The following is a 72,089-nucleotide window of genomic DNA, read 5'->3' on the forward strand; positions in this document are numbered from 1 at the left end:
AGGAAGTAGTTTGGAAAGAACAACGCCCAAATTCCCAAATATTGTCTATAAATGTTTGTTTTCATTTAAGTGGGCTTGGTTATAAATGGTTAATGATCACAACCAATATTCTTTTTAAAGGTAAAATGGGGATTATGATATAGATATGAATACTTTGTTTTGGAATGGATTTTCATTTATTGATACAATTTAAGGTCAATTTTGTGATGTGTATATTCTCCTTTTGTTTAGGTATTGTATTTATATAGCTCATTTAGAAATGTAATGTATAATTTAGTACGGATTATAGATAGTTACCTATAATAATCAAAACTCTAGATATATAGAGATGTATTTGAGATGAATAGGCATTCTTCAAACCTTTCAAAGACCTACAGAATATGGCATTTAAAATGGTTTAGGGTTTTTCTTGACAGTGAGACATAACTGCTCCTGGTAACGCCACCTGCGTCAGAAAGGAAGATGGACCTTGAAGAAACGCGTTATGGAGTTTGCTTTCAATATGGCAAGACTAGCTATGTGGACAAGATACTGCTCTTGTCTGGACTGTTTGACTTTGTGCTATATAAACTAGACATGCAGGACCCACAGAAAAGTGATTGCTGATTCAAGATGGACATTGCTATAGAGTTTCTGCTTCATGGAAGAGTCTGCCAGACAGTCTGCAGGACACAGAGGAAAGTGACTGAGAAACTGCCAATAAAAGAAGACAGTTTAAAGTTTCCTGCTTTGCTGAAGAGTCTGCCAGACACACTATGGCCTATGGGCTGAAGATGGAAGATTACAGAAGAACTTCCGGTGACTAACAAAGGCAAGATGTCTCTGTCATTTCTAGAGTTTATATATTATCCTTTTGTGGTCTTTGATGGAGTTGAAGACAAATAGTTATGGTTATAGTTTTCCTTAGTTAGGTTTAAAGATAAGTTACTTATAGGACTTTAGATTCACAAAGATAGGATAGGTGATAGAATAGTTTCTTTTAGTCTTGCTAAATGTTCATGGACTAAATATTGTTAACTGTGATTCTTACTTGATAACTGTTGTGTTATATATTTTGCTGTGTTAAGATTAAAACCCTTCTTTTTATTTAGACAGAAAAGAGGAGATGATGGGAGATGTCATTATGTATATATGTTTCTCATACTGGTTAATGAATAAAGCACTGTTGGCCAATAGGAAAGGAAGATAGGAGGGACTAGGAGACAAGGAGGAAAAAGGAAGTAGTAAGGAGGGTCAAGATGGAGAGTCTGGAGAAGATAGAACCGCCAGCCGCCTCTCGCTGGTAAGAAGACCACGTGGAAATACATAGAAATGGGTTAATACTTAAGACAGAGCTAGCCGATAAGAAACAAGTAATGGGCCAACAGAATTATATCAAATACAGAGCCTCAGTGTGTTAATTGGGGCTTGCGTGGAGACGGGGCAAGACCGGGGGTGGGCAGAAAAACCGTACTCCTTACAAGACAAGGCAGCAGTGGGAAATTTCCAAGGTTTTCTCTACTCCTGCCCAGCATCCTAGTTTCGATGCATGTGGTCTGGTTGTTTTCCCAGGCTGGTCTAGAATTCAGGGCATACACAGATCTACCTCCCAACCAAGTCTCCCTCGTAGTTGAGTCTACAATAGGATGCAACCATGCCCAACTTCAAATTTTTCTTTTCAACTGGGGCTGAAATGTAGACCTTTTGTTCATTTTGTTAAGATAGAGCCTCACTGTGTAACCCTCGTTGGCCTGAAACTGGCTTTGTAGATCAGATTGAACACAGAGATTGTTCCTGAAATATATTTTTTGGTTTTTGTTATGTTTTTATGTTTTTGTTGAGATAGTTTCATATGGCACAGACCAGCCACAAACTCGCTATTCATTGGAGAATGACCCTGAACTTCATACGTACTGGCTGTACATTCTAAATCATAAGTGGTATATTTTTATTGTGTTGTTGTTAGGTACTTATGTTTTGTGGTGGGCATCAAACACAAGGGTGAGGATATGATGTTAGATTATTCAAGATTGCTGTAGACAGATGGAAGACAGAAAGAAAATGGGCTTGGTCTGAGCTTAGGCAAGACCACCCTTGTTCACACTGAGGGGGCAATTTTGTCACCTACATGTATAGGTGGCCACAATGCCTACAGAAGATGGGATATGGCCGCTTAAAGTGGAGGAACATAGCAGCTCTGTTGTGGTTTGCTGCAGCTGTGGCAGTGGAGAAAGAAACACCAAAGTCAACAAAGCCCAGGTAGAGTTTATAAGGGACTAGAACAAGGGGTAAGGGAGTTGGCGTTAGTCAAACAGGAGAGGAAGTGAAGTGGGGAACAGGCTGGGTGCTTACTTAAAGGGAAAGCTTATGCATGCATACGAAATCCTTAGGCAGCCACACAACACTGATATAGTCACAACTCTCAGGGCCCTTTGAGCTAAGTATCAGCCTGAGGGTCTATGTTTGTACCCTGCCAGTTGATATGGGGCAGGGTCAACATAATGCCATAATATCAACACGCTCCCTTCTGGAACTGCTTGGCTGAAAGAAAAGCTGAGAAGTATTATCTTTTATCAGGAAACTTATTGCGGTTAAATAAGGATCAGGATAAACAAGTAGGCCGAACAGATGTCTATTTAGGGAGAAATAACTTACAGCCTAGACAGATGAACACCAGCAATTTCCACCAGATGCTCTCCTGTCTGAGTCCCGCCAGCAAGAGAGAGCTTTTCCCGGCTCTTTCTCTGACCTCCTTCCACAGGTCACTTCCGTCCATGGCTCCACCCCCCCAATGGGCGTGGTCAGTGCCACAGAAGGACTATCTCACTACAGAAACTCATATGTTTTATATGTTTATTATAAACTATGATAAGCAAGCACTGAGCCCCCACATCCTTTTCATTTTTGGTAAGAGCATTTATGTAGCCCTGGCTTGGTCTGGGACTCATTTATAGTAGACTAGGCTGTCCTCAAACTCACAGAGAGTTGCCTGCCTCAGTTTCCTAAGTGCTAAGATTAAAAGTGTGCGCTACCAAATTGTAGCCCCCATGCTACAATCTGCTCCACGAATCAGGCAAAAGCCTAGACAATGAAATAAGAGACAAAACAGCTTGCTACACCCATACTACCAGAGCTGGCAGAAGGTTTTGGGATTGAAAACTTAACAGACCACCACAAGAAGTGAAGAAGAAGCTGCTGTCATTTATTACAGGGAGTAATGGGCTTATATACCCAAGACCAGAGATAAGCTAAGCATAGGAGGAAGTCATACACCACGCACACCTGGGGTCAAGGCACAGGCACTGCACACTGGAAAGTTCTGAAAACAACTTTGTTTGCTCAACCTTGTTTGCACAGAAGTTCTACAGCTGGGTTGGGAGAAGAGAGCTGTAAAAGACAAGTACTTAAATTTCCCAACAATTCTTCCCTTTTTATTTTTTAAATGAAGTGATACCTGGCTTAGGTCATCTAGAGAACAAATACCTTACCCATCATGGGGAAATGCTGTCATCATTCCATCTTAGGCGGCATTGATCCCACTAGGAGTTACCCATCATTGGTTATCGCTTCACCAGCATCTGGAGTCATACTTGGGCTGATTCAGGATACACTGCCAAGGCCATGAGTGCCAGTCAGGTGACACTTGCCTGTCTATTGTACTGGTTGCAGAATCCAGATGCAGGCACCAACACCCAGAACCCCTTGTAGGGATAACGCAATAGACCATGACCAATGCTGTACCCATTCCCCCACATGGGACATGAAACTTTACCAATTTGTTTTTAAAACCACCTTTTCAGTCACTTTTCTTTGTAAACAATATTTGGGAAATTGGGTGTTGTTCTTTCCAAACTGTCCTGCTGGTAGGGGGTGCTGTCATGGGGATCCTATGAAGTTGTAGAAATCCTGGCTGTAGTCTGCAAGGCTGCCTTGTTCAAGCTGTTTTGAATGTTGGATCAACTGGAACACTGCTTCGGGTGGTCTTGCTTGATCAAAACATGTTAGTCTGGAAGGAATACACAGCTTTTTATTTTCTGTGGAAACAAAAATAGAAATCCTTTTCCCCAGTAACCTGTCCTTAGACTCAAATTTTGAAGTCAAGGCATTCTTAAAATATATAAATTGGATTAGTCCAGCAGCATTTCTTTTAACAGTTGTTGCTATTTTCTCATCTCCCTTCTCTGAAGGGAGTATATCACAAGTATATCCCCTAAGAGGTTTTGGGTTTTGTTTTTTTTTTTTTTTTTTTTTTTTTTTTTTTTTTGTTTATGACAATGTAGCAGTTTATGGCAGAGTTCTTCAATTTCCTTTATTAAAGTTTCCTCCTCTAACCCTGACTCAGAAGATGTTAACCTTTTTGTATCATTCTGTTTGGGGTGGGGGGATCTGACTAATTGTTACTTTTCTTCTAGTTTCCTCCTCTTGAACTTTTCTAAAAGCCTCCTTGGTTGTCTCTAGTTGTTTTCTCACTTCAACTTTGTCTGTTAGTAAGACATCTTTGACTAACCTCCACAAAGAGAAGGTGGATATCTGAACGCTGTCAGGACTCTCTTTATGTAGCTTCTTCTGTAGGTCTGATTTCACTTATTCCCAATCAGGAACATTAAGTCATCCCAGGTCAGAAACAAAGGACTAACTTTCTCTATGGTATCTGCAGCTTTACTCTTAATTTCAGTTCCTTATTGTTTTAAAAAGCTTTCTTATTTATTCCTTCATTTCATTCTTAATTGAAGTAATTCCCACATTGTTGTATGTACCTTGTTTACCCCAATGCACTCCTGCCAGCTACAGAGCTACCTCGCCCAAATCTCAGTGGAACCTCCACTTGCTGTGCCCATGCAGCCAGAGTTCCGAGCTTGGTGGAGGGTGTCAGGATTGAAACACTTAACAGACCACCAAAAGAAGTGAAGAAGTTGCTGCCGTTTATTACAGAGAGTAATGGTCTTATATACCCAAGCCAGGGGATGGGCTAAGCATAGAAGGAAGTCATGCACCACCCACACCTGGGGTCAAGGTATGGGCACTGCACACTGGAAAGTTCTGAAAACAACCTTGTTTTCATGGGAGTTCTACAGCTGGGTGGGGAGGAAGAGAGCTGTAAGGGACAAGTACTTCAATTTCCCAACAACAGCTAATGGGTCATTTGTTCAACAGCCATGTCAGAAAGCCAAATGCCAAATACCATTTATTGAGGGGAGGGACTGGGCTTACATACTGACTCATAGCACAGTGGAAAACAACAGGTTTTCAGGCTTAGCTCCTCCACCCAGGTGTGTGTTAGCAAAACAGGAAGAGTACCAGTGACAACTCTGGGGCAAGATGTTCCAGCCACAGCTTCAGGCTTGCTCAAGGTGCCTTAAGGCTCCATGCAGGGACCTACAGGTACCCCTTTCTTTTAATATAAACTAACACCTGTCTTAGGTGGCAGAGAACATCAGCATAATTCCTTACCCATCCTTCCTGTCTTAGGTCAGATATTTGCCCCCTTCTGCCTTACCCATGTCTGGTGATTAGTTTATCTGTAAGTTCAGCCATACTGGGGCAGAGGCGGTTTTTTGTTTGTTTGTTTGTTTGTTTTTGTTTTGTTTTGTTTTGTTTTGTTTTGTTTTGTTTTTAGGCAAAGACAGTAGAATCTGTCTTGTCTGAAAGTTGGCCTATGCCTGTGGTGGTGTAGGCAGATCTGGCACATAGCACCAAGGGCTAGAGCTATAAGCCCCTGTGAGAGAGAGCTTGCCCATTCTCTAATCAATCTGCCCCCAAGTAAAAGTCCTTGTAAAAGGTCTTCCCACTTGTAGGTGGTACTGGGGTTTCATTGATGTTAATGATCTGCATGGCTAAAACATGTGTATAATTTAAAAACTGATCACTCCAGAACCCCTGAAGAAAAGTAACTACAACTGACGCATTCTTAACTTTAGCTGGTGTAACACAGTTATGTGTGAAAGAGAGAAAACAAGAAGCTATATGGGCTTCTCACAATAAATCCAATTGTTCCTATAGGAGGATAGTTTGTAGATTTAGTTTTTAAAATTCTAGTTTGTATTAGATAGTCAAGTGTGTTTTGGGTGGCTAAGGCTTCATCTAATTCACCTGATAGTTTATCCACTGTGCTTGTAGTATTTGCAGATTGGGAGAGGGGTATCCTTGAATCTGTTGCTGCACTGGTGAAAGCAGCAATGGCAGCTGTGATCCTGAAAAGTCCTTTCCTCTGTGCCACACAAGTTGGTCTTCTGTAGAGTAGGTCTCTGGCATAGTTACCACCCCAGGTACTTGGTCCACGACAGCTATTACTTCATACTTGCAGAAGCTAATCAGTTGGCAGAACCTGCTGAGAACAATTGAGACTTTCTCCAAAATTAGTAGCATTAGTTACAACAATTTATGCATAGACTGATGGGTCAAAAAGAATTTGAGCTGCAAGTGCAGCATATTGCCCAGCACCCATGAGCATATCTAAATTTCTAGCAGGAAATCTGGCAGCAGCATTGTGTTGGGTGTTTTCTTTGTAATATTCTTGAAATTTGCCTTTCCAGAGCAAATTATCACCCCCACTCAGCATGCTCTACAGAGCCGCATCCAACCATTAGGGGTGCAGTTTAACACTGCAAAAGACTCGAAAATTGCCTGAGTGAAAGGAGCATGAGGCCCTGCCCTGGCCAGTGGGGTCAGTCAACTGGGATCCTGAGGGAGGGAGAATTAAGAGACAAGAGACTCGAGTGGAGATAAGTCAGTATTCAAGTCTCTTTTAATGAATATAATAACAGGGTTTAAGTAGTGCAGAAATGAAGGAATGGGTGAAAGGGAGGATGTGAGGGGGGTCAGAATGTAGGTATTCTGCTATAAGACAAGTTGCTATATGATAATACTGCATGCAGCTGGGACTCTTTCAGTGTGAGCCTGAAACATGTTTAACAAGAGAACAGTCATAGGGGGATGGACACTTACCAGTATGTTAGTATCTAAGAGAGTAGTAGGAAGGATGGCTTTTACGATGCTAACTTTGCTCTGGGCTTCCCCACAGAGCCCATAAGCAGTGATTGTAAGGATTCAGGCATTTTGTTGGCCTGCCTCTGTCACCTGGCAGAATGCACTATGGCATTTAAAATAATTAATTTAAAAGCATTTTGTAGCCAGCTCCTGGGACCATTCCATTTCCTCCAAAGGAGACTGATGTGTACTGAAGAAACTCTAACTGCAACTTGTTTCATAAGTAGCAGGACTAGCCACTGAGAAAGCCTGCCTTTCACCTCAACAAAAGAACTCTTCAGAGCTTGGACAACAGGACACTGAGCTATTGACTGCCTCAAGTTGCCTAGCCCAGCAGTATGCTGCTCTTCCTACAAACTCCTAATCCACAGATCTTCTGAAGGCAGACAGACCCTGCACTAACAGCAAAAGTCACATGTGGCCCTAAAGCTTCTGTCCTCTTCAACTATGGTGGACTCTGGGAGTGGCTGTCCAGGTAGCCAGCAATTAAGTCTCTGACAATTTTAATCATTAATTCAGGTAAAAATTATCCTTCTCAAGAACTCTTATGCTTTTCAAATACTAGTAGCTTTGCCAGCTTAAAGCAGCAACTAAACTGTCTCCTCAGTTTTCTGTGTAAGAATTCAAGTCACAAGCTTCATGTAGGACCCCAAGGAGCCTTGAGCTAGCCAGAAGCTGTTGGCGGGAACTCCTTGCCCCAAGGCTGTTGTTGGTACTGAAAGACCAAAAAGTGAAGTTAAATGAAGGATAGTCTTACCTGGAAAGCTAACCAATATCTGTTCCTTGGAATTTGCTAGCTTCCTCTCATCAGGCCCTGAGATGACAAGAATTCACACTGCCCCTCCTTTCTACCCCACCTTTCCTGTGAGTCAACAGGTGGTAAATAGGGTTCTTAGGAAACAAAGAGATAGCTGTAACTCTGGTTTGCCCAGACAAGATTAATTAGCACACCCTGAGGCCCTAAGGTCTGTTGACCCTAATAGCAGACCATCCAGCCTCCAAGGGTCACATACTCACTCAATGGACAGAGGGTCCCACCCCCTCCCTAAGCTTGTGGGTTTGCCTTTAAAAACACCTGGGCCCAGGGAAGGGGGCTTCTCTCTAGCCTGCATGCTGGAGGAGCCCGTTTTTGCAAACATTTCCTGTTCATTAAAGCCTCTAGCGTTTGGCAGCAACTGGACTGGATATTGAGTTCTTAGGGTATCGACTGAACCTGGAAGACTCCTCATTCTGAGGGTCTTACAGTACTCTTCCCATTTTGATAACACACCTCGTGATAACACACCTTGTGATAACACACACCTTGTGACAACACATACCTCATGACAATACATACCTCGTGACAATACACACCTTGTAGGGAGGAGCTAAGCCTAAAATTCCTGTAATTTTTCCACTGTGCTATAAGTCGGTATCTAAGCCCATTCTTGCCCCTCAATAAACGGCATTTGGCATTTGGTGTTCCAACTTTGCCATTGAACGAATGACCCGCTGTCTTGTCTTTATTTCAATCTCTAGGCCTTCGTCTGATTTGTGGAACAGATTGTAGCATGGGTGCTACAAGTGGAGGTCCCGCCGAGATCAGGAAAGAAAGGATCACCTAAGAGATCGCCCTCAAAGGCCAGCCGGCAAAAGTAAGTGAATGAGGGTGTATTGAAGGATGGGTGCCAAAAATTCTACGGAAATGTTCAGTGGGCAATTAGGTGCCCTATTAAAAAGGCAGGGCACCAGGATTAAAACAAGACAGCTAAAGAATTCATTGCAATAAAGTAAAAGAAATGGCATAGATGAATAGGACTTTTGAGGAAGTACAAGATTTAGAACAATGTAGAAGCATTAGAAAAGGAAAGACAGGTGTTTCCAGTGATTGAGACAGTGGATCCTCAGATAACAGGGTTAGGGAACACAGCCCATAACTTTTAAGGATATAAAACAGCTTAAAGAGGCTGTCACTGCTTATGGGCCCATGGTCCTTTTACTCAGACAATTTTTGAGTCTTTTGCAGCGTTAAATTGCACCCCTAGTGATTGTATGCAGCTCTGTAGAGCCATGTTGAATGGGGGTGACTATTTGCTCTGGAGAGGCGAATTTCAAGAATTTTGCAAGGAAACGCACAAAGCAATGCTGTTGCCGGATTTCCTGCTAGGAATTTAGATATGCTCACGAGTGCTACAAGTAGAAGTCAATATTGCTACCCTTGCAGCTCAAATTCTTTTTGACCTAGAGGTCTATGCGCAAAATGCTACTGCTGCTACTAGAGCTTGGAAAGCCTAATAAGGCCGCAGGAGATCAACTATCTAAGGTGTTGCAGGGACTGTCTGAGCCCTACTCAGAATTTGCAGACCACCTCCTACAGCTGGCAGGACGCATTTTTGGTGATGTTGAAAATGCCATGCCCATAGATAAACAATTGGCATTTGAAAATGCAAACAAGTATTGTAAAGAGGCTTTACGTCCCCATAAGGCCAAAAGTCTTAATGACTATATACGCATATGTCTGGACATAGATGGTCATCACATTATGGGCCAGATTATAGCTTCAGTCATGAAAAGAGGTGGGAACAATGGAGGAGCCAGGACAAAGACTTGCTTTTGGTGTGGACAACCAGGACATTTCAAAAGGAACTGCTGTGGCTCTAGAATGTAGTCCTCAGTTTCTTAAATGGTCAGATGATGAAGGACATACAGGAATTTTTCAGCCTTTTGTGTTAAGTCATATACCTGTTAATCTTTGGGGGGAGAGATGTGCTTTAGACCATGGGAGCAGTCCTTACTACTAAGCTTGTTAAAAATATGCTGGATGACCAAGGTTATGTACAAGGAAAAGGACTGGGTAAATTCCTACAAGGTGACCCTCAGTCTGTTGCATCCAAAAATTTAATTATCAAAAGAGCCGGAGATCGCTCTGGGCTGGGAAACTTTCCCTAGGGGCTATTGCTATGCAGCCTGTTCTCATTCCTATTATCTGGAAAACTGATAATCCAGTATGGGTGGAGCAATGGTCCTTATCTATTGAGAAGTTACAGGCTTCACATCAACTTGTAAAGGAACAATTGGAGGCAGGACATATTGTTCCTTCCACTTCCCCATGGAATACCCCAATCTTTGTTATAAAGAAAAAAAATCTGGAAAATGGAGACTCCTACAAGATCTCTGAGCTGTTAATGATTGTATGCAAATTATGGGAGCAACACAACCTGGCTTGCCTGCCCCCGTGGGCATTCCTTAAGGCTATGATTTATTAGTTATAGACCTAAAAGATTGCTTTTTTAGCATTCCTTTGCATCCTCAGTCAGGATAGTGAGCGATTTGCATTTAGCATTCCCTCTATTAACTTTAAAGAGCCCTATAAGAGATCTCAATGGGTGGTGTTGCCTCAAGGAATGGCCAATAGTCCCACTATTTGTCAAATTTATGTATCATTGGCCATTGCCCCCATTAGAGAGAAATTTCAATCCCTATATATTATACATTATATGGATGATATTCTTTTAGCCGGCCCAGATCCTAAGGAAGTAAATGAGGGTTTTGGGGAATTGCAACATAATCTTCAACTAGCGGGTTTAAGATTAGCCCCAGAAAAGGTGCAACAAGAATATCCCTATCAATACCTGGGTCATCAATTGTTATTTTCTGGTATCTGTCCTCAAAAGATTACTTTAAGGCTGGATAACCTGACCACATTTAATGATTTTCAAAAATTATTGGGAGACATAAATTGGGTTCGATCTAGTTTGGCCCTAACCACTGGGCAGCTTAGACCATTATTTGATCTTTTACATGGAGATTCTGATCCCACTTCTCTGTGCATCTTAATGCCTGCTGCGTGAGAATGTATACAGCTTGTGCAAAAATGCCTCCAATCTGCACATTTAAATTATATTGACTATTCTCAGAACTTGATGTTATTAGTCTTTGCTTCAGCGTATTCCCCTACTGCAGTATTTTGTCAAACTGGTCCTATATTATGGGTGCATGAACATGCATCCCCAAGAAAGATAGTTAGATCTTATCCTCAGGCAATGCTTTCTATTATTCAAAAGGCATACAAAATGAGTATTCAAGTTTTTGGTAAGATGCCAGATGTAATTGTTTGTTACTCCCTATACTCAACAACAGATACAATGGCTTCAACAGTTTGATGAGGAGTGGGCACATTTCTTGTGTTCCACACCCTGCCACTTTGATAGTCATTTTCCTTCCAGTAAGTTAGCTCATTTTTAAAAAAAATCACCTTGTGTGTTTCCCCAAGGTTATTTCCCAAAATCCTCTGAAGGGGGCTGGTAATGTATTTACAGATGGCTCTTCAAATGGTTGTGCAGTAGTTGTTTCTTTTCCCATTATCAAACACTCTATACTTAAAGTGAAATCTGCACAATTTGCAGAACTAGCTGCAGTACAATTAGCCCTTTAACATTTTTCTGATGAGCCATTTAACTTATACACGGACAGTAAATATGTATATCATATATTGGCTCCCTTGGAAACTGCTGCTTATATAGCTCTAGTGTCTCGTGTACAAGAACATTTACTAGCCATACAAAACCTACTATGGAGGTGCTCTCATCCAATTTTTGTAGGACATCTCCGAGCGCATTCTGATTTGCCCAGCCCTTTAAATGAAGAAAATGCCATTGCTGATTTTAATACTAAAACAGATTTGTGCCATCATGATGATGAGAGAGTCTGGTTATGAAGCAGCCTGCAAAGCTCATACAACCTTCCACCTTAATGCAGGGTCACTTAAATTCCATTTTAAAATTACTAGAGACCAAGCTATTGATATAGTTAAGAATTGTCCCCTATGTGCAGAGTTCTTACCTGTTCCACACCTTGGAGTTAACCCCCTTTGTGTCATGCCTAATGATATCTGGCAGATGGATGTTACCCATGTTCCTTCCTTTGGTCGACTACAATTTGTTCATGTATCTGTGGATACCCATTCTCATCTCGTACTTGCCTCTGCTCATACTGGAGAAAGGCTTAAGGATGTTAAGAGCCATTGTTTACAAGCCTTTTCTTATATGGGAATTCCCAGACAATTAAAAACTGATAATCGCCCTGCTTATACTAGTCAGGGTTTTAATTCTTTTTGCAAAAATTTTTTTATCTCACATAAGACGGGTATCCCTTATAATCCTCAGGCCATGGTGGAATGTGCACATCGCACAATCAAAACCTATCTTCATAAAACAAAAAAGGGGGAGTTTACAGGATCTCCTCATAATCACCTTTCTCTTGTCCTATACATTTTAAATTTTTTAACTATTGATGGTGCTGCTCGATCTGCGGCCGACAGGTATTGGTGCCCTTGGTCATCTGACTATGGCTCAGTTATGTGGAAGAATGTCTCTACTGGAAAATGGTGCGGCCCTGACCCAGTTCTAGTATGGTCCCGAGGGTCAGTTTGTGTCTTTCCACAAGATGCAGATAACCCTGTTTGGGTGCCTGAGCGGCTGATTCGCCATATGTGGAGGGACAGTGATTGTAACAGCCAGAAAGAAGGTCTGATTTGTCTTGAAGAATCTTCCCATCCTGATGCCTGTGCGTCTGAGTAGCCATATGTGGCCTTTTTTCCTGACCAGTAATTATAGTTTGGATCAAGTGGCTATATAAGTTTACACTTTGATCCAAAGGACAAGAATTTCACCTTCATCTCAGGCACTGTATTCTGGTTCCATTCTTTTTGTTGTAACCAATGCTACTAATTTTGGAGAAATTTTCAATTGTTCTCAGCAGGTCTGCCGACTGTAACAGCTGTGGTGGGCCACGTACCCCGGGTGTGCAGCAGAGAGGAAAGGAGATTCCAGGATCATGGCTGCCAGTGCCACCTTTACCACTGAAGCAACAGTTTCTACCATAGCCCTCTCCCAATCTGTAAATACTGCAAGCACAGTGGATCAACTAGCCGGTGATTTGGCTTAAGCCTTAGCCACCCAAAACACACTTAATTATCTAGTACAAATTGGCATTTTTAAACTAAATTTACAATGTAACCTCCTATAGGAACACTTGAATTTTTGTGAGAAGCTCATATGACTTCCTGTTCTCTGTCTTTTACACATATCTGTGTTAATGCATCATTTTTCTCCAGAAATCCTGGAGTGATGAGTTTTTAATTTATACACATGTTTTAGCCATGCAGATCATTAACATCTATGAGACCTGAGTGCCACTTGCCAATGCAGAAGGCCTTTTACAAAGACTTCAACTTGTGGGCAGATCACTGGGGTTTGAAGCCCTTGCACTTGGTGCAACTTTGCCACAGCATTAGACAGGCCCAGGCCAACTTTCAAACAAGACAGATACTGTCTTTGGCTCAAGAGAAAATGCCTCTGCCCACATGTACTGACAAACTATTCACCAGTGACAGGTAAGGCAGAGGGTGCTAATATCTAACCTAAAGCAGGAAGGTTACTGGCCTGTGTGACCTCTCCAATGATGGGTAAGGAATTTATGCTGACATCCTCTGTCACCTAAGACAGGTATTAGTTTATATTAAAGGGGGACCTGTAGGACCCCAAGGCACCTTGAGCTAGTCTGAAGCTGGTGGCGGGAACTCCTTGCCCGAAGGCTGTTGTTGGTACTCTTCCTGTTTTGATAACACACCTCGTGATAACACACACCTCGTAGGGAGGAGCTAAGCCTAAAATTCCTGTAATTTTTCCACTGTGCTATAAGTCGGTATTTAAGCCCATTCTTGCCCCTCAATAAATGGCATTCGGCATTTGGTGTTCCAACTTTGCCACTGAACGAATGACCTGCTGTCTTGTCTTTATTTCAATCTCTAGGCCTTCGCCCGATTCGTGGAACAGATTGTAGCACGGGCGCTACAGCTTCACACTGCTATAGCTAATTAATAGACTCATTAACAGACTCCAAAAGAGAGAGAAACTCACAAAACAGATTTTAGTACACCTTTTTAACATTCTTTGTTTAAAGTAAATTACTTTACAATGACTGCCTTTGTCTGTGCTTCTAGAACATTAAGGTGATGCCATAATGCTGGGGAAAGAACAGGTGCTTTAAGGTTCATTTATGTGAGAACATGAAAGCTTAAGATGTGTGGATCTTAGAATGTTTTAGGGTCTAAGAAGATGTTTTAAGGTGTAAAGTTTATATGAGGACCAGAAAGCATAAGATGTGAGGCAAAAGGCAAAAAACGAACCAGTGAAAGAAATACACTTTAGACCTGAAATCAGAGCCAAACCTGATCCTAAACCCGTGCAGAAAACCAACTGATCCCTGAGCACAAGATCTAAGTCAGTCTGAGCTCAGGAACTGAAATCTGACCAATCTCCACCCTAGAAATCTCCCTGGGAAAACTCCACCACCTGAGAATACCTATATAAACCCTGTGTCCATTCAGCCTGTGGCCGTTAGGCCTGCCTGACTGTCCTCTGCCACCCTAGAAGAGAGAAGTCACTCTCCTGGATTCTTTCCTCCCAATAAATCTCTTGAATGAGGTTTGGGTGAGACCTTTCTTTGCCAGAATGGAGCAGAGGACAGCAGAGCTGAGCCAGCCTAGCCAGCCTAGCAGGGCTGTAACACTTTGGCTGGGGAAACCTTCCCTTAGCAAGCAGAGTTGTTACTACGCCCAGGGAACCTAACTGTAATAACTTCTCTAGGGAAACCCTCTCCTGCTGGGGCAGAGATAACACAGTGGAGAAGCCTTTCCCTAAGGCAGGGCTGTAAGCTGCTGTGCCTACTGTGACCTGTGGTATTCCTTGGCTCCTGAGTGCCAAAATACCTTTCCATCTGAGCTGTAAAATTCAGTATTCCGGTTCCCGAGTGCCAGAGTCCCTGTCCATCCCATCTGCGCTTCAAAATGCCTGCAGTTATGCCACCAAAGCTTCTTCAAGACACCCTTACTTTTCAAAACCGCACTAGGACCCTCATATTCACTTTGTAGTTCTGGATCATATGTTACCTTCAGCTCAGACTGGCTTCAAGCTTATGACAGTTCTCCTGCCTCAGCCTTGTGAGTAGTAGGATTATGGATATGGTCTACCATGCCTGGCTTTAGTTATGCCTTCCAGATCTTCTCCAGTTTATAGTAATCTCTTACTTTTAATGTCTGTGGCTCTGATCCTTTTGAGGCTAGACACAGTGGGGACTGAGACAGGAACTGACCTCTGCAAGACCCAACAGTCTGGACAAACTCATGATGTCATTTGTAGTTGTCTCATGAATCAAAGCTCTCTGTTTCATAGCCTTAATCAATCATGCTGTGGGCTGAGAAAAAATAAGTCACCCTTTACCACCATTAAAAAAAAAATCATAGCTCTTGTCTTAAAGGGAATAAGAGTTTATTCTGAAGCAATTTTGAGTTACTATGGCCCAAGAGCAGACTAAGGTTACCTCAAATTCCATATCCCAATGTGGACACAGTTTTATAAAATTTTATAGTACACAGAACAAAGTCATAAATCAAGACAAGTTTAAAATACATTGAGGGATATACCAGAGAGGCAGGTACTGTGGTAGGGAAGATTTTCTATAGGCCTAAGATGCTATGATATCATTCATAGCTTTTGGATTTGTGGAAGCTAGTAGTCTACTAAATTAATAGATTCCAAAAAGTTCCTATTTATAAGTCACAAAATGTTAGGTCTGACATACAGCAAGAAATAGCTTCTCTGGAGGTAGAAGTATTACTCTAGAAGTAGGCAGAGATAGAGTAGCCAGCCATTGAACATGCAACATTCCTATCTCTCCACACTGCTGGAATTCTAATCAGCCAATCAGTATCTGCAGACACAGCTTCTTTTCAAGCCTTTCCATTCACAATCCAATTAAAACATGCAAGGCCCACATTGGAGGATCGCCTGTATTGGAAGTCCTCCTGTTTCTTTTTATTTGTTTACTTATTTATTTTTATTTTATATGCACAGGTGTGTTTTACCTGCATGTATGTCAGTATGAAGGCATCTGATCCCCTGGAACTGGAGTTACAGACAGTAGTAAGCTACCATTTGGCTTCTGGGACTTGAACTCTGGTTCTCTTAAAGAGCTGTCTGGGCTCTTAACAAATGAGCCATCTCAACTGCCTCCTCCAGCTTCTTGACCAAAAGGAAAATCTATCTTTTGCTTTTTAGTAGACATGCTGAGATTTGTTAACAGTTTCCTCTGAGTTTGAAATAGTATATTGTTAAGGAGTAGGTTTTCTGCCCGCTGCTGATCTTGTCCCACCGCCGCATCAGCCCAAATAATACACAAAGAGATGCTGTATTAGATATAATTCTGTTGGCCAGTTACTTGTTTCTTATCAGCTAGCTCTGTCTTAATTATTAACCCATTTCTGGTAATATAAGTATTTCCATGTGGTTTCATCTTACCAGAGAGCCGGCTGGCATCCTGCTCTCTCTAGACTCTCCATCTTGACTCCTCCTTACTACTTCCTCTTTCCTCCTTGTCTCCTAGTCCCGCCTGTGTTGCTTTCTTGTAAGGAGTAGGGTTTTTCCACCCACCGCCTGGTCTTGTCCCGCTGCCACGCCAGCCCCAATTAATACACCGAGACTCTGTATTTGATATAATGCTATTGGCCCGGTACTAGTTTCTTATCGGCTACCTCTGTCTTAAGTATTAATCCATTTCTGCTGATCTATGTATTTTCACGTGATCTTCTCTTACCAGGGAGCCGGCCAGCATTCTGCTTTCTCCAGACTCTCCATGCTGACTCCTCCTTACTAGTTCCTCTTTCCTCCTTGTCTCCTAGTCCCTCCTATTTTCCTTTCCTATTGGCCAACAGTGCTTTATTCATTAACCAGCATGAGAAACATTTACAGAATGACATCTCCCATCACTTTCCTATTGACCAACAGTGCTTTATTCATTAACCAGTATGAGAAACATATTTACAGAATGACATCTCCCATCATTATATCTTTCAGGAAAATTCCATATTTAGGAAGATAAACAACTCAAAAAAAGGCTTCAGGAAGTCCTTGTAACTGATCAAATTCACTAGGCCCCACCCAGCCAGAGTAAACCCTAAAAGCTGAGAGTTCTTCTCAGACCAACGAAGCCACGATACACACTATGAGACCAGCCTGAAAGAAGCAGAAACCTGATTAACTTCCTGGAAGAGGTTTAGATGAAATGTACGTGGAGAGAACACTCTTCACTCTCTTGAGCTTCCTGCAGGCTGTGCAGTGTGCTCAAGATTTCCCAGCTTTCGCCAGCTGTCACCAATGCTGGGGTGGACCCTGGTGATGCAACTGTCTTTGAGTCAATTCTGCTCCCCTATATGTAACAGTTACCCATCCTGCAAACAACCCCAAAAAACTAATTGGTTCACTGAGTTGGACTTTTGTGGTATCTATATTTAGTCTTGTTAGGGTCTGAGAATCCAGGAATCCCCCACAAAAGACCAGGTTTGAGCAAGCCAAATTTTTATTTAGAACAACTAGTGTCAGCAAGGTAGCTGGGGGCATCAGCTAGTTTTAAAGGGAAAACCCACAAAAGACAGTTCCTGCATTCCATCCAATCATGATGTAATATGGGGAGAAATGGTTGGGCCTTTCATAGTGGCTCACTTTTAGCCTATCAAATAGTCCTGTGGTTTGCTGGCCCAGACTTGGGCTGATCACTCTGAAAAGGATTGAAAGTGTATGCTTTGGCTGACTTCTAAGAGGAGCATTGACACCTGTGTAAGGGGGTTAAGAGGTGTAGCATAGCCTCTGGAAATTGTAACAACTCAGAATAGAACAAACTAGAACAAGTTGGAGTTCTTGCTGTTAACTAAAACCTAACAGTCTGTCATAGGTTCCCTAGCTAGTGTGAGTAGATGTGTATTGCATCTCCCCAGGAAATATTTTGTCACACAACAAGCATTCTCTCTCCTGTTCACAGGCTTCATTCTTTGCTACCCAATGGATGTAATCCAGTGAATCATGACCAGAACTATTATATTTCCTTTAAGAGTTTGTTACTTTAAATATTTGTCTATTCACTGAAATGCAGAGAAAGTGCCTCCTGCAGCCAGGCTTGGCACTGAACTCACTATGTGTGTAGCGAATAGACCCAAACCCCTAATCCTGATCCAGGCCCAACAGAAATGATATTCTTAAACGACATGTGTATCTTAATCTGACTTTAAGACTATCAAAACTGTTACCATCTACTAATCTCTGCCAGTTAAAGAAGGCAGGAATATTAGGGCACTCTGGCAAACAGTGTGGAGACCATGCACACTGCAGACAGGAGCAGAGTCAGCAGTTGAAGAAAGGCGTCTATGGGGACAAAGAAACTGCATGCCACTGACACACAGAAAAAGGCTCTTAGCATAGAAAGGGAACTCTGAAGCTGAAAATTCCAGTCTCTTCTGGAGAACGGAGGCCTGGGTTCTGAAGGGTTCTACTCCCTAATTGAGGGGTAGTCATTTTGAAAAACAGACAGGATGGCTGATTGGCCCACAGCTGTTGTGTAACTTGTCCCTGGTGCAGCCTGCATCATGTCTAACAAAAGAACAGTCATAGGAGAATGGAAAATTACCAGTATGTTAGTATCTAAGAGAGTAGTAGGAAAGATGGCTGTTAAGATGCTAACTTTGCTCTGGGATTCCCCACAGGTCCCCCTTTTAAATACTATAAAACAGGTCATGAGGTGGGATATCCCTGAGGGGGCTGTGCCTATCTTAGGTCAGAGGAATTCTTGGATCAGGAATGTGGCATAGCCTTACCTGTCATTGGAGATGACATGTTGTGATGATCAATCCTGCCTTAGGGGGCTATTGGAGCAGGACACTCTCTGGCCTTCCTCTGTTGCCTGTCATTGGCTAACCAGCCCTGCTCACCAAGGAGAGGATGACTGATGAATTTATTGATACACAGGTTTAGCTGTGTATTGGCTAGAGTTCATCATAGCTGTCTCCCATATCGGCCATATAAAGGTGATGTATAGTTTGCATTTTTATAGCATCAATTTGAGTTTTAATGAAGGCCATCAATTTGTTAAACAGAAAATGTCCTAGCGATAAAATAATTAATAGGTCAAGGAGGGGACCTAGCAGGAGAAGGAGGTAAGACAGGAGTCTGTTCCAGGTGCTCCAAAAGGGTTGATCAAACAGCTCTCTGTGACGCTTCTCGAGCTCTTCTTGATTTTTCTTGATTCTGTCTCGAACTATTCTGGATTTGTTAGCATAAAACCAGCATTTTTCCTGTAAAGTCAAATAAATGCCTCCCTTGTCGGCATTGAGTAAGTCTAGCCCTCTTCTATTTTGTAGACCCACCTCTACTAGAGAGTCAACTTGGTCCTGAAGGTCCTGGATTGACCTGTAGATGGTCTATACATCATCAGCAATCTGTTGAGACAGCTTGAAGTATGATTTTATTGCTATTCCCATGCCTGTGGAACCAGTGGCTAGGGATCCTGAAACACCAAGTCCAACCAATATTGGAATGAACTGGACTGCTCTCTTATTGCGGTTAAATAAGGATCAGGATAAACAAATAGGCCGAATAGATGTTTATTCAGGGAGAAATAACTTACAACCTAGACAGATGAACACCAGGAAATTCAACCCGATGCTCTCCTGTCTGAATCACGCAAGCAAGAGAGCTTTTTCCGGCTCTCTCTCCGACCTCCTTCCACAGCTCACTTCCGCCCATGGCTCCACCCCCAAATGGGCGTGGTCAGTGCCACAGAAGGACTATCTCACTACACTCTCGTGCCACAGAGTGAAATAGTCTATGCTGGGTATTGGGATGGACTCATCCCCAGGTTATATTCCTATCTGGAAGGAGGGTAGCCAGGACATACAACCCTGACCAATTAGCAGGCTGCAAGGAATAAGCCAAGCCATTGCCACAAACTAGGACTTGTCCAGGCCCAGCACATAGAGCTATGGATACATTAATCACTGAAAAGCAAGAGGTAAAGGAGGCTTGTCCTACATCTATATCAAAACAGTCATTCTTAAAATGTTTATAAAAGCATGAGGAATTATTAAATCCTGTGGGCTGAACCTTAAAAGGGACACTAATTGTGCAGTTATCCTCCAGCATGGAATCATAATTAAGCCACAGGGATTGCTAGGGGCCAGGAGGTTCCCAAGGTCAAACAAAACCAGCAGTCTTTTGCTAGGTGGGGTTGGTAATGTTTAAAGGATAATGGGTAGTAGACAGAATATCTGAGGTTTGGGAGTCGATATCTGCACCTCTGGGTCTGGGAAGTAGTAATGGATGATAATCTATATGAGGAATCAGAGAATCAATGATGGTTTGGATTTTTTCTTGGACTATTGTTTCTCTGACCTGGCCTGTCAGCCCACCATCAGAAACATGAATGGGGGCTATCATATCCTAGCATTTTGGTTTTCTAGGTGGAGCAAAGCATGAAACCTGAGCATATTTATTGGAGCCGAGAACCTGAGGGATAGTTCTCCAGTCTCCTCCAAAACATCATCTGGGACAAAGTCCAGGGGTAGAGGCCTTTTGAGGCATGCCTTTGTAGTGATATATTCACTTTGTCTGCATCTGTGGCACTGACCATGCCCATTGGGGTGGAGACAGAGGCAGAAGTGACCTGGGGAGGAGCCCAGGAGTGCTCTTTTGCTGGTGGGACACAGACAGGAGAGGATCTGGAGGCATCCTTGGGACCAGGAACCTGCTGGTGTTCATCTGTCGACGTTGTAAGTTATTTCTCCCTGAATAAACCTCTATTTGGCCTATTTGTTTCTGCTGATGCTTATTAAACCATGATATCTCGTGTCAGAAGTGGGATCAGGATTTTCAGGGGACCTGGTTTTCACCCAGGTGGCAGACACTGTTCCCATCCCCCACCATCCCTGAACAGGCAGGTCCCTTGCCTAACCAGGTGGACACACCACAACTTGTGAGACATTTGTTTCTGCCCTACAACACCTTTATCTCCACTATGGCCCTGAGACCACTGCTAATCCACTGCCCATTCCCTCATATTGCATTCACACAGAGACCTGTGGCACCTGCCCAGCATGTGTGTTCCTGCTGCCCAGGGGCGCTAGTTGGAGGCAACACCTGTTAGCCCTGCATTCCCAGCAATTTGCACAAGGCTCGTTTCACTCCTTCATTTAACAAAATTTCTCTTGCCTTAGTTTGTTAAGGCAAGGGACCAGGATCAGAAGAATCGTCTGCTGCCAGACACTATTTGGTGGTATACCTCCAGGTGTAACTACCACAAGTTGAGATCTACAACCTAAAGCATCAAAGTTCCAGGACAGCAGAATTACACCTAACATAATTGCAACATCCTTTGAAATTTAAGCTGATATAATATCCGAGATCAATTGTTCCATACCTATGGCAGAAAATCTAACAATGCAGAAATTTAGAAATTCTTTTACTTCTTATATAGAAGGAATTTTAGCAGAAGAAAATCATGACTTAACATATATATATATATACATATATATATATATCAAATGGGTTTTATCATTAATATGATATTCTTAAAGAACTGTTTGAGATTAGAGCAAACAATAAGGAACTTGTAGAAACCATAGGAGACTTAGTAACAAGGATTCAAAATATTGAAAATGACAATAGAGAGCAAAATCATAATGCAAAACATAGAATGCTTAGAAAAAAGGTTCAGAATGTTGAAGATGGCAATAGAGAGCTGACAGGTAGAATACAAAACATAGAACATAAAAATGAGCAAGTAGAAAACAGAATTAGTTCCATGTCCGATGTCTCAATAACCAAAACAGAAACAATGCAATGCATTAACACACTAGCAGAAACAGCTCGTTCCTTGTCAGACAAAGCTACTAATGAGGTTAAAAAACTAGAACATCAGATGAAAAGACTAGCAGATAGAATCTGTCCATATCTAAGGATAATGGCAAGATAGAACATTTATTCTGGAAGGCAGTTTACATGTCATTCAGATAATATCTAAGGATGAGAATCCTTAGATTCTACTGGATCCTCATCCCTGACCCCATCCCTGGGTCCCTGTCTGCGGAGAGACCTCCTATAGAGATTGGACCACCCAGAGCTACAGATATTGAACCTCTGACCCACATAAGCCCACAGGGGAAGTACCATAGAGAGAGGGGGAGACCCCACCAACACCTACTGGAAGAAGCTATGGGAAGACAGCAATACAAGAAAACGCCTAACAACAGAAAGACAAGAATGACACCACCAGAATCTAGGGAATCTACACCAACTAGAATGGAACACAACAACAAAGCAGAGGAAGCAGAAGAGAAGAACTTAAAAATTACCATCATAAAAATGATAGAGGCCCTCAAAGATGTGAGAAAATCCCTTAAAGAAATGGAGGAAAAAACAAACAAAAAAGTGGAAGAAATGAACAAATTCCTTAAGGAAAATAAAGAAAGTACAGAAAGCCAAGAAAAAACAATTAAGCAGGTGAAGGAACAGTTCAAGACTTGAAAACTGAAATAGAGAAAATAAAGGCAACACAAACCGAAGGAATGCTGGAAATAGAAAAACTGTGCAAAAAATCGGGAACTACAGATGCAAGCATAACCAACAGAATTCAAGAGATGGAAGAGAGAATCTCAGGCACAGAAGATAAACTAGAAGAAATAGATTCATCCACCAAAGAAAATCATAAATACAAAAATCCTTAACACAAAACATCCAGGAAATGTGGGACACCGTGAAAAGGCCAAACTTAAGAATAATAGGCATAGACAAAGGTGAGGAAGCCCAGCTCAAAAGTGCCGAAAACATATTCAACAAAATCATCAAAGAAAACTTTCCAAATCTGAAGAAGGACATGCCCATGAAAGTACAAGAAGCATATCGAACCCCAAATAGACCAAAGAAAAAAGACTCCTCGACATATAATAATCAAAATACCTAGCATACAGAATAAAGAAAGAATATTAAGAAGGAAAAAGGACAGGTAACATATAAAGGCAGACCTATCAAAATTACACCTGACTTCTCCATGGAAACCCTCAAGGCCAGAAGGTCGTGGGTAGATGTTCTACAAGTATTAAGACACCACGGGTGCCAGCCCAGGCTACTATACCCAGCAAAACTCTCAATCACTATAGATAGAGAAAACAAGATATTTAATGACGAAACCAGATTTCCCCAATATGTATCTACAAATCCAGCCCTACAGAAAGTATTGGAAGGAAAACTCCAACCCAAGGAAGGTAACTACGCCCACAAAAATGTAGGCAACAGATAAAATAACTACTAAAAACCTTAGGACAGAGAGAAGCGAACTCACCCCGTAGGAGTAGACGCCAGGAAATAATCAACTTGAGGACTGAAATCAACAAAATAGAAACCAGGAAAACAATACAAAAAAAATCAATGCAACGAAGAATTGGTTTTTTGAGAAAATCAACAAGATAGACAACCCTTTCTTTATCCAAATTAACGAAAAAGCAGAAAGAGAACATGCAAATTAACTAAATCAGAAACAAAAAGGGGAGCATAACAATGGACACAGAGGAAATCCAGACAATTTTCAGGTCATACTTTGAAAATCTGTATTCCACAAAAATTGAAAATTCAAAGGAAATGGACAGATTTCTGGATAACTATCACTTATCAAAATTAAATCAAAATCAGACAAACAACATAAATAGACCTATAACCCGCAAAGAAATAGAAGCAGTCATCGAAAGCCTTCCAAACAAAATAAGTCCAGGGCCAGATGGATTCAGTGCAGAATTCTACCAGACATTCAAGGAAGAACTAATACCACTACTCCTCAAACTGTTCCACAAAATAGAAACAAAAGGTTCATTGCCAAACTCTTTTTATGAGGCCCAAGCCTCACAAAGACACAACTAAGAAAGAAAACTACAGACCAATATCCCTGATGAACATCGATGCAAAAATTCTCAATAAAATCCTGGAAAACTGAATTCAAGAATAGATCAGAAATATCATCCACCATGACCAAGTAGGCTTCATCCCTGGATTGCAAGGATGGTTTAACATATGAAAATCTATCAACGTGATCCACTATATAAACAAACTGAAAAAGAAAAACCATATGAATATCTACCTAGATGCTGAAAAAGCCTTTGACAAAATTCAACACCCTTTCATGATAAAGGTCTTGGAGAGGTCAGGGATAACAGGAACATACCTAAACATAATAAGAGCAATATACAGCAAACCAACTGCCAACACCAAACTGAATGGAGAGAAACTTAAGCCAATTCCTCTAAAATCAGGAACAAGACAAGGCTGCCCTCTCTCTCCATATCTCTTCAATATTGTACTGGAAGTTCTAGCTAAAGCTATAAGACAACAAAAGGAGATCAAGGGGATCCAAATTGGAAAGGAAGAAGTCAAACTGTCTCTATTTGCAGATGATATGATAGTTTCCATAAGTGACCCAATAAACTCTACCAGGGAATTCTTACAGCTGATAAACACCTTCAGCAAACTAGCAGGATACAAGATAAACTCAAAAAAATCAGTAGTCCTACTTTTTTCAGACGACAAAGAGACAGAGAAAGAAATCAGAGAAACATCACCCTTTACAATAGCCACAAGCATCATAAAGTATCTTGGTGTAATGCTTACCAAACAAGTAAAAGACCTATATAATAAGAACTTTGTGGCTCTAAAGAAAGAAATTAAAGAAGATTCCAGAAAATGGAAAGACCTCCCATGCTCTTGGATAAGTAGGATAAACATAGTAAAAATGGCAATCTTGCCAAAAGCAATCTACAGATTCAATGCAATCCCCATTAAAATCCCAGCACAATTCTTCACTGACCTTGAAAAGATAATAATCAACTTTATATGGAAAAACAAAAGACCCAGGATAGCCAAAACAACCCTATACAATGAAAGAACTTCAGGAGGCATCACCATTCCTGACTTTAAGCTCTACTGCAGAGCTATAGTTCTGAAAACAGCCTGGTATTGGCACAAAAATGGACAGGTAGACCAATGGAATCGAATTGAAAATCCTGATATTAACCCACACACCTATGAACACCTGATTTTCGACAAAACAGCTAAAATTATACAATGGGGCAAGGACAGCATCTTCAACAAATGGTGCTGGCACAATTGGATGAGGGTGTGTAGAAGACTGCAGATAGACCCATGTCTGTTGCCATGCACAAATCTCAAATCCAAATGGATCAAAGACCTCAACATCAATCCAGCCACATTGAACCTCTTAGAAGAGAAAGTAGGAGGTACCCTTGAACAAATTGGTATAGGAGACAGCTTCCTGAACATAACTCCAGAGGCACAGACACTGAGAGCAACTATTAATAAATGGGACCTCTTCAAACTTAGAAGCTTCTGTAAGGCAAAGGACACAGTGGACAAGACCAAACAGCAGCCCACAGACTGGGAAAAGATTTCACCAATCCTATATCCAACAAAGGGCTGATCTCCAAAATATACAAAGAACTCAAGAAACTAGTCAACAAAACACCAAATAACCCTATTAAAAATGGGGTACAGAACTGAAGAAAGAATTCTCAATAGAGTAAATCAAAAAGGCTGAAAGACACTTAAGAAAATGCTCCACATCCATTTTGGAGCATTTTGGAGCCATTTTGGAGATCAGTAGGGCAGTTCCTCAGGAAAATGGGAATTAGTTTACCACAGGACCCAGCAATCCCCCTCTTAGGCATATACCCAAATGATCCACATCCATGCAACAAAGACATCTGTTCAAGTATGTTCATAGCAGCACTATTTGTAATAGCAAGAACCTGGAAGCAACCTAGATGCCCCTCAATTGAAGAATGGTTAATGAAGATGTGGCACATCTATACAATGGAATACTACTCTGCAGAAAAAAAAATGGTATCTTGAAATTCGCAGGCAAGTGGATGGCACTTGAAGAAACCATCCTGAAAGAGGTAACCCATTTCCAAAAAGAAGAACATAGTATGTACTCACTCATATATAGATTTTAGACCTAGATCAAAGGATCACCAGCCTATATATAATTCACACCACCAGAGGAACTAGGATACAAGGTGTATTCTAAGAGATTCATATAAAGTCCCTCACAGAACTGGGAAGGGGCAAGTCCCCCAGAGCACAGGGGAAGTGGGGGGGGCAGCAAATGGAGAGAGAAGTAGGAGAAAACTAGGGGAAGGATAGGAAAACATGTGCGACTAGGAAGATTGAGCCCGGTTAGGAATAGAAGACGAGAGAAAGAGAGAGAGAGAGAGAGAGAGAGAGAGAGAACATAAAAGAGGGAACCAATATTGGTTTGAAGATAAAATTGAACACAAAGAAAGGTCTAGAGAACTACAAGACTGCAGCCAACTAACAATTTGAGCATCCGTGGAAAGGCTACCATAAATGCCCTTCCCGGAGAGTGAGATCAACAACTAACTTATCCAGGGAGCCCTCATCTAATAACTGTTGGAAAGAGGAACAAACACCCATACATAAACACTGAGTTGAACTAGAACCCAGATACAGATGGAGAGGACAAGACCAGGCTGCAGAAACACACAGAGACAGCTTACCTGAACAAGGATGAGCTAACAGCCACTAGACTGATAGCTGGGAAGCCAGCATGGGACTGACTCAGGCCCCCCTGAATATGGGTCTCAGCCAGAAGGACTGAGCAGTCTAAGGGACCTCAGACAGTGGACCCAGGATGTATCCCTGGTGCACAAAAGGACTTTACAAACACATCCCCCATGGAGGGATAACTGCCTTAACCTAGAGACAGGAGAGAAGCCCTAGTCCCTACTTCAAATGACCTGTCAGATCTACATGACCCCAACTGGATGGCATTCGCCTACATATGGAATTGGGGTGGGGGATGGGAGGGGAGGGTGGTTAGGGTGCATGTAAGAGGGCAGAAAGGGTAAAAGGGAGGGAGAGAGGGAGGGAGGGAGAGGGAACTGGGATCGACATGTAAAATAATAAATTAAATAAAAAAATAATAATGCTTTGACTCCAAAATTTAAGTTCAAGGACAAGTTACCAGGGAAAAGGATTTCTATTTTTGTTTCCACAGAAAATTTAAAGCTGTGGATTCCTTCCAGACTAATGTGGTTTGATCAAGCCAGACAGCCTGAAACAGAGTACATTCAAAACAGCTAGACAAAGCAGCCTTGCAGACTACAGCCAGGATTTCTGCATCTTAGAATCCCCCATGACAGCGCCCCTTAGCAGCAGAAAGTAGTTTGGAAAGAATGACACCCAAATTCCCAAATATTGCCTATAAATGTTTGTTTTCATTTAAATGGACTTGGTTATAAAATAAATAAATAAATAAAATAAAATAATAATAAAAAAAAACCACAGTGTCAAAAAGTAAAAAATAAGTAAATAAATAAAAAGAAAGAAAAAAAGAAAACCTGGCTCAAGAACAGCTAAATGCTGGACATATTGAGGATTCTACCAGCCTTTGGAACTCTCCTGTATTTGTTATCAAAAAGAATGCTTACAGACCCGAGATCCATCAATGAAGTTATCCGGCCAATGGGCTCTCTACAGCCTGGATTGCTCTTGCCTTCTTTGATACCTAAAGAATGGCATATTATAGATATTGATTTAAATGATTGCTTCTTCACTATACCTTTACAAGAACATGATGAAGAGAAATTTGCCTTTACAGTACCTAATTACAATAATTCTCAACCAGTGAAGAATATCACTGGAAGGTTTTGCCACAGGGAATGCTAACTAGCCCTACCATGTGCCAATATTTTGTGCACAAACCATTGGAAATAATTCGTAAACAGTTTCCACAATCCATAATCTACCATTACATGGATGAAATATTGTTAGCTGATTCCAAAGTAGATATACTAGAAAAAATGTTTGAGAAAGTAAATGAAGTTTTGCCTTGCTGGGGATTACAAATTGCACCCCCCCAAAAAAAAATACAAAAAGGAGATTCTAATTAGATCACAAAAAAGTACAGATCAGGAGATATAGTTACCAGACTCTTAATGACCTTCAAAAATTACTAGGAGAGATTTCTCAACTGCAAACCATTATTGGAGTAGAAGGGCATGATTTGAAAAACTTGAAAATGGCCCTGAAAGAGGACAAGGACTTGAGTAATCCACAAATACTATCAGCTGAAGCTGAAAAGGAATTAGAATGGGTAGAAAAGAGGATACTAGAAGCACACATAGACGATGTGGACCCAAAACTAGACTGTATTCTGATTATACTACCACCTACATAATATCCTTCAGGTATTTTGATGTAGAGGGAAGATATCATATTAGAATGGATATTTCTACCACATAAATAGAATAAAAAACTGAAAACATATATAGAAAAGATCTCTGACTTGATTATAAAAGGTAAATTAAGACTTCGTCAGCTAACAGGAAGGGACCCAGAAGAAATTATAGTACCTTTAACTAATGAGGAAATTTCCTCCTTATGGAAAGATAATGAATATTGGCAGAGAGCATGCAGTAATTTTTTGGGAATGATTAGCAACAATATCCCCAAAGTGAAAAGATCAAATTCATAAAAAAAAAAAAATTTGGATCCTTATTCATAAAGAAAACCATTTGGATCCTTCCATGCCTTGTAAGAAAAACACCAATCTCTGGAGTTCATACATTTTACACTGATGCAAACAAATCTGGTAAGGCAGGATATAAATCAGGAAAAATAAGTAAAGTAGTTCAAAGATCTTACAATTCTGTACAAAAGGAAGAATTGTATGCCATTCTCATAGTACTTATGGATTTTACAGAACCCTTCAATATAGTTACTGACTCTCAATACACAGAGAGTTGTCTTACACATTAGATGCAGAATTTATTCCCAACGATACAGAATTAACTTCATTGTTTATACAATTACAAGATACTATCAGAAAAAGGACTCATCCTATATATATATAACACATATCAGATCCCATACAGGCCTGCCAGGTCCTCTAGTACAAGGCAGTGATGAAATTGATCGGTTATTAATAGGAAGTGTGCTAGAAGCCTTGGAGTTTCATAAGAAACACCACAAGAACAGCAAAGGTTTAAAAAAGGATTTTTTTTATCACTTGGCAACAAGCCAAGGAAATAGTAAGAAAATGTCCTACTTGCTCATTCTATAACCAAACTCCTTTACCACCAGGCATTAATCCTAAAAGTATAAATATGAATGAAATATGGCAAATGGATGTGTTTCATTTTGCAGAATTTGGAAAATTAAAATACGTGGATCACACTATAGATATATTTTCAGGGTTTCAATGGGCCACTGCTCTGAGCTCTGAAAAGGCTGATTCTGTTATCAAACACCTATTAGAGGTAATGGCCATTATGGGCCTACCTGCACAAATAAAAATTGGCAATGCTCTGGCATATGTCTCCAGCAAATTGAAACAGTTTTTTGAGTATTATAACATAAAGCACATAACTGGTATCCACACAATCCTACATGACAAGCAGTAGTTGAAAAATCCAATCATGCTTTAAAAGAAATGCTCCATAAACAGGCAGGAGGAACCAAGAAACCCAAACACAGATTACATGCTTTATTAACATTAAGCTTTCTTAATGCTAATGAAAAAGGAAAAACAGCTGCAGAAAGACACTGGACAATAAAAAAGCCTTCTGAACTAAATCAGCTGGTGTACTTCAAGGATGTATTGGCCTCAGTATGAAAACCAGGATATGTGTTACGTTGGGGTAGGGGTTTCACATTTGTATCTACAAGAGAAGAAAAGCTATGTATGCCATCTAAGTTGATCAAGAACCGAGTTGAACAAGAGAAATATCTTAATGAAGAGAAATGACAAGTCATTCAACAAATTGGTTCCCATGAGATGTGTGGAGACCTCTCAAAAGTAGGGGAAGTGTTCTGTTCTTGTCCTTACAGGAAAACAGAGAACACCCATCTTCAAATAGCCAAAATACACTGAACATGTAGGTACCTACAGAAGAGAAGATAGCTCTCCAGAAAGAATCACTTAGTGAAGAGGAATCTGATTTATGGTATAAATATTTAATTCTAGTAAACTATTTCTGTACAGAAATCTATTTTTCTTTACTATCTAGTACTCCTCTAGTCCCAATTCATGTAAACCAATGCTGGCTTTGGAGTTGGATTTGGCTTTCCTTCCCTAAATGCAAACATGTTGTTAAGATTGAATTCACAGTTTCTGCCTTATATCAAGAAGCCAATTTGTGTATGGCAGAAGAAAACAAAATCTGGGGACTCATTTGCTTATACTCAATTTTCTCTCTTAAATCCTCATTTTCTCATATACATTTTAATGTTTATTGTTGCCTTTCCCTATATGCATATCTTAAAACTTGAAAATATTACTTTGATATTGATGTTTAAGTTTTCCACAAGGAATAATAACAATTCCTAACAGCAATCTTTGAACTCTCTGGAAAGAAGATGGGGACCCACTTCATCATTTCCACTTGACTCACCTGATGCTTCTGAACTACAAACATCACCCTAAAACTGGTTTGAGGCTCTTTTGCTCGAGACAACTCCTGACTAGCTAGCTGTAATGATGCACCTTCTTATTACACCCTGGCCAGAATTTCAGATAGAATTCTAGTCAAGCATTTCCTGCCACACAGAGAGTAGCTACGTATGTCACAGCCAATACTGTCAATAAATTTGGTTGCTAAAAATTTTCTTCCTACAGGATCCCATGGAGCAATCACCATCCCATTTCAGCAGGAAGTAATCTTAAGATAATGATGCCTCCTTTCCCTACTCTTGGAATTTAGGGATAATATTCATCTTCTTAGGGTTGGTTTTAGTTACTTAGGGTTGGGTATGGGAGGTGATGCTTAGACTCGGGTATCTCTTTTAGATAGGGATAGGGTATTGTTGGGAAAGGTATGGTTTAGATGGGATATAGGTAGATTAGCCTATCTTCTTGTATATTATTGTAGTAATGTGAGGTATTACTATTATACAGCTTACATTGTTATAGATTCTTATATGTGGTAACCTATGTAAATTAAGCTTATATTCTCTTCCCTGAAGAATTGGATATTATATTTTGTCATATTGTGTAAAAATCTTTCCATTTATGATGTTTTATGCACATTATCCTTACTATATTCTATGTATGTGTACATTATGTTCAAGACATTTTGTATATTGATACAATTTAGGATATTTTTATCATGCTGCACTTTATAGTTCTACCTCTGCTCTTGACATTTCTTCTCTACCTCTGTTTTAGGGATTTACATGTATATATAAATACATAGTTCAATTGCTTAGGTATTTGTTCCTTCTTTACTCAGAGAAGTTTCAATCAGTTTTTTTTTTTTTTTTTTTTTTTTTTTTTTAGCTAAGTTCCTGAGTATTACAGATCATCTTTACCCATGTTTCCTATACCTATGAGATTAGTCAGACATAGATGCTTAATCTTCAAACACTTCATAGACCTGCATAACATGGCATTTAAATGTTTTAATGTTAGCAATCTGTTGACATGAGATACTATTGCTCCTGACAGTGCCATGTACTTTCCCAAAAATATGTTGGACACTGTTGTCGCTCCTCCTGGAGTTCATTCTTGCTTCAGCTAATGGCCTCTTGGGCAAAGAACTGTTCCTACCTTGACCACTGATTTGGAAGTGTGGTCCTATGTGCTTGCAGGAGACAAACATAAAAGACTGCTGAACCCTGCCAAGTTACGGTAAGACAGCCTTTCTACCCCCCTGCTGTTGTTGTGGCCTGTCAAATACTCTTGGCCTTAGCCAAATTTGTCTGTACCAACATTGCTGTTGAGACCTTGGGTGACTGTCCAGGTAGCTTGCTGTTTCAGTCCTTGCTGCACCTTTTGTAAGTTGCCCATCCACACTTCATGCCTACCTTAGTATTGTTATTTTCCTTCTCAGGTCTCTGATGATGTTGAAGATTAAACTTTCACAACTATTATTCTCTCTTCCTAGTTAGATTTATTATGTAATAGACTTAAGCTTTCCAGCTTAGAACAACTCTATTGTAAACTCTGTTTACATACCTAGGACTAGGTATGTAGGTCTTAAGTTTGTATGTTCTTGATTTTCCTTTTCTTAGAGCACACTTGTTATTCACTGTTTTGTATATAGTTTTGTATCAAGCCTAAAACTTTTATTTAGACTAAAAGGGGAATTGTAATGAGATATTCACTTTGTCCACATCTGTGGCACTGACCATGACCATTGGGGGTAGAGCGAGGAGTGGAAGTAACCTGGGGAACTAAGTCTGAGGAGGATCCCAGGAGCACTCTCTTGCTGGTGGGACACAGACTGGAGAGGATCCGGAGGCATCCTTGGAACCAGAAACCTGTTGGTGTTCATCTGTCTCTGTTGTAAGTTATTTCTCCCTGAATAAACATCTATTTGGCCTATTTGTTTCTCCTGATCCTTATTAAACCACGATATGCCTTTTTGTTTTTGTGGGCAATTTTTTGCAAAGTGGCCTGAGTCTCCACAATTGAAACACTCATTTCTGCCCTGATTTGATAGGAATTGTTTAACAGTGGTACATTGCATAGCAGCTGCCATGGCAAGCCCCCATTGGTAGGCTGCTCCTATCTTAGTGCAGAGGCGAATGTAGCCAGAAAGAGTTGTTTTTTGTTATTGTTGTTTTTGGCTTGGTTTTTTGTTTTATTTTGGTTTGGTTTTGATGTGGCATAATAGCAGCCTGACAGGCAGCATTTGCATTCTCGAACACTAATTGTTTAACAAATTCAGTTCCTGAATCTGCACTTCTGAAAATCCTTCCTGTTGTTGTTGTTAGTAAATGGTGAGCAAAGTCTGAAAAGGGTTCATCAGGCCCTTGCAAATTATTGGTAAGGAAAGAGCTCATATTCCCTTTAGCAGGTAACCTCTTCCATGCTCTGATGGCAACTGTTTGAATTTGGGCATATAGCCCAGGTTCATATTGCATTTGAACATCTTCTGCCTCAGAATTTTCCTCTCCCATCAGCATATCAGCATTCCAGCCATTGCCAACTTGTACATTCCTTTTTGCAATTTTCTTACAAGCTTCTGCAAATTCTGATTTCCATAAGAGGTAGTATCCTCCTGCCAGAGTTGCTCTGGTTAAGATATACCAGTCTAAAGGAGTAAGTCAAGTATTAGCCACAGATTCTATGATGGCAGTGGTATAAGGAGCTGTGGCCCCATATTGGGAAACTGGAATTTTAACCTCTTTGTTACATTAAAGTCAAAATCTGTATGATGTCACCTTGCACCCCCTTGTGCATCTGTTGTTTCAGAGACCAGAAAGGCAGTTACATTCTCCTGCTCTGCCTGTTGCTGATGGCTAAGAGACATTCTGGGGGCAGCCCCTTTAAGGGGTGGCCTGGTGGTGGTTTTTTGAGAAGTCTCAGAGGATTTTCCAGTCTTTAAACTTTCTAATTGAGCAATTGGTGTTCTTTTGCTAAGTGAATTTGTTCCTTAAGAAATTGAATTTTGTTCTGCTATTCTTTCTGGGGTGTAAGACTGTGCAAACTAGAGGAGGAACTGTGGGAGGAGGCTGTTGTTTTAATGAAGGCCAGTCTGACTCATGATGTACTGCTGCTTCCTTCTTTGAGTCCTCCCAAATCCCATCACTAAGGTCTTCATCCATGGATGATTTGTTCCTAGTGAAATTTTTTAGAGTTTAGCTCCTAAATCTCTAGTCTTGGGTTTAGCTCCCAAATCCTTTTTAGAGTGGGTCTTTTTTATTTACACTTTTATCTTGTGTCTGTGGGTTATTCTTTTTAATATCTTTGCTATCACTTTCAAAGGACATGAGGTCCTTTTCCTCATTTGGCTGCTCCTCTGAGCCTTTTTTCTGAGGTTCAGAATTTTTTCAAGGTCAAAGCCACATGGTTTAAGACATTTTTCTCGCTCTTCTATAATATTGGCAACAAGAGGGTCAATTTGATTGTGAGAAATTATTTCTTCAATTAAGTTCCAATATGAAAATGCTGTTATGAGAACTTTTTCAGGTCCAAAAGTCCTATAATAATCTTTTATCATGTCTCCTACTCTTTTCCATATTTTCTCATCTATTGTTCCCTCAGTGGGAAACCATGGACAAACTTCTTTAACAAAAATAAAAAATTTGAGGAGGTCTTGCATTTTAAGCCTAACCTTGTGCCTTGAGTGCCTTCTTGAGACCTTCAACAAATAATTCATGTTGACTTATTTCTTGTCCTATTTGTGCCACTCACTTACTGAGGCCTTGTCGAGGCGACAGGCTCCCATTTATGACTTCCTCTTTCTCTTTGTCTTCTTTTGATTCAGCTGGCTCTTCCCTGCAGCTCTTTTCACTAAAGCCTTCGTACTCAAGCTGGACATCATGCACCAAAATGCCCTGGCCCAAGGGGTCAGTCAACGAGGACCCTTTGGGAGGGAGTAAGAATGAGGGGACAAGAGACTTGAGAGATGGAGACAAGACAGTATTCTGATCAAGTCTCATTTATTGAATATAACCACAGGGTTAAGTAGTGGAGAAATGAGGGAATGGGCCAAAGAGAGGATGTGAGGGAGGCAGAATGTCCTTCCATGATGGGAGATGCCATTCATTCTGTAAATTTTTTCTCATATTGGTTAATGAATAAAGCACTGTTGGCCAATAGGAAAGCAAGATAGGCAGGACTAGGAGACAAGGAGGTTTTGGGAAGAGGTAGGAGGAGATTCAAAATGTAGGACCAAGAGAGCAGAACTCCAGACCCTCTCTCCGTTAAGATAAGACCAGGTGGAAATACTTACATTGATAGAAATGGGTTAATATTTAAGACAGAGCTAGCCAATAAGAAATGCCAGTAATAGGCCAACAGTTTTATATCTAATATAGCATCTCTGTGTGTTGTTTGGGGCTGACACGGCTCTGGGACTAGGCTGGCAGGAAAACCTACTCATAACACTTCCAAGCAGAATGCAGGTGTCATGCTATAAGGTAAGTTGCTATACAATAAGGCTACAGCTGGGACTATTTTGGGGTCATGCTGCATCATATGCTTAACAAGAACAGTCATAGGAGATTGAAAAATTACCAGTATGTTAGTATCTAGGAGAGTAGTAGGAAAGATGGCTGTTAAGATGCTAACTTTGCTCTGGGGTTCTCCACACTGAAGGGGGAGAATTTGTTCTCCAGCCACAATGAGGAGAGCCAGCAGTTTGGAACTTGGTGAAGAGCTCATGCATGGACCAGGCCTTTCAGCCAGAGCTAGAGGTGAGAGCTAGTGACTGGCTGCTTTGCTTTTCTGATATTCAGCTTTAAGTTTGAACTCCAATATCAGTCTCTGGGTCATTTTATTTTCTTGTGTTACATTGAATAGCTCTGAATCCCATGTCTCGACCCACTGGGATGTGTAATCAGATAAGTCACATCTAAATTATACACTTAAAAGGAAATATTTGACCCCATTTTTAGGAAAACACCACACATATACACAGACTCTAAGAGCTAATAATCTAGCTTCTGTATCTTCCTGACACTCCTAAATCCATTCCCTCACCCCCACTTTGCTTTCCAGCTCTTGGCAACTAACTCCTCCTGACTAAAACTGCCTTAGTAAAGAGTCTCTGTAGTGGCATCTTATTCTGCCAATATGTTTGAGGCAATGTGTTGGGAAATTTAAGTGCTTGTCCCTTATAGCTCTCTTCTCCCCACCCAGCTGTAGAACTTCTGTGCATATAAGGTTGAGCAAACAAAGTTGTTTTCAAAAGTTTCTGGTGTGCAGTGCAGGTGTGCCTTGACCCCAGGTATGGGTGGTGCATGACTTCCTCCTATGATTAGCCCATCCCCTGGCTTGGGTATATAAGCCCATTACTCTCTGTAATAAAGAGTGGTGGTGGCCGCAGCTTCTTAACTTCTCCCGGTGGTCTGTTAAGTGTTTCAATCCTGACACCCTCCACCAATCTCGGTCCCAGGCCATGCAGGCGTGGCAATTGGAGGTTCCACCGAGACTTGGAAAGTGAGGAATCGTGGACGGGGTCGCTCTGTAGCCAGCAGGAACTCATTGGGGTAAACAAGGTACATACAACAATATGGGAATTGCTTCAAGTAAGAATGAAAGGAAGGAACAAATCAGAAAGATTTTAAAACAACAAGGAACAGAAATTAAGAGTAAAGCTGCACACACCATAGAGAAAGTTAGTCCTTGGATTCTGACAGGGGGAGGACTTAATGTTCCTGAATGGGAACAAGTGAAATCAGACCTACAGAAGAAGCTACATAAAGAGGGTACTGACAGTGTTCAGATAGCCACCTTCTCTTTGTGGAGGTTAGTCAAAGATATCTTACTAACAGACAAAGTTGAAGTGAAAAAACAACTAGAGACCACTAAGGAGGCTTTTAGAAGGTCCAAGAGGAGGAATTTAGTCAGACCCCCAGTAAAGAGGATGATATAAAAAGGTTAACATCTTCTCAGTCCCAGGAGTCAGAGGAAGAAACTTTAATAAAAGAAATTGAAGAACTCTTCCATAAGCTACTGCATTGTCAAAAAAAAAAAAAACTCATAGGGGACATAGTCATGATGGTCTTTCTTCAGATAAGGGAGATGAGGAAATAGCAACAACTGTTAAAAGAAATGCTGCAGGACTAATCCAATTTATATATTTTAAGAATGCCTTGACTTCAAAATTTAAGTCTAGGGACAGGTTTCTGGGGAAAAGGATTTCTATTTTTGTTTCCACAGAAAATAAAAAGCTGTGGATTCCTTCCAGACTAATGTGGTTTGATCAAGCAAGACCTGCTGAAGCAATGTTCCAGGTGATACAATATTCAAAACACCTGAGACAAGGCAACCTTGCAGACCACTACAGCCAGGATTTCTGCTCTTCTTAGGATCCCCATGACAGCGCCCCCTACCAGCAGGAAGCAGTTTGGAAAGAATAAGGCCCAAATTCCCAAATTTTGTTTACAGAGAAAAGTGACTGAAGAAGGGGTTAAAGAAAAAAAAAAAAACTGGTAAAATTTCATGTCCCATGTGGGGGAATGGGTATAGCACTGGTCAGGGTCTATTGTGTTATCCCTACTGGGGTCCTGGGTATTGGTGCCTGCATCTAGATTCTGTAACAAGTACAATAGACAGGCAAGTATCACCTGACAGACACTCATGACCTTGGCAGTATAACCTGAATCAGTCTAAGTATGGCTGCAGATGCTGGAGAAGCAATAACCAATGTTGGGCAACTCCTAGAGAGATCAGTGCCTCCTAAGACAGGGAATGATGAGAGCATTTCCCCATGATGGGTGATGTATTTGTTCCCTAGGTGACCTAAGCCAGGTATCACTTCATTTAAAAAATAAAAAGGGGAGAACTGTTGGGAAATTTAAATATGTGTCCCTTACATCTCTCTTCTCCCCACCCAGCTGTAGAACTTCTGTGCAAACAAGGTTGAGCAAACAAAGCTCTTTTCAAAACTTTCAGGTGTGGGTGGTGCATGACTTCCTCCTATGCTTAGCCCATCCCCTGACATGGGTATATAAGCCCATTTCTCTAACCCTAATTGTAGTGGGATAGTCCTACTGTGGCACTGACCACGCCCATTGGGGGGGTGGAACCATGGACGGGGTGACCTGTGGAAGGAGGTCGGAGGGAGAGCGAGGAAAAGCCCTCTTGCTGGCGTGACTCAGACAAGAGAGGATGGGATTAAATTTCCTAGTGTTCATCTGTCTAGGTTGTAAGTTCTTTCTCCCTGAATAAACATCTATTCGGCCTATTTGTTTATGCTGATCCTTATTTAACCGCGTTATTTCTCTCTCTAATAAATGGTGGCAGCAGCTTTTTAACTTCTCCTGGTGGTCTGTTAAGTGTTTCAATCCCGACACCCTCCGCCAATCTCGGTCCCAGGCCATGCAGGCACAGCAGCAATGTCCTTAAACCACTGCAGTCATTTACCATCATTGTGGGTGCTCCCTGAATAGTTGACAGATATTATTTATTTATTTATTTATTTATTTATTTATTCATTTATTTATTTGGGGGGGAGCAGTCATACAATGATGGTAAATGACCGCCATCTTCTGCTCCTGGAGGCGGCGTTCTTGTGCTCTGACCACAACCCAAGAGACCTCAAGTGAGCCCATCCTCTTCCTTATAAGGGGTCATGCCCACACACTGAAGCCACACCCTAAGGCTATTACCTGAAGTCTATTGGCAGAACCAGATGCCACTACAACTCTTCCTGTTAGAAGTTTGGGCAGTTTATGATATAGTAGCTTTGAGCAAGTGAATAGCTTTAAAATACTTAGGAGAAAAATACAAAGCTTTTTTGGGTAAGGCCCACAGTGGTCTTGCATTCACAAGCCTCTGTCATCAGCTTCCCAGAACCTAGGGTTACAGACTTGTATCATCAAACCAGCCTCTTTCACGTGTGTGTGTGTGTGTGTGTGTGTGTGTGTGTGTGTGTGTGTGTGTGTGAGAGAGAGAGAGAGAGAGAGAGAGAGAGAGAGAGAGAAGGAGGGAGAGAGATGGGGAGAGAGAGAGAATGGGAAGGAGACGAGAGAGAGATGTCAGGTGTCTCCCTTTATTCTTCTCTACCTTATTTATTGAGGCAGGTCTCTCACTGAAGCTGGAGCTCACCCTGATTCAGCTAGACTGGCCAGTGATTCCCAGGGATCCTCCTGCTTCTGACTGCCTGAACTGCAATTACAGGCATGTGCTGATACTTTTTCAGAGATCTGAGCTCAGGTCCTCATGCTTATGCCAAGGGTACTTTATCCACTGAGCCCTGTCCCTATACCCAGATCTGGAAGGAACTCTTAGTTGTTACCCATTGTAAGACCCTAACTCTGGGGTCCTGATGGGCCAGTGGGAGAGCCTGATGACATAGATACAAAACCAGGAGATGCAACAAGCAAGAGGCATTTATTAAACAAGTGTGCACTCGGGTGTCAGCAATCTCGGGGAAAGCCCTTCCTTTTTATAGAGAAAGAGTGCAAATCAGCATACATGCATGGGGCACAAGGTGACTGATTACAAAGTATAATCTCATGTTTGAGAGATCACCCAGGTGTGACCTATTCTTCGTTAAAGGAAAAACCACAGAATGACTTGGAAGGACCCCAGACTGTCTGTTGGCCAGGTGTGACCCAGACAGGGCTGTTCGTCTGGAACTATTTGTTCCAGGGTTGGGGCCTATTTCCTTGATGTGGGCCATGACCTGAGAGAAACATCAGTTATTTCACAAAGGTTTGATGATTCAGTTACTGGCCCTATTTAACAGGATCAGCCTAGCATATAACCACTAGCCCCATCGCCATAGTAACCTTTCTTGTTCTCATAATTCCTGATCTTTCCACCCATGTCAACGTCCATTCTTTGTGATTTTCCATATTATGCTTGCAAGAATTATTCTCTTGCCCCCTTCCCACATCCTTGCTCTACAAATTAAAGTTTTTCATTTCTTTCACTGTCTGAGCTTCTGTTTCTCAGTCACACCTTCTAGGAGGTAAAATTTCCTGGAACAAGAAGCTAATTGTATAGTGCCTGGTTCCTGTGTTATTTAACATGAAGATACTGAAGCATTCCTGGTCTCAGCATCATTTAATTCAGGAACATAAAATTACACCCATTTACATTCTCATAGACAGTCCATGAGCTCACTTCTTAAAAGCATGAGATGACCTGTGTTGTAAAGAGTGGGAGCATGGGTTTGCATCCAGGGGAGACAGTCAGGGCAGTGCTGAAAAACCCCATTCTAAATAGGCCTGGTTTCAGAGTATTAGTTATGGCTTATTAAAACCAGCCTGGGGATTCAGAAAGCAAAGTCAGCTTCAAGCTATAGAGACCAGGCAGGGCTGGTACACACCTTTAATCCCAGGACTCAGGATTAAGAGGTAGACAGAGCTCATGCCTTTGATCCCAGCACCTGGGATCACATGCCTTTAATCCCAGCATTGGGGGGATATATAAGACAGGAGCAAGGTCTCAGAGCTGACACTCCAATCCCAGGATTCTCCAGTCACATTGAATAACAGTCTGGGATTGCAGTCTGAGGTTTCATGGAGCCAGGATCACCTTTCAGCCTAAGGTAGCAGTAAGAGCTAGTGGCTGCTGCTTTGCTTTTCTGATCTTCATCTTGAAGCTTGAACTCCAGTATCCGTCTCTTGGCCTTTTATTTATTATGTTAAAATTGGTGCCCAGTGTGGGGCTGGTACCCAAGACCTTGAGATTAAGAGTCTCATACTCTACCAACTGAGCTTTTCTGCCACCAGGACTGTAGCACCAGCACTACGATCTGTTTCATGAATCGGGTGAAGGCCTAGAGATCAAAACAAGAGACAAGACAGTGGGCTTCAACAGCAATGTTGGAATGCTGAATGCCAAATGCTGTTTATTGAGATGAAGGACTGGGCTTATATACTGACTCACAGCACAGTAGAAAACAACAGGGTTTTCAGGCTTAGCTCCTCCCCAGCAGATGCGTGTTAGCAAAACAGGAAGAGTACCAGTAACAACTCTGGGGCAAGATGTTCCAGCCAACAGCTTCAGGTTTGCTCAAGGTGGCTCCAGGGTCCTTGCAGGGCCCTAAAAAGGACATAGATTCCCATGTACTTTTTCAAACCACCACTTTCTCTTCAAAAAGCCAGTTTCTTTCAACTAAAGTACTTTTTTTTTTTTTATGGAAATGCTGTGAAAAGCTCTGATGATGACATATTCTAAAGAAAAACAGACAAGCTATAAAACTTAGAATACTATCCACCAAGTATATAGCTAGGCACTTTATATAAAAGAGGACATAGGATTCAGAAGTGCTGTAATTAGAAACCAGCTTTAGGCTCCACTCACAAGAACAAGTGGCTGTCCTTGGACACTGAATTCTTAAGATAATGGCTCCTGTCATTTTGAAAAATGGCTACATTGTACCAAGTCAATAAAGGTGAATAGATGCCAGGTGTAGTGGCACATGCCTGTAATCCTAGCATTCAGGATGTGGAGGCAGGAGAACAGAATTTCAAGGTCATCCTTGCCTATTCAATAAATTCTAGGCTGCCATGGGATATGAGACTGTTTTTAAAAAGGATATATTGCACATGTGCATACACACACACACACACACACAGAGAGAGAGAGAGAGACAGAGAGAGAGAGAGAGAGAGAGCATGAGGTTCTTGTGTTTACAGATAAGCACTAGGAAAACCAGGAATTTAAACATCCAGGGTTGTCTTTTTCAACCCAAGTGACACATACCTGTTTTCTGCCCAGAAGGCTGGGAGTTGATGTAGCTGATAGTCTGGTAAGCTGTGCTATCTGTAGGGCTAGGTTATATTTGAACCACCCTAACTATTACATTTATCCCAGAGTCTTCCTCCCTCGACCTTTATCTTGAGCATTGTTTCTCAGTCAATGAACCCCATCTGTGCTGATATTTAGTTTATGATTTAACAAATAAAATTTGCTTAAAGATCAAAGTGCAAAGCTAGTCACACTAGTCAGCCATAGAAGCAAGGCGGTGGTGGTGCATGCCTTTAATACCAGTACTAGAGGGTTAGTCGGCAGTCACACTGAGGACAGAATTGTCCCTTTTTGTCTTAGCCTTAGCAGGGTTAATAACTCTGTAGTGGTTCCGCTGCTTTGTTTTTCTGATCTTCAGCTTGAGCCCTGCTATCTCTCTCTGGGTTTTTAGTATTTGTGCTACACCTATCCATATGGAAGATGTCACATATATTTTACAATAACCTCAGTGACTTCCATGCTATCTGTAGGAACAGGCCACCCCTAATTCCCATAGACATTTATGTTTATCGCAGTCATTCTCTCTAGACCCTTATCTTGAGCATTGTTTCTCAATCAATAGAACCCATCTTTATGGAAGAATTCATGTGTAGTTTGTGAAGAGTTTCACTATAAACATGTCTTAAGCTTTGTTGTACACATAGGATTGAGTTCATTATCATGGTGGGACATGGCAGCATGCAGGCAGACATGATGCTAGAGAGGTAGCTGAGAGTTCTGCATCCACACTGACAAGCAGCAGGAAGAGAGCAAGACATTGGGCCTGGTTTGAGCTTCTAAAACCTCAAAGCCCACCCCAGTGACACAGTTCCTTTAACAAGGCCACACCAAGTTCAACAAGACCACACTTCCTAATCCCTGTCAAGTAGCACCATTCCTTAATGATAAGCATTCAAATCAGTAAGTCTATGGAAGCCATTCCTATTGACACCAACACAACAATGGTCAGGAACACTTTTGCTTTTCCTTCAAAATTGTGCTGGGCTTAAACATGCCTAAAATAACTGTCTGGTGTCAGACTCTAGAAGTTTGAAACAACATTGGCTACTGAGTTAAGTTGAACCAGATTTCCTTCTTGCCTCATTTGGATCATTATTCTGCTGGTGGTGTGTTTACAGAGACTCCCACAGAGAGAGTATTCTCACCAGCACATGCATCTGTGGCAGCCAGAGGTCAATATCTGGTTGAGACTGAGGTCAGGCATTTTTCTCCAGTGTTCTTTAGTTTTTGAGAAAGGCTCTCTCACTGAACCTGGAGCTTGCCTATTCTTCGAGGCTGTCTGGTCAGTGAGTGCCAGGATCTTCCTGTGTCTATCTCCATGGCCCAAGGATGTGTGGCCCAGTGCCCATCTTTTATGTGGGTCCTGGGGGTTCAAACTCGGATCTTCATGCTTGTGCAGAAAGTACTGAACCCACTGAGCTATCCCCCTAATAAGACAAAGTATATCTACATCACACACCTAATCAGAAAAACCCACCATTGCTGTCACGCTGCATGATTCTTACCTTGTAACCTCTCAACAGCTGTAGCTTATTTGGGCAGGTCTCCCCTGAACCAGTGCCTCTTCATAGGAAAAGTGTATCTCTCTTTGCATAGGTCTGCCCTATGCCTCCTCCTCCTCCAGGGCCATGCATGACTGAGTTCTGCTTCTCCTTTGATGGAAAGAATTCTCTTGTACCACCACGAAAGACCTTTTGTGTGAGCCTGGACTCCATAGGTCTTCAAGCCCATTCACTTTGCAAACATCAGTTCATTTATATTCATTGTATGGCTGGATGAGTTTGCAATTATCTTATGTATCTGTGCATTCACTAATTTATTGCCCTTCACTCCTAATAGTCCCAGAATTTAGACATGTAGATTGTTAGTAAAGTTAAGATGCTTTTGTTCATGGCTTGAGGTAGAAAATCTTGGGGAACGTCTTAAAGTTTAGAAAGGCATGCCTTTAATAGTTAAGAGAAGGACTGGTTGAGGCCAGGGAACAGAAACAATGGCAGTTTGGTTGTTGGTCGTTGATATGCCTTTCTTGTTAGGATGGGTTGGTAATCAAAGGCAATGTACCTTGTATCCATCTCTGCCCTCAGCTTCCTGATATGATTTAATAAAAAACTGTAAGTAGGTATGTACCCTGAGGACTTAAACTAGAAATGACTGGTTGTTTTTAACATAAAAAAGTTTAGATTTGTGATTCTTTTGAGATATTTTAAAGATTACCTTTTGTGATAAATAATAAAACGGCTGATCCTTTCTTTGTAACCACAAAATACAGCCTGCCAGTAAAAGGACTGACTGAAAAAAATACCCTGCTTGGGTATACTTTGTTAATCTATAACAAGTTACTTGGACATGAATGTGTGGGGTCCTTAAAGATAATTTGTTTTTACCTGTAATATGTAAAATGTTTAATCATGTAAGGGATATGGAAAGCATGCTGTTTTTTTACTTGTGTTCATTGTAATCATTCACTTGAAAAAAAATAGAATGTAACCACTTGTAATTTTTGTATTGCTTGAAAGATTTTGCTGGGGTATATAAGCAATAATAATAATAATAATAATAATAATAATAATAGAGACAAGAAGGGAAACATCAGGGTTGAAGAACAGGACAAAAAAAGAATGCAGTAGAACAAAGTAACAGAAAAAATAATAAAATGAGCTTGGCCCTCAGAAAAGTCCTCATACCCCTGTCTGTTCTATTGGAATCCCTAGCTCACCCCTGCATGACTAGGGAAGCCCCATTCCTGTCTCTCCAAACCTTGCCCACTCAGAGAATCTCCAAACAAAGGGAAGGCACCAAAAAGCCCAGTTCCACATTCGTGCAAATTCCTCTTCTGAAGTTGCTGGCTCCCCAAGTCCCCATATAAATTGCTCAGCTTTTGACCATACTTGGGCACAAACCCAGCTTGTGGTAGACACATCATCACCCCTTACCTACAGCCTATAAAGTCTCCCTGCTTTCATTTGTAGGAGCAGCTTCTCCTGCCTCAATCTCTGGGACTGGAGAACCTACCCAGGGGTTGCTTTGCTCAAATAAACCTGCTGTTATATTTGTTCTATTTGGCTTGATCTGGTTCACTGCATAGGTGGATAAATCCATTATGTGTGTGGAGGGTGGCAAGGGGAAGGCAGAAACCTTAGTCTGTCCAGTAGTTCACCTATTCTGCATCTACTCTTCAGTTTCTTGGCCTATTGAGAGTTGGCCATTCATCAACATCCTAGGTGTGGCCCTGACATATTGGAGGTGTGTGTGTGTGTGTGTGTGTGTGTGTGTGTGTGTGTGTGTGTGTGTGTTCCCGTTTTCGATTGCCCCAGAGAATTAAGTTTTTACTCCCTCAGATGGAAAACTCAATTGAATGATTGGTCTGCCAACTCCAGATCTCCCCTTCAATTCCTGACCTGCTGAGGGCTATTCCTTACAGCAGCAGTGCACAAACTTTAATTCCTGCATTCAGGAGGCAGAAGCAGGTGGGTTACCATGAATTTGAAGCCAACCTGGTCCACATAGCAAGTTCCAGGCTAGCCAGGGTTACATAGTGACAGTGGTATAAAAGAAAGAAAGGAAGGAAGGCCAGGTGTTTGTGGCACACACCTTTAATCCCAGCACTTAGGAGGCAGAGGCAGGTGGATCTCTGTGAGTTCAAGGCCAGCCTAGTCTTCAGAGTGAGTTCCAGGACAGTTAGGGCTGTTACACAGAGAAACCTTTCTCAAAAAACAATAATAAAACAAAACAAAAAAAAAAAAAAAAAAAAAGAAAAGAAAGAAAGAAAGAAAGAAAGGAAGGAAGGAAGGAAGGAAGGAACGAAGGAAGGTAGCCAGCCTGGTTCCATGGCTCAGCAGGTGAAATCTCTCTGCCAAGATTAGTGACCTGAATTCAATCCCCCATTCCCCACCTGGTGGCTGGATTCCATCAAGTTGTCTTCTGATGTTCATGCACTCATAGACACACATGCAAGATAAACACATAAAAATTTACTTTAAAAATCATTAAGTTGGGGCTGGGTGTGGATGGCTCCCAGATTAAGAGGACTTGCTGCTCTGCCATGGGACCCAGGTTCAGTTCCCAGCACTCATGTGGCAGCTTACCACTGTGTATAACTCCAGTTCCAGGGGATCTAATGCTGCTCTCTGAGGGTACTGCATACCTGTGGTACATATATGTGCACACAGACAAAATATTGATACACATAAGATAAAAATAAATAAATCATTTTTATTATTGAATGTTAAGTCCTTGTGCTTGTTAGTTTGCTGAGAACTTGACACAAGTTACCAGAGTCATCTGGGAAGAGGGAACCTTAATTGAGGAATTGTCTCCATCAATGGTTGTAAGCAATTCTGTGGGGCATTGTCATGATTAATGATGGTGGAAACCAGCCCACTGTAGGCAGTGTTGTCCCTGGGCAGATCATCCTGGATCATATAAAAAACCAGACTGAGCAAGCAATCCTGAACAAGCCAGTAAGCAAGGTTCCTCTGTGACTTCTGTTTCAGTTCCGCACCTAAAATCCTTCTTGAATCCCACCCTGAAGTCCTTCCATGATGGCTTGTTATGCTCCAAGAATTATAAGATTAAATACATCATATATTTCTGTTATGTTTTTGGTTGTGAGTCTAGCCTTTAACAGCTGAGCCATCTCTCCAGCCCAATAATTTGTTTCTCAGGTTGATTTTGATCAGTATTTCATCACAGCAACAGAAAACAAACTAGGATATTCCTCTTTTTAAAAAAATCTCTCAATCCATCACAGCAACACTAGCAATTCAGTAGGAAAGGCTCCTGCAGGCATGCTACACCAATACCCCTCCACCAGGCCCACTCTGTCCCCAAACCCACCCATCTCACATGACTTCAACAGCTCCCTGAGATAAAGACATCAAGTGCACAGAGCTGACCAAGAGTGGCCCCCTGAGACACACCCAGTGATCACACCTATTAGTCCAATAGAAGATCCTGAGACACAAACACTGCAAGGACTGGATCAAGAAGTAAAAACATTGCCTATACCAATTGGAGGAAGAGATGGGAAGACACCAATGCAAGAATGCATTCAACAACCTAAAGAACAATATGGCAACACCAGAATAATCAAAAAAGTCTAAGACTTGAAAATTTAAATAGAGGCAATAAAGAAAACACAAACCAAGGGAATTCTAGAGATGGAAAATCTGGGTAAATGAACAGGAACTACAGATGCAACCTAACCAACAGAATACAAGAGATGGAAGAGAAGCTCAGGTGCAGAAGATACAATAGAGGAAATAGATTCATCGATCAAAGAAAACATTAAAGCCAACAAAGTCATAACACAAAACATCCAGGAAATCTGGTACATCATGAAAAGACCAAACCTAAGAATAATAGGGATAGAAGAAGGAAAAGAATACCAGCTCAAAGGTAAAGAAAATATTCAACAAAATCATAGAAGAAAACTTTCCCAGCCTAAAAAAGGAAATGCCTATGAAAATACAAGATGCTTACAGACACCAGATAGACTGGACCAAAACAAAGCAAAACAAACAAAAACTCCTCTTGCCATATAATAATCAAAATACAAAATATACAGAATAAAGAAAGAATATTAAGAGCTGCAAAGGAAAAATGACAAGATCCATCAGACTTCTCAATGAAGACTCTCAAAGCCAAAAGGTACTAGACAGACATTCTTCAGACACTAAGAGACCATGGATGCCAGCCCAGACTACTATACCCAGCAAAACTTTCAATCATCATAGATAGAGAAAACAAGATATTCCATGACAAACCAGATTTAAATCATACTGATCCACAAATCCAGCCCTACAGAAAGCACTAGAAGGAAAACTCCAAGGAGTTTAGAGGTGCCCAGGAAACCATAGACAATAGATCATTCCACGCCAGCAAAGCCTATAAAAAAGGGAAACACACATACCACCACCAAAACCTAACAGGACTCAACAATCACTGGTCATTGATATCACTTAATATCAATGTACTCAACTTACCTATAAAAAGACCCAGACTAACAGATAAGAAAACAGATTCATCTTTCTACATACAAGAAATCCACCTCAACTTCAAAGACAGACATTACCTCAGAGTTAAGGGTTGGGAAAAGACTTTCCAATCAAATGGACCTAAGCAGCAAGCTGGTATAGCTATCCTAATATTTAACAAAATAGACTTCAAACAAAAGGTAATCAAAAGAGATGACAAAGGACATTTCATATTCATCACAGGAAATAATCATCATGAAGAAGTCTCAATCCTGAATGTCTATGTCCCAAATACAAAGGCATCCACATTCATAAAATAAATAGTACTAAATCTTAAATCACACATCAAACCCTACAAACTAATAGTGGGAGACTTCAACACCCTAGTCTGACCAATGGACAAGTCAGCCAGAGAGAAAATTAATAGAGAAACAAGGGATCTAACAGATGTTATGATTCAAATGGGCTTAACAGACATCTATAGAACATTCCACCCAAACACAGAAGAATATACCTCCTTCTCTAAAATTGACCACATACTCAGTCACAAAGCAACACTCAACAGATAAAAAAAAAAAAAAAAAAAAAAAAAAAAAAGGGGGGGGGGAATAAATCCATTCTTATCACAATCACCATGGTTTAAAGTTAGAATTCAACAACAAATTCCAGAAAGCCTACAAACTCATGGAAACTGAATAATGCCCAAGGAAGAAATTAAGAAATTAAAGATTTTCTAGAATTTAATGAAAATAAAATAAATGTACAGCATACCAAACTTATGGGACACTATGAAAGTAGTGGTAAGAGGAAAGTACATAGCACTAAATGCCTACATAAAGAAGTTAGAGAAGTACCATACTGATGAACTAACAGAACACCTGAAAGCTCTATAATAAAAAGAATCAACCTCACCCAAGAGGGATAGATGTCAGGAAGTAGTCAAACTGAGGGCTGAAATCAATGAAATAGAAACAAAGAGAACAGTATAAAGAATCAATGAAACAAAGAGTTGGTTCTTTGAGAAAATCAACAAGATTGAAAAACCCTTATCCAAACTAACCAAAAGGCAGAGAAATAATATCCAAATTAACAAAATCAGAAATTAAAAGGGAGACATAACAATAGACACTGAGGAAATCCAGAGAATTATCAGATCATACTACAAAAACATGTACTCCACAAAATTGGAAAATTTAAAAGAAATGGACAGTTCTTTGTATAGGTTCCACACACCACAAATAAATCAAGACCAGATAAACAATTTAAATAGACCTATAACCCTTCAGAACACAGACACAGTCATTAAAAGTCTCCCAACCAAAAACAAATTCTACCAAAATTTCAAAGAATAGCTAACTCCAATACTCCTCAAATTGTTCCACAAAATAGAAACAAAAGGAACATTGCCAAACTCCTTTTATAAGACTACAGTAACCCTCATACCCAAACCACACAAGGATGCAACAAAGAAAGAGAACTTCAGACCAATCTCCCTCATGAACATAGATGCAAAAATACTCAATAAAAAAAAAAAAAATCTTCCACCATGACCAAGTAGTCTTCAACCCAGATATGCAGGGTTGGTTCAGCATACAGAAATCTTTCAATGTAATCCACTATACAAACAAACTGAGAGGGGGAAAAAAGCATAATCATCTCACTAGATTATTGAAACATCCTTGAACAAAATCCAACACCCCTTCATGATAAAGGTCTTGGAGAGATCAGGAATACAAGAAACATATCTAAACTTATTTTAAAAAAGCAATATACCAGCCAACATCAAATTAAATGGAGAGAAACTCAAAGCAATTCCACTAAAATCAGGAACAAGACAAGACTGTCCATTCATTTCATATCTATTCAATATAGTACTCGAAGTTCTAGCTAGAGCAGAGCAATAAGACAGCAAAAGGAGATCAAGGGGATACAAATTGGAAAGGAAGAAGTTAAACTATCACTATTTGTAGATGATATGATAGTATATATAAGTGACCCCAAAAACTCTACCAGCTGCTAAACACTTTCAGTAATATGGCAAGATACAAGGTTAACTCAAAAAAAAAAAAAAAAAAAAAAAAAAAACAGTAGCTCTCCTATATACAGATGACAAATGAGCTGAGGAAGAAATCAGAGAAACATCACCCTCTACAATAGCTACAAATATAAAATATCTTGGGGTGACTCTAGCAAAACAAGTGAAAAGACTATATGACAAGAACTTTAAGTCCCTAAAGAAAGAAAATGAAGAAGATACCAGAAAATGGAAATATCTCCCATGTTCTTGGACAGGTAGGATCAACATAATAAAAATGGCAACCCTACCAAAAGCAATCTACATATTCACTGCAGTCCCCATGAAAATCCCAATAAAATTCTTCACAAACATTGAAAGAACAATACTCAGCTTCATATGGGAAACAAAATCCCAGAATAGTTAAAACAATCCTGTACAAATATGGAACTTCTGCAGGTATCACCATCCCTGACTTTAAACTCTACTATAGAGCTAGCTATAGTAATAAAAACAGCTTGGTATTGGGATAAAAGCAGACAGGTGGATCAATGGGATCGAATCAAAGACCCTGACATTCACCCACACACCCACACACCTATGAACACTTGAGTTTGACAAAGAAGCCAAAATGGTACAATGGAAAAAGGAAAAATCTTTAACAAACGGTGCTGGCATAACTGGATGTCAACATGTAGAAGACTGCAAATAAATCCATATCCATTTCATGCACAAAGCACATCCAAGTGGATCAAGAACCTCAACATAAATCCAGCTGCACTGAACCTGATAGAAGAGAAAGTGGGCCTTGAACATATTGGCACACAAGACCACTTCCTAAATATAACACCAGTAGCACAGACACTGAGAGCAACAATCAATAAATGGGATCTCCTGAAACTGAAAAGCTTCTGTAAGGCAAAGGACTTTGTCAATAATACAAAACACCAACCTACATCAGGAAAAGATCAACTCCACATTGGACAGAAGGCTGACCTCCAAAATATATAAAGAACTCAAGAAACCAGACATCAAAATACAAAATAACCCAAATGAAAAATGGGGTACAGCGCTAAACAGAGAATTCTCACCAGAAGAATCTCAAATGGCCAAAAGACATTTAAGGACGTACTCAACATCCTTAATCATCGGGGAAATGCAAATCAAAATAAATCTGGGATACCATCACCGGCCAGAATGGCTAAGATCAAAAATACTGAGGACAGCTTGTGCTGGAGAGGATGTGTAGTGAAATATTTATTCACTTTGTCCGCATCTGTGGCACTGACCACATCCATTTGGGGTGGGGACAGGGGAATGAAGTGACTTGGGGAAACTAGGTCTGAGGAAGATACCAGGAGAGCTCTCTTGTTTGCAGCACTTGGACAAGAGAGCATCCGGAGGAACCTGCTGGTGTTCATCTGTCTATGTTGTAAGTTATTTCTCCCTGAATAAATTTCTATTCAGCCTATCTGTTTCTCCTGATCCTTACTGAACCATGATAAGGATGTGGAGAAAGGGGCACACTCCTCCACTGCTGGTGGGAGTGCAATCTTGTACAGCCACTTCAAAAATCAGTGGAGACTCAGGGGATGGAACTAGGCCCTCCCTATGTGGGAGACAGTTGTGAAGCTTGGACTATCTGAAGGACTCCTGGCAGTAGGACCACAACACAAACCTGGTTTGTGAGCTAGCTTGTTGGAACCCATTCCTTATGATGGGATACCATGGGACAGAAGCAAGGCCCTGCCCAAACCTATTGTTCCAGACTTTGTTGACTCCTCATAGGAACCATTACCCATGAGGCACTGGGAATGGGCTTTGGGGGAGGTGAGAGGGAGTAGGAGGAAGACGGGAACTATGGTTGGAATATAAAATGAAATGTAAAAGAATAAATTTTAAAAAGGAAAAAATACCAGGTTGGTATTTTTTAGACTGGAGATGTAAATCAATGATAAAGCACACACAAGCAGGAGGAGAACATAATGGGAGTTTGTTGTGCCCACCGAGAACCTCCAAAGTTCAAGGAGCCAGTGACGATGGCCAAATGCAAACACAAGAAGGTATTTACTTTGAAAACCAGCTAGCTGGGGCCTCACTCTGTTGGGAGAGTTGAAGCCCCAAACTACAAATACAAGGCATTTTTAAAGAGCAAAAATGGGAAGGGGATTATGAGACCCCTGATCTCATGTCACAAGGTTTTCATGGTTACAGAGATTCCTTAATGCACAAAGTTACAAAATGTCCATACAACGGGCATTGAACAAAAAAGCTGTAACTGTCGTTTGTTCAGGTGGGGTTGATTAACACATCCTGTGGTCTGGGGGATTTACGACCCTTCGGGTAAGTCATGGGCCATCTAGTTCCCAGTTTTCTTAAAGACAATTGTGTGGGAACCAATATTGACACAGTTGGTGATGGGCTTAGGTTTTCCTCTTGTGGGAACTGCTCATGGCTTCCTGTCATGTAGCTTAGGGTCAGGGGTCCCCTGCTTAGTTAGGGTCTTTTATTTTTCTCATTACAGAGTTAGCTTCTTAGCAATGACTGGAGCTGTAATCCCTAGAGTCACATGAACTGAACAAGGAACGGCATACCTGTAATTCTGAATTTAGGACTTTCTATGACTACAAAGAATCCAATGCCAATATAGGACACAAAAAAACCCTGTAAATAAGAAAAACACACACAACAAAACCCCTGAAAACTCTACAGAAAACCTAAGGTATTTCACCTGGAGGCATGGTATTCTGCATGGGGAAGATAAACACATCTCTAAGCAAAACAAATGGAGTTGCCTTGGGGAGAAGGAAGAGGAGAAGATAAGCAACCTTGCAGAAGGGCAGGAAGATTCCCACTTTTTTTTTTTATCTTCGGCAAAGTTTATAAAACTGAGGCAGTAAATAACTTCTAGAGCCTGGGCTGAGAGGGAAAGCAGCCTAGACATCAACACTGGGACAAGGTGATAGAGGAGGGGAGAGGCTGGCACACTCTGTGGAATAACTCCAAGTTTTGAATCTTTTCATCTATCTACCTAATGAAACACTTTTATGGAAGGAGGGCAGGATAACAAAGCAAGCCCCTGAGCTACCATTTCATGGTAAATAGAGCTGTGTAGGTGTAGAGAGCCACCAGTACAATTCCCGAAGATGGCGCCGGTTTCCTGTCCATGAGCCAGCAAGGCGCGGTTGTTTTGACAATGCACATGCACCATCCACGTCATGGGGTGACCGTTACGAGTGTTGCGGGCTGCACCTGTCAGTTTAGGACAGGACTCCCTAAAGCATATATAAGCAGTGCCTTTTTCCTCCTTCGGTGTCTTCCCTCAACTTGCTGTAATGAGCTGCGCAATAAACATAGCTGCAGAAGAATCCTGTTGTTGAGCATTGTTCTTCCAGGCAAGGCGATAGCGCTCGACAAGTAGTGCCAAAACCTAACATCAACGGCACACAGGGACCCTTCAGGAGACTGGAGAGGATTCAGAACTGTGGCACAAAGGTAACAAATAAGGTGAGTTCTGATAGTCATGCTACTGTTTGGGCTTGATCCTGCCATTGAAGGGTTGATTATTGTGCATTTGGTTGCCTGCTTGTTTTTACTGTATTTGTTTTGTTTTGAGAAAGCACATGATGGGCAGCTAAAAGCAGGCACTAGACCATTATCAGATTTTCAAGAAAGCATGGCAGAAGCAGAACATGAAGAAAAGATGGGTGCACGTAAAAAGAAAAAACATAATAAAGAGAAAGTGAAAGGGCCCCGCGAGACAGATCCATCTCTCAGAGGAAAGAAAAAACATCTTTATCCTTTAGAGGAATTGGAGGCTTTAGAGCTTTCCAGTCACCCCTCGGAAGAGGAACTATCGCCCTCTGAGGAGGAAGATTTGGAGGAGGAGGCTGCATGAGTCCCTACTGCGCCTCCTCCTTATGTAGAGAAGGAATGTAAATACTCCTTTTGCTCACCTGAAACCAGATAGGAGATAACCCAGATGTTTCCTGTGTTCAAGGAAGATGGGAATTGTGCCCATCACCCTCTTGAGCATAAACAGGTTAAAGAATTGGTAGAGTCTGTTCGCACTTATGGTATCAGAGCGAACTACACTTTGTTGCAAATATCAAGACTGTCCGCGGTGGCCATGACTCTCTCGGACTCGATGTTCGTTGTGAAGGCTTGTCTCACTATGGGACAATACTTAGAGTGGAAGGCCATATGGCATGATTTGAGTCAATCACAAGCCTGCGCTAACGCGGCAGCGGGGCAGCCTGCTTGGACATTTGAAATGCTCACTGGACAAGGACAATGGACAAATAATCAGACAGTGTATCCTTTAGAGGTCTATGTTCAGATTAACACATGTGCTGTTAAGGCCTGGAAGGCACTACCTAATAGAGGGGAAGTATCAGGGAACCTTACAAAAGACATTCAGGGACCAAATGAACCATTTTCAGACTTTGTAGCGCATATGATGGAGGCCGCAGGAAGGATTTTTGGAGATCAAGAACAGGCTTAATAGAACAACTAGTTTATGAACAATGCACCAAGGAATGTAGACAAGCCATAACTCCTTGGAAAGGAAAAGGCTTACAAGCTTGGCTTAAGGCTTGTAGAGAAATAGGAGGTCCTTTGAACAATGCAGGGCTGGCGGCTGCCATTTTACAAGGACAAAGAAAGGGCAATATGGCAGACAAGAACAAGATTTGTTTTCAATGTGGCAAAATGGGACATATACAAAAGAATTGTAGGGAGTGCATGTCAGGACCTAAGAGGATGCCAGGAATCTGTCCCCGATGTAAAAAAGGCAAACACTGGGCAAATGAATGTAAGTCAGTTAAAGACGTTAATAGTAAACCGTTGTCTCAGCCAAAAAACGCCCTGCTGGGGCCCCGCCCTCAGGGCCCTCAAATAGATGGGGCAACGAGCTCTCCCCTGAGCCTAGAAAGGAGGAAGCCCCACAGAGAGCCACTGCAGGTTCTGCAGGATTGGACCTCCGTGCCACCACTGGAATTGTCTTGACCCCCCAAATGGGTGTACAACCTGTTCCTTCTGATTTTTCAGGCCCTCTGCCAAAAAACACAATAGGACTATTACTAGGAAGGTCTTCTACCACCCTAAAAGGTTTAATTGTCCATCCTGGAGTTATAGATCAAGATTATGAGGGACAACTCAAGATCATGTGCTCATCGCCACGCGGGATTTTTCCCATCTCCGCAGGTGATCACATAGCACAGTTACTTATTCTTCCTAGTTGTCATGAGGATTTTGGGTCCATTAAATGAAACAGAGGGGCAGAAGGATTTGACCACTCAGATAAATTTGATTCTGCTTATCTTGCAGTTGATCTTGATACCAGACCAACATTAACATTAAATATAGAAGGAAAGAATTTTCAGGGAATTTTGGACACAGTAGCTGATAAAAGCATCATTGCCACCTCCTGGTGGCCTTCAAAATGGCCAATAACCCAATCAGAACATTCATTGCAGGGACTAGGGTATGAGCCACTCCTGCTATCAGCTCTAAATCCCTAAGATGGAAGGCACCAGAAGGTCAGTCAGGGTTGTTTACCCCCTATGTTCTTCCCTTGCCGGTAAATCTATGAGGAAGAGATATTTTAAAAGCTTTAGGATTAACATTAATGAATGAATATTCCATCTCTGCACGAAATATGATGTTAGATAAGGGATATATACCAGGGCTAGGGATAGGAAAGCAGTATCAAGGCATTAAAGGACCTGTTCAAGTCATTTCAAAAAATGATCGTGCAGGATTGGGTTTTTCCTAGGGGCCCTTGGGGAAGGGATGCCCATACCATGGATAACTGAAGTGGCAATATGGGTACCTCAATGGCCACTTTCACAGGAGAAATTAGAGGCCACTTATTAATTAGTAAAAGAGCAATTAGATTTGGGACATTTGGAAGGATCCAACTCTCCTTGGAATACTCCTATTTTTGTTATCAAGAAGAAATCTGGAGAATGGAGATTGCTTCATGACCGCAGAGCCATTAATGCACAAATGCAACTGTTTGGCCCAGTCCAACGGGGCCTTCCACTTTTATCAGCTTTACCTAAGCATTGGCAAGTCATTATAATAGATATTAAGGATTGTTTTTTCTCTATTCCATTCTTTGAGCAAGATAGAGCTAGATTTGCCTTCACTTTACCGGCCATTAATCATGAGGGACCAGATGAGAGGTTTCAATGGAAGGTGTTGCCCCAAGGCATGGCCAATAGCCCCACTATGTGTCAACTTTATGTACAACAGGCATTAGCACCAGTTAAGGAAAAATATATTTCTCTAAGAATTATTCATTATATGGATGATATTCTTCTTTGTGGGAATAATGAGAAAGAGCTTGAAAAGGCTTATGCAGATTTGGTAAAATGGTTGGAGAAATATGGTCTGAGCATAGCTACAGAGAAAGTACAAAGGTCAGAAGTAGGACAGTTCTTAGGGGCTGTTGTGCGACCAGAGATTATACAACCTCAAAAGATGGAGATTAGAAGAGATCAACTTAAAACTTTGAATGATTTTCAAAAATTACTAGGAGATATTAATTGGCCTTATTTAAAAATACTTACAGCAGAGTTAAAAACCATTGTTTGATGTGCTTGAAGGGGATCCACAATTGACTTCATTAAAAAACCCTATCTCCTGCAGCTGCAGAAGCTCTCCATAAGGTGGAGCAGGCGATCACTGCTGCACAATTAGTTAGAATCTCAGCGCAGGAGCCTTTTGATCTTTGTGTGTTACAGACCACTTTACTGCCAACTGCAGTCTTATGGCAAAATGGTCCATTAATTTGGATACACTCTCAAGCTTCCCCAGCAAAAACTATAGAATATTATCCAACTGCTGTTGAAAAAATTGCCCTGAAGGGATTAAAAACGGCTCTTACCCATTTTGGGGAGTTTCCTAAGCAAATTATCACGCCTTATAATATGGAACAAATTCAGACCCTATGTGCTATGAGTGATGATTGGGCAATTCTTGCCTCTACCTTCTTGGGAACTTTTGATAACCATTATCGCAAACATCCTTTATTAACATTTGCTAGAACACATCCTTTGCTTTTTCCAAAAATGGTAAGTGCCACGCCTCTCCCTGATGGGAAGATAGTGTATACAGATGGATCAAAAACAGGAATAGGGGCTTATGTACATGAAGGAGTTGTTACCACTCACAGATATGCACCAGACTCCCCACAAATGGTGGAATGTAACATAGTTTTGGAGGTATTAAAGGTGTTTCCTGGACCTTTGAATGTGGTCTCTGACTCTGTGTAGTCAATACTGTTAAAACCTTGGAATTAGCTGGATTAATTAAGCCTTCTAGTACAGTGGCTGAGATGTTTAAGGAGATCCAAAAATGTTTATTAGCAAGACAATATCCTGTTTTCATTACCCACATCCGTGCCCATTCAGGTCTGCCTGGGCCAATGGCACAAGGGAATAATCTGGCAGATTTGGCCACTCGAGCAGCAGCTTTTGCTATTTTAGATCCTATAGAAGCAGCCACTAAATTTCATTATTTCATGTAACATCAGAGATCCTGCACAAGCGTTTTTCTATTTCCAGAGCATTAGCACGGGAAATAGTCTTGTAATGCAAAAATTGTTCTGAATTTCTTCCAGCACTTCATGTGGGCATCAACCCAGGAGGCCTTTGGCCTCTACAAATATGGCAAATGGATGTCACTCATGTGTCATCTTTTGGAAAAATGAAATATTTACATGTTTCTGTGGATACCTGCTCGGGTATTATCCATGCCTCCCCACTAACAGGGGAAAAGGCCTCTCATGTCATCCAGCACTGCCTCGAAGCCTTGAGTGCTTGGGGCATGCCTCAAATATTGAAGACAGATAATGGACCTGCATATACTTCTGAAAAATTTAAGCATTTTTGTCAACAGATGGGTGTCAAACACCTCACTGGTCTACCTTATAATCCACAAGTGCAAGGCATTGTGGAACGCGTCAATCGGACGCTCAAATTTTTTGTAATAAAACAAAAAGGGGGAATAGAGGAAATGCCCTCTCTCCCACCAAAAGCCACCATATCTTTTTCACTCCTTACTTTAAATTTTTTATATTTGGATTTTAATGGTCATTCAGCGGCTGATAGACATGGCCTCTGGCCAATACCTCCAAAAGAACAAGTCAAATGGAAAGATGTGCTCTCAGGTACATGGAAAGGCCCGGATCCTATCTTAATAAGATCCAGGGGAGCTATTTGTGTTTTTCCACAGGACGGAGAAAATCCAATTTGGGTACCAGAGCAATTATCTCGAAGAGTGACAACCATCCCTCAAGAAGATGCTCCTGTGGCTCCTGTGGTTGATGATACTCCTTGTGAATCCTCCGCGGATATCAGCGGAACCCAGATGGGGAATACTGTCGGTGTTTCCTAAACCCATGCCCAGTCATCATGATGCACAAGTATTCCCATGCCTTTTTACAACTAATGAGAGATTAGATTTGCCTTTTCTTCCCTTTGATAATGATTGTTCGCATGCCCAGTTCCAGTAGAGGCTCCCAATACCTTAACCCTGTTCCACCAAAAACAGGATTTTGGCATCACTGCAGCCCTTGTGATTGCCATATCCCTTGCAGCGACTGGAGCCGCAACTGCTGCTGTGGCCCTGAGCCAATCAGTACAGACAGCTTATACTTTGAATAATTTGTCATCTGTTATGGCTCAGCCCCTTGATATACAGGCCTCCATTGATTCACGATTAAAAGGAGGATTGATGGTAGTCAATCAGAGAATTGATTTGGTGCAGGAACAAATTGACACTCTCTTCTGGCAGCTAGCCCAACTGGGCTGTCAATGGAAATATTCCAGTTTATGTGTCACCAGTGTACAATATGAAAATTATACAAGAGCTGCAAACCTTTCTAAACAACTTTTTCAGTATCTTTTAGGTGAATGGACAGGAGAATTTGATAGCCTGATGGACCAACTCCGAATGGCCATCCTCCATGTGAATTCCACCCGGGTGGACACCTCTCTATAAGAAGGATCATTCTCCTGGATCTCCACCACTTTTTCCCACTTTAAGGAGTGGGCAGGTGTAATGGGGTTTGGCCTGCTGTTATGTGGTGGGGTGGTGCTCCTGCTATGGTTGGTGTGTAAGCTACATGCTCAACAGACACATGACAAAGTGGTTATCGCTCAAGCCCTAGCTGCTATGGAGCTAGGCTCCTCTCCCACTGTGTGGCTAAGCATGCTAAAAATGGACTTTAATTGTCCAATAGGACAGCCCTTGCACCCTGAGTCTTCTATGACATTGCATCAGGTTAGGGTGTCCATTTTTTTTTTTTTTTTTTTTTTTTTTTTTTACCAGAAACAGCCCTAAAGTTCTGCGGGGTTTTTTCCCATTGCACGCAGACAGGTGCTTCTTTAGTTTAGCCTACTGTAATAAATTCTTCACGCTCAGGTTGTTTGGCTTAGCACTGCACTCCAGGTTGACTCTGGCCATGAGCAGCTCCGAGAAGGGCAAGTCTGGTTGCATGTGGGTTGGTGTCCAAGGCCCCACCTCCAGGGAAAAGATGCCGGACGGGTATGGCACTGACTTGGCTGACTACCAGGATTCAGGGTCATTACAATGTCCATCTCGTTACTGGAGATCAGACCACTACCCTTGCCTGTTGTGTTTATAAAACAAAAAAGGGGGAGATGTAGAGAGCCACCAGTGCCATTCCCGAAGATGGTGCCAGTTTCCTGTCCATGAGCCAGCAAGGCGAGGTTGTTTTGACAATGCACATGCACCATCCACGTCATGGGGTGACTGTTATGAGCGTTGCGGGCTGCACCTGTCAGTTTAGGACACAACTCCCTAAAGCATATATAAGCAGTGCCTTTTTCCTCCTTCGGGGTCTTCCCTCAACTTGCTATAATGAGCTGCGCAATAAACATAACTGCAGAAGAATCCTGTTGTTGAGCATCGTTCTTCCAGGCAAAGCGATAGCGCTCAACATGTAGGTAAAAGGAGAGGGGGGTAGGGGTTGTCCTAGAGATGAACTATTGTCTATACCAAGTGAATAAAGGAACACATTAAAAAACGATTTAGCAAGAGCCAGTAGAGATTGAAAGAGTCCACCACTTGCGGCAGCTGTTCTGTCAAAAGAACAGTATTAGGCATCCTGACAGATGCGGGGCACTACTTTATTCCACTCTCTATAATCCACCTTTGTTCTCCAGGACTCTGAATTCCTCACAGACCATACTGGGCTGCTGAAAGGATTTTGGGCAGGGGTGAGGAGGCAATCTTTAGGCTTTGTAAAGTCTTGATGTTAAGGGACCAACCCCCTGCTTTAGCAGCCATGACAGGCTGTAGAAAAGATATGTAGGCATTGGACTAGGCACTTGACTGACCTTGCTAGGCCTGCCCTCTACACTAGGAAGTCAGATACCCTCCTTGCAGCAAGGAACCAATCAGAAGTTAGCTGACATGCTTTACAGCACTTTATGGTAACAATGACATGCAGAGCATAGCAACCACCCTGGGAGGGCCTATAGGCCATAGCAACCAGTTAAGCAATCAAAACAGGATAGGTTGCCCAAGCCCAGAATGGGTCTTTTGGTGATTTTGAAGTTCAAATAGGGCAACCTGCACTATTTGACACCCAACACTCTACTGGGAATGGGCATCTCAGGCTCCCTCCTCACCCAGCCCTGGGTTCTTGCCTTAACAGCTGGCACTCTCAGATGGAACTCGCTAATGCAGAGTGCATCCTAGTATGTTGCACACCCAGGATGTCCTCTAATTGGGGAGAAATGCACATGGTATTATCTCTGAGATAATACCACTCCAGGACAAGCACGGTCCTCTTCCTGAACCTTCATCCTTCCACTGCTGCCTATTTCCCATGATACTTTTGGAGCTTGCAATGAATTAAGATACATTTGGCTCCTGAAACCACTACATCTCTGGTGTTTTGCACAGAGTAAAAGGCAAAAACCTTGCAATTCAATGTGAGGCCTCCAGTCTCTTGTCTGTCTTATTTTCCTATTGCTGTGACTAAAATGCTAGATCCAAAGTGGGGCCCCAAAATGGAAGTGCTGTTGACAATGTCCAACATGAAGGCCTGGGCACAACCCAGGAAGGACTCTGACAGGGTAAACACAAGGATTGCTATTGGGTAAACAGAAAACTAAATTCAGCACTCCTCTGGAATCTCACTGGTTTCTGTTTGTCAAGAGAGCTGCCACTTCCCTTACTACCCAACTCAGGCAAAGGGCATCTACTTTCCAGTCATCCCAAAGGGCTGGCAACAGACAAATGTCTCCATGCAAACTCCCAGGTTGTTCTGGTCTGATACCACCTCCTGCTGCTACCTGTCTCAATACAACTGGTAAGACTTTCCCTGTAGGGCCCTGCATGGACTCCCCAGGCACCATGAGCAAGCCTGACACCTTCTGCCAAGCTCGGTACTCTGCGTGGGCACGGAAAATTTGGAAGCAGAAATTAAACAATTAAAACAAAGAATTTCTGAAGCTGATGAGTCCTCCACAGCACAACCCCTTTTGTGATCCCTTTTAGTAAGTCCTCTGCGCCTCGAGGGTTATAGGAAGAGAGGATACAGAAATTCTCTCTCTTTTTTTATGGTTAAAAAAGAAATTTAGAGAATGGAGGTTAATATAAGATTTGAGAAAAGCTATTGAGAAAAAGCCTCAGGGAATTGCAGCCCTGTTTGGCCCTGCCTATAAAGGTGTCTGTGTGGATGCAAATGAGACCATGTAGGATAATGAAAGCTTTACAGGTCTGATTAGAAAAGACCACTGCCTTTTCAGTGTTTGGGAATGTATATCTTAAAGAAATTGAGCTTCAAAAATTAGAAATTAGAAACGATAGCTTGCAATCATTAAATGATTTTCAGAAGTTGTTGGGAAATATTCAATGGTTATGTCCTTTTTAGAAGGCACCTACTGGTGATTTGAAAAATTTAAGTGTAGCGCCTGTGCTACAATCTGTTCCATAAATCAGGCGAAGGCCTAGAGATTGAAATAAAGAGACAAGACAGCGGGTCATTCATTCAATGGCAATGTCAGAACACGGAATGCCAAATGTCATTTATTGAGGAGATGGAATGGGCTTAAATACTGACTTACAGCACAGAGGCAAATTACAGGAATTTTAGGCTTAGCTCCTCCCCATGAGGTGTGTGTTGTCAGGAGGTGTGTGTTATCAAAATGGGAAGAATACCAACAACAGGTTTGGGGCAAGGAGTTCTAGCCAATAGCTTCAGGCTTGCTCAAGGTGCCTCGGGGGTTCCGTGCAGGGCCCTACAGGTCCCCCTCTCTTTTAATATAAACTAACACCTGTCTTAGGTGGCAGAGGATATCAGCATAATTCCTTACCCGTCTCTGGAGAGGTCACCCAGGCCTGTAACCTTCCTGTCTTAGGTTGGATATTTGCCCCCTTCTGCCTGGTGAATAGTTTATCAGTCACACGTGGGCAGAGGCTGTCTTGTTTAAAAGTTGGCTCGGGCCTGACTAATGCTGTGGTGAAACAGCACCAAGTGCAAGAGCTACAAACCCCAGTAATCTGCCCGCAATTTGAAATCCTTGTAAAAGGCCTTCTGCACTGGCAGGTGGTACTCAGGTTTCATTGATGTTAATGATCTGCATGGCTAAAACATGTGTATAATTTTAAAACTGATCACTCTATGATCCCTGAAGAAAAATGATGCATTAATACAGATATGTGTGAAAGACTGAGATCAAGAAGGCATATGAGCCTCTCACAAAAAATTCAAGTGTTCATATAAGAGGCTAGTTTGTAGATTTAGTTTTTAAAATGCCAATTTGTACTAGATAATCAAGTGTTTTGGGTGGCTAAGGCTTCAGCCAAATCACCTGATAGTTTATCCACTGTGCTTGCAGTATTTACAGACTGAAAGAAGGCTATGATAGAAACTGTTGCTTCAGTGGCAGAGGCGGCTCTGGCAGCTGTGATCTCAAAATCTCCTTTCCTCTCTGCTGTACACCTGGGGTACATGGCCCATAACAGCTGTTACTCCATATGTCCAGAAGCTAATCAGTTGGCAGACTTGCTGAGAACAATTGAAACTTCCTTCAAAATTAGTAGCATTAGTTACAACAAAAAGAAGGGAACCAGAATACAAGTGCCTAAATGAAGGTGAAATTCTTGTCATTTGAATCAAAGGGTAATTTATAGCGGCTTGACCCAAACTTTAACTAATGGTCAGGAAAAAGGGCCACTTATGAGTACTCAGACCCACAGGCATCAGAATGAGTAGATTCTTGAAGGCCCATTGGACCTTCTTTTTGGCTGTTACAATCATGGTCCCTCCCCAAATGGCGAATCAGACACTCAGGTACCGAAACAGGGTTAACTGTGCTTTGTGGAAAGACATCCTCCGGCCCATACTAGAACTGGGTTGGGGCCACACCATTGTCCAGTAGTGACATTCTTCCACATAACTGAGCCATAGTCAGATGACTGAAGGTGCCTGTTGGCCACAGATCAAGCAGCACCTGAAAGACCTGCAGAGCGTGGACCCTCACACTTCGACTCAGAAAATGTGCCCCTCTCCAAATCACCCACGAGAAGTGGTCTTGATGTAAAAGCATGAGGTTCTTTTTATCCCAATTTATATTCCAAGTGCACTGGGGTCGACAGTCATGCGCCATGCAGGGGTAGAGGACTGAGCATCTTGAGTACAGACTTGAGACAGCTTTTGTAGGGTTCAACAAAGCCAGCACATCTTAAACCAATCATCTCATAGCATCCAGAGCCTGCACGGTGTAGACCAATCAGTTTTCTATAGCCCCAGATAGAGGTCGGCATTTGCTCGGGCTTCTGGGTGGTGTGACAAAGCTCATTTCCTGTACTCACATATTAATAGGCCTGTTGTAAACAGCAAAGAATGTGACCTTTCGCCTATTTACTGGCTGAGGGTAGGGTCTGGAAGTTAAGGTATTTACTATTTTTAAGCTTCTAGCTTCCTGGGGTCATTGGAGAGTTAGTTGTATTTTTCCATCCTCACACACCATCAATAATTAAAAATTTTAAAATATAAAGGACAAGAAAAAAGGTGATTATGAGGAGACCCTGTAAGTCCCCCCCCACTTTTTTTTTTGTTTCATGATGATAGGCTTTAATTGTGCCATGTCCACCTCCACCATGGCCAGACCCTCAGGATTGTAAGGGACACCCATCTTATGTGAGATAAAAAGAATTTTGCAAAAGGACTTGAAACCCTGACTAGTATAACAGGGCCATTATCAGTTTTTAATTCTCTGGGCATTACCATATAAGCAAAGGCTTGTAAACAATGGCTCTTAACATCCTTAAGCCTTTCTCCAGTATGGGCAGAGGCAAATATGAAATGAGAATGGGTATCCACAGATACATGAACAAATTGTAGTCAACCAAAGGAAGGAACATGGGTAACATCCATCTGCCAGATATCATTAGGCATGACACCAAGGGGGTTAACTCCAAGGTGTGGAACAGGTAAGAACTCTGCACATAGGGGACAATTCTTAACTATATCAATAGCTTGGTCTCTGTAATTTTAAAATGAAATTTACGTGACCCTGCATTAAGGACCAGTTTGCCAAAACACTGTGGTAGGGGAATATGCTGAAGCAAAAACTAATAACATCAAGTTTTGAGAATAGTCAATATAATTTAAATGTGCAGATTGGAGGCATTTTTGCACATTTATCGTGCACCAGGTGTTAAGTTGTGTGGAGAAGTGGGATCAGAATCTCCTTGTAAATTATGAAATAATGGTCTAAGCTGCCCAGTGGTTAGGGCCAAACTAAATCAAACACAATTTATATCTCCCAATAATTGTTGAAAATCATTAAAGGTGGTCAGTCTATCCAGCATTAAAGTAATCTTTTCAGGATAGATACTAAAATATAACAATTGATGACCCAGATATTGATAGGGAAATTCTTGTTGCATCTTTTCTGGGGCTAATCTTAAACCAGCTAGTTGAAGATTATGTTGCAATTCCCCAAAAGCCTCATTCACTTCTTTAGGATCTGGGCTGGCTGAAAGAATATCATCCATATAATGTATAATATACAGGGATTGAAATTTCTCCCTAATGGGGGCAATGGCTAAAGATACATAAATTTGACAAATAATGGGACCATTGGCCATTCCCTGAGGCAACACCACCCATTGATATCTCTTATATGGCTCTTTACAATTAATAGAAGGAATGCTAAATGCAAATCACTTGCTATCCTGAGGATGCAAGGGAATGCTAAAAAAGCAATCTTTTAGTTCTATAACTAATAAATGATAGCCTTGAGGAATACCTACAGGGGAAGGTAAGCCAGGTTGTGTGGCTCCCACAATATGCATACAATCATTAACAGCTCAGAGATCTTGTAGGAGTTTCCACTTTCTAGATTTTTTCTTTATAACAAAGATTGGGGTATTCCATGGGGAAGTGGAAGGAACAATGTCCTGCCTCTAATTGTTCCTTTACAAGTTGATATGCAGCCTGTAATTTCTCAATAGATAAGGGCCATTGCTCCAGACTGGCTTATCAGTTTTCCAGATAATAGGAATGGGAACAGGCTTCACAGCAATAGCCACTAAGGAAAATTTCCCAACCAAGAGCAATATCTGGCTCTTTTGATAATTACATTTTTGTATGCAACAGACTGAGGGTCACCTTGTAGGAATTTACCCAGTCCTTTTCCTTGTACATTGTTGGGAGCCAGCCTTGAGTCACATCCTCTTACAGAATCACCTACACCTTAAAACTCTAATTGAGCCTAATCTTGGTAAAACAGAAAACTGCTAAACAAGCAATCTGTTCCATTCAAACCAGGAACTGAGATGAACCAGACGCTAGGAACTGAGATAAGCAGACATTTATAGTCCGATGTTTATGGCCTGGGACATTACCAGAGCCCCAGAGTCAGCTCAGCTACCCCTCCCCATTTCCTCCCTGCCTTGCTTTAAAAACCCCTCTTTGTTCCTAATAAAGTTAGACCTTGACAAGCATTGCTTGGTCTTGTTCCTTCTTTCTCTCCCATTATTTTCAGGTTCTAGCCCACCTCGACCCACGAATAACTAGACCCCGCTGGTCGGGGCAGTACATAACCTTGGTCAGCAAGCATATTTTTAACAAGTTCAGTAGTAAGTACCACTCCCATGGCCTGAAGCACATCTCTTCCCCCAGAGATTAACAGGGATATGACTTAACACAAAAGGCTGAAAAAGACCTGTATGTCCTTCATCATCTGACCATTTAAGAAGCTGAGTACTACGTTCTGGAACCACAGCAGTTCCCAATCCTTGTAAATGAGTAGAGGCCAGCTGTAGAGGCCATGCTTATGGCCAATGTTTTTTTTTTTTTTTTTGTTATTACTGAGGAGTCAGCTCAGGTTCCCCAATTCCAGAAAATTGTCTACCTTGTATGGTAAGGGTAAGCATGGGGCGCTGTTCAAGACTTGATACCCAAAAGGCACTCATGGAGCCTGTGGACCCAAAACCAGCAGATCCCCTGGTGTCCTTTAAAAAGAGTTTGTTGGTTTTGAACATAGGGAGAAGAACCAATTTGCTATCTGCGCACCCTGTGGTATCATTAACACCCTCATTTCTGCCCTAACCATGATTTTTATTTCTCCTTGAAAATCTGAATCTACTACTCCTGGAATAACTCTAATTCCTTTCAACAGGGCACCACTGTGTCCTAACAATAGCCCTATTGTTCCCAGGGGAAGAGGCTTGAGTGCCCATCTGTGGTGTTAATATTGCTAAGGTGGCAGAACAGAATCCTGCACTTCCTTGGGTACATCTGATAAGGTCCTGGACATAAAGGGGTTTCTCTGAGGGATCATCTGTATTGGTCGGGTTACAGGTGTATGCATTGCCCCGTACACCTGGGCTTGAGGGACTGGAGGCTGGCCCCACTTCCCATTTCCCGGAGACAGTGAAGGATTATCAAGGGCATGTGTTTTTGACCTACATTCCTTGCTCCAATGATGACCCTTACTGCAATGGGGGCAAAGCCCCGGCCTAGGACTCAATTGTGTTGTCACACTCTGGGGGTAGTTCCTTTTGAAATGTCCTTGTTGTCCACATGCAAAGCAAGTCTTTGGCCTGGCTCCTCCATTGTTCCCACCTCCTTTCATAACTGAAGCTACAACCTGGCCTGTAATGTGATGACCATCTATGTCCCAACATATGTGTATATAGTCATTAAGACTTTTGGCCTTATGGGGACATAGAGCCTCTTTATAATACTTGTTTGCATTTTCAAATGCCAATTGTTTAACTATGGCCATGGCATTTTCAACATCACCAAAAATGAGGCCTGCCAGCTCTACGAGGCCATCTGCAAATTCTGAATAGGGCTCAGACAGTCCCTGCAATACCTTAGATAGTTGATCTCCTGCAGCCTTATTAGGCAGGGCTTTCCAAGCTCTAGTAGCAGCAGCAGCATTTTGTGCATAGACCACTGGGTCAAAAAGAATTTGAGCTGCAAGGGTAGCATATTGCCCAGTGCCCATGAGCATATCTAAATTCCTAGCAGGAAATCCAGCAGCAGCATTGCATTGGGTGGTTTCCTTGGAAACATTCTTGAAATTCACCTCTCCAAAGCAAATAGTCACCCCCACTCAGTGTGGCTCTACAGAGCTCCATCCAATCACTAGGGGTAAAATTTAATGCTAGGAAAGACTCAAAAATTGTCTGAGTAAAAGGAGCATGGGTCCCATAAGCAGTGACAGCATCTTTAAGCTGTTTTATATTCTTAAATTTTAAAAGGCTGAGCTCCGTAACCCTGTTATCCTGAGGATCCACTGTCTCAATCATTGGGAACACTTGTCTTTCCTTTTTAACGCTTCTACCTTGGTTATTAAATCTTTGACCTCTTCCTCTAACCCTCGAGGTGCAGAGGCCCTACTAAAGGGATCACAAAAGGGGTTGTGCCATGGCGGATGGCATATGCGCTCATCAGCTTCAGTTTCTGATTCCAAAGTATCTTCTTCATCAGTTACAGTAGGACTATCATCATCTCCTAATTGGGATCTGTTCCCTGATAGACTTCACAGATTCTAAATCTTGTACTTCCTCAAAAGTCCTATTCATCTTTGCCATTTGTTCTTTTACTTTATGGCAATAAATTCTTTAGCTGTCTTGTTTTAATCCTGGTGCCCTGCCTTTTCAATAGGGACACTAATTGCCCACTGAACATTTCCTTACAGTTACTGGCACCCATCCTTCAATACACCCTCATTCACTTATTTTGCTGGCCAGACTCCGAGGGCGATTTCTTAGGTGATCCTTTCTTTCCCAATTTTGGGGGACCTCCACTTGTAGAGCCTGCACTACAATCTGTTCCACGAATCAGGCGAAGGCCTAGAGATTGAAATAAAGACAAGACAGCGGGTCATTCGTTCAGTGGCAATGTCGGAACACCGAACGACAAATGCCATTGATTGAGGGGATGGAATGGGTTTAAATACTGACTTACAGCACAGTAAAAATTGTAGGATTTTTAGGCTTAGCTCCTCCTCATGAGGTGTGTGTTGTCAGGAGGTGTGTGTTATCAAAACGGGAAGAGTACGAACAACAGGTTTGGTGCAAGGAGTTACCCCTCCCCAATTCCTCCCCACTTTGCTTCAAAAACTCCTCTTTGTGCCTAATAAAGTTAGACCTTGGCAAATATTGCTTGGTCTCGTTCCTTCTTTCTCTCCCATTATTTTCAGGTTCTAGCCCACCTCGACCCACGAATAACTAGGTCCTGCTGGTCGGGGCACTGTATTGACCATGCAGAACCATGAGCAGCTAACATGCTTCCCACACAGCATAGTCCAACTTCTGTTATGGCAAGAGGGACCATTGTTATGGTTGTACATACCTGTTTCCCTAGCTAAGTGTATAGAAATACTAATGCATCCTCTCAGAAACTGTTTTAAGACTTTATAGAAAAAAAAGGTGACAGATAAATTTATTGGGATTTGTTCAGATTTTGGATGCTCATAATTCAAGGCTTATCTATAGCATCTGCATCACAATAGATTTCAATTAAAGTATGTTTTCTTTCAACAAACCAATCTTGGCCTAGAGAAAGGAGAGCTGAAATATGTATGATGGGAGATGTCATTCTGTAAATATGTTTCTCATACTGGTTAATGAATAAAGCACTGTTGGCCAATAGGAAAGCAAGAGAGGAGGGACTAGAAGACAAGGAGGAAAAAGGAAATAGGAAGGAGGAGTCAAGATGGGGAGTCTGAAGAGAACAGGACGCCAGCTGGCTCTCCGGTGGTATGAGACCATGTAGAAATATATAGATCAACAGAAATGGGTTAATAATTAAGACAGAGCTAGCCGATAAGAAACTAGTACCTGGCCAACAGCATTATATCAAATACAGAGTCTCTATGTGTTAATGGGGCAGGCGTAGCAGCGGGACTAGACTGGCGGCGGGAGGAAAAACCTACTCCTTACATATGGTGCCCACGTGGCTAATAAGAACTTCCACTTAAAATTTAACAAAAGTTTAAAAAAAGGGTTTTAGAAACAAAAGAATAGAGACAAGCAAGGTTTCTTGGTAGCAGCATTTTTCTCGGTTGGACTCTGCTTTGCGAGGGACAAGCAGATAAGTGCACGGCTCCTTTAAGGGAGGTTTCCTGACTCAGCATAAACGGCAAAAAACCCACAGGGCTTTAAAAAAGCACTGCTAACAATTCATTGGTGTGTACGAGAGCTGGCAATGGCAGTGACCACATCTCCAAGCTGGCAACATGCGGCTGGATGGTAGCATAGACCAAGACAGTGACCATAGCTCTCAGTGCTGGCGGTAAAATAGCCACCGCCATCTTTGATAAACCACGGCAGAAACAACTATGACTTTCATTTTAGTAATGTTGTTTACCAGATAAAAGACTAGTGGCCAGAAAAAGATAAAGATTTACAGTAAAGACAGATTCACATTAAGAAAAGCTACTAAAGGTTTACAGTGTGTTTTAAAATATACATAGGCTTGGGAGAGAAAGAAAAAAGGGATAAAATGGTTTAAATATAAAAAGACAGAACAGCTGGGTGTGGTGGCACATGCCTTTAATCCCAGCACTCGGGAGACAGAGGCAAGCAGATCTCTGTGATTTCCAAGTAAACCTGGTATGCAGAGTGAATTCCAGGACAGATTAAAGTTACACAGAGAAACCCTGTCTCAAAAAATAAAAAAAATAGAAGTAAAAGAAACAGAGTAATAAAAAAAAAAGCCACATAAAGATGAAAAGCACAGGAAAAGTATGGATGCTATATACTATTCTGTTGTCTTTAAATTGTTTGACTGCTGAGGAAATAACAACTGATAAAACATGCTGCTAGATCAATCCAATTTATTTATTTTAAAAATGCTTTGACTCCAAAATGTAAGTCTAAGGACAAGTTACTGGGGGAAAAGGATTTCTATTTTTGTTTCCACAGAAAATGAAAAGATGTGGATTCCTTCCAGACTAATGTGGTTTGATCAAGCCAGACCCCCTGAAACTAGTGATCCAACATTCAAAACAGCTTGGACAAAGCAGCCTTGCAGACTACAGCCAGGATTTCTACATCTTCTTAGGCTCCCCATGACAGCGCCCCCTACCAGCAGGAAGCAGTTTGGAAAGAACGATGTCCAAATTCCCAAATATTGTCTATAAATGTTTGTTTTCATTTAAATGGGGTTAGTTATAAATGGTTAATGACCACAACCAATCTTTTTAAAGGTTAAAAAGGGGATTATGGTATACATATGAATATTTTGTTTTAGAATGGATTTTCATTTATTGATACAACTTTAAGGTCAATCTGGTGATGTGTATATTTCTCTTTTTGTTTAGATATTGTGTTTGCATAGCTCATTTAGAAATGTAACGTATAATTTAATACAGATTTTAGATAGTTACCTATGATAGTCAAACCTTAGAGTTAAGTTAGTTAGGTTTTTCAAGATACACAGAGTTATATTTAAGATAGATAGGAATTCTTCAAACCTTTCAAAGACCTACAGAATATGGCATTTAAAATGGTTTAGGGTTTTTCTTGATAGTGAGCCATAAATGCTCCTGGCAACACCACCTGCGTCAGAAAGGAAGATGGATATTGAAGAAACTCGTTATGAAGTTTACTTCCAATATAGCAAGACTAGCCATTTGGACAAGATACTGTTCTTGTCTGGACTGTTTGACTTTATGCTGCATAAACTGGACATGCAGGACCCACAGAAAAGTGACTGCTGATTCAAGATGGACACTGCTACAGAGTTCATGCTTCATGAAAGAGTCTGCCAGACAGTCTGCAGGACACAGAAAAAAGTGACTGATAAATTGCCAATACAAGAAGACAGCTGAAGAGTCTGTCAGACACACAATGGCCTATGGGCTGAAGATGGAAGATTGCAGAAGAACTTCAGGTGACTGACAAGGCAAGATATCTCTGTCATTTCTAGAGTTTATATAATATTCTTCTGCGGTCTTTGAAGGAGTTGAAGACAGATAGTTATGGTTATAGTTTTCCTTAGTTAAGCTTAAAGATAAGTTACATATAGGACTTTGGACTCACAAATATAGGATAGATGATAGAATAGTTTCTTTTAATCTTGCTAAATGTTAATGGACTAAATATTGTTAACTGTGATTCTTACTTGATAACTGTTGTATGATATATTTTGCTATGTTAAGGTTAAAACCCTTATTTTTATTTAGACAGAAAAGAGGAGATGATGGGAGATGTCATTCTGTAAATATGTTTCTCATACTGGCTAATGAATAAAGCACTGTTGGCCAATAGGAAAGGAAGATAGGAGGGACTAGGAGACAAGGAGGAAAGAGGAAGTAGGAGTCAAGATGGAGAGACTGGGGAGATAACAATGCCAGCCCATTCCCCGGTAAGATGAATCCACATGGAAATACATAGATTAACAGAAATGGGTTAATACTTAAGACAGAGCTAGCCAATAAGAAACAAGTAATGGGCCAACAGCATTATATCAAATACATAGTCTCAATGTATTATTTGGGGCTGGCGTGGCGGCGGTACCAGACCAGCGGTGGGCAGAAAAACCCTACTCCTTACAGTATGTATGCATGTTTTGTATGTACAGTGTGGCCACACAAACATGTGTATGAAGTGTGATTATGAATGTGTGAATCCTAACAAAAGGTACTATTTGAATTGCTTGGGATATAGTCAAAAGAGACATCAGGTCAGTGTCTTAATTGGAAGTGTTGGCAGCCTGCACCTCCCACAGCTGGCCTCCAGAGTGTGTTGACAGGAAATGGCCAAAGCCAGCATGGCCTGAGAGACAAAGGAATGTGTATGGATGATTCGATATCCTTTAGCAGAGGAGTGGATACTGCTGTGGCTCCAGAATATAACACTCTGCTTCTTCAATGGTCAGATGATGAAGGACATACAGACATCTTTCAACCTTTTGTGTTAAGTCATATCCTTGTTAATCTTTGGGGATGAGATGTGCTTCAGGCCATGGGAGTGGTCCTCACTACTGAGCCTGTTAAAAATATGCTGGCTGACCAAGGTTATGTACAAGGAAGAGGACCGGATGAGTTCCTCCAAGGTGACCCTCAGTCTGTTGCATCCAAAAATTTAATTATCAAAAGATCCTGAGATCACTCTGGGTTGGTAAATTTTCCTTAGGGCCTATTGCTTATTAGTTATAGACCTAAATATCATTCCCTTGCATCCTCAGGATAGTGAGTGATTTGCATTTAGCATTCCTTCTGTTAATTCAAGAGCCCTAAAACAGATATCAATGGGTGGTGTTGCCTCAAGGAATGACCTCTATTTGTCACATTTATGTATCTTTGGCCATTGCCCCATTAGGGAGAAGTTTCAATCCTTGTATATTATACATTATATGAATGATATTCTTTTAGCCAGCCCAGATCCTAAGGAAGTAAATGAAGCTTTTGGGGAATTGCAACATAATCTTCACTAGCTGGCTTAAGAATAGCCCCAAAAAAGGTACAACAAGAATTTCCCTATCAATACCTAGGTCATCAATTGTTATATTCTGGTGTCTG

The sequence above is a fragment of the Phodopus roborovskii genome, unplaced genomic scaffold (genome assembly GCF_943737965.1).
Source record: "Phodopus roborovskii unplaced genomic scaffold, PHOROB, whole genome shotgun sequence".
In the NCBI taxonomy this organism is placed as follows: domain Eukaryota; kingdom Metazoa; phylum Chordata; class Mammalia; order Rodentia; family Cricetidae; genus Phodopus; species Phodopus roborovskii.